The 72,089-nt window shown below is 41.5% G+C and overlaps 1 protein-coding gene across 2 annotated transcripts; it reads right to left on the bottom strand.

Moving 5' to 3' along the window:
- Positions 1 to 21,638: 21,638 nt before the first annotated feature.
- On the bottom strand, positions 21,639 to 46,142 carry HAO2 (hydroxyacid oxidase 2). Of its 2 annotated transcripts, XM_059137259.1 has the most exons (9): positions 46,035 to 46,142; positions 36,276 to 36,426; positions 35,269 to 35,328; positions 34,447 to 34,598; positions 31,985 to 32,268; positions 30,445 to 30,654; positions 26,053 to 26,211; positions 25,633 to 25,702; positions 21,639 to 21,999 (listed from the first exon to the last, which is right to left on the bottom strand). In XM_059137259.1, the coding sequence occupies exons 1-9, from the start codon at positions 46,111 to 46,113 to the stop codon at positions 21,944 to 21,946; spliced, it is 1,221 nt and encodes a 406-aa protein (XP_058993242.1). In that variant the 5' UTR covers positions 46,114 to 46,142; the 3' UTR covers positions 21,639 to 21,943. The 2 variants fall into 2 exon arrangements, with proteins under 2 accessions (XP_058993242.1, XP_058993243.1); XM_059137260.1 differs by lacking the exon at positions 35,269 to 35,328 and having other exon boundaries at positions 36,288 to 36,426.
- Positions 46,143 to 72,089: the final 25,947 nt, after the last annotated feature.

Below are 72,089 nucleotides of genomic sequence, written 5' to 3'. Positions count from 1 at the left end.
AAAATTTTTAAAAAAGATTTTATTTATTTATTTGACAGGCAGAGATCACAAGTACATGGAGAGGCAGGCAGAGAGAGAGAGGAGGAAGCAGGCTCTCTGCCGAGCAGAGAGCCCGATACGGGGCTCGATCCTAGGACCCTGGGACCATGACCTGAGCCAAAGGCAGAGACCTTAACCCACTGAGCCACCCAGGCGCCCCTCTTTCTTTATATTTTTTCTTTATTCATTTTTTTTAATTGTTTCTTTTTTTTCTGAACCTCTTTTTATCCCCTTTCTCCCCCCATGATTTGGGGTATCTTCTGATTTGGTTAAAGCGTATTTTCCTGGGGTCTTTGCCACCCTTTTAGCATTTTACTTGCTCCTTCATATACTCTTATCTGGACAAAATAACAAGGCGGAAAAATTCACCACAAAAAAAGGAACAAGAGGCAGTACCGAAGGCTAGGGAACTAATCAATACAGATATTGGTTATATGTCAGATCTAGAGTTCAGAATGACGATTCTCAAGGTTCTAGCCGGCTTGAAAAAGGCATGGAAGATATTAGAGAAACTCTCTCAGGAGATATAAAAGCCCTTTCTGGAGAAATAAAAGAACTAAAATCTAACCAAGTTGAAATTTAAAAAGCTATTAATGAGGTGCAATAAAAAATGGAGGCTCTCACTGCTAGGATAAATGAGGCAGAAGAAAGAATAAGTGATATAGAATACCAAATGACAGAGAATAAAGAAGCTGAGCAAAAGATGGACAAACAGCTACTAGACCACGTGGGGAGAATTTGAGAGATAAATGACACCATAAGACAAACGAACATTAGAATAATTGGGATTCCAGAAGAAGAAGAAAGAGAGAGGGGAGCAGAAGGCATATTGGAGAGAATTTCCCCAATATGGCAAAGGGAACAAGCATCAAAATCCAGGAGGCTCAGAGAACCCCCCTCAAAATCAACAAGAATAGGTCCACACCCTGTCACCTAATAGTAAAATTTACAAGTCTTAGTGACAAAGAGAAAATCCTGAAAGCAGCCCAGGAAAAGAAGTCTGTAACATACAATGCTAAAAATATTAGATTGGCAGCAGACTTATCTACAGAGGCCTGGCAGGCCAGAAAGAACTGGCATGATATATTTGGAAGACTAAACGAGAAAAACATGCAGCCCAGAATACTATATCCATCTAGGCTATCACCATAGAAGGAAAAGGAGAGATAAAAAGCTTCCAGGACAAACAAAAACTGAAAGAATTTGCAAATATCAAACCAGCTCTACAGGAAATACTGAAAGGGGTCCTCTAAGCAAAGAGAGAGCCTAAAAATAGTAGATCAGAAAGGAACAGAGACAATATACAGTAACAGTCACCTTATAGGCAATACAATGGCACTAAATTCATATCTCTCAATAGTTACCCTGAATGTTAATGGGCTAAATGCCCCAATCAAAAGACACAGGGTATCAGAATGGATAAAAAAACAAAACCCATCTATATGTTGCCTATAAGAAACTCATTTCAGACCCGAAGACACCTCCAGACTTAAAGTGAGGGGGTGGAAAACAATTTACCATGCTAATGGACATCAGAAGAATGCAGGGGTGGCAATCCTTATATCAGATCAATTAGATTTTAAGCCAAAGACTATAATAAGAGATGAGGAAGGACACTATATCATACTCAAAGGATCTGTCCATCAAGAAGATCTAGCAATTTTAAATATCTATGCCCCTAATGTGGGAGCAGCCAACTATATAAACCAATTAATAACAAAACCAAAGAAACACATCAACAATAATATAATAATAGTAGGGGACTTTAACACTCCCCTCACTCAAATGGACAGATCATCCAAGCAAAAGATCAACAAGGAAATAAAGGTCTTAAATGACACACCTGACCAGATGGACATCACAGATATATTCAGAACATTTCATCCTAAAACAACAGAATACACATTCTTCTCTGGTGCACATGGAACATTCTCCAGAATAGATCACATCCTGGGTCCTAAATCAGGTCTCAACAGGTATCAAAAGATTGGGATCATTCCCTGCATATTTTCAGACCACAATGCTCTGAAGCTAGAACTCAATCACAAGAGGAAATTTGGAAAGAACCCAAATACATGGAGACTAAACAGCATTCTTCTAAAGAATGAGTGGGTTAACCAGGAAATTAAAGAGGAATTGAAAAAATTCATGGAAACAAATGATAATGAAACACAATGGTTCAAAATTTGTGGGACACAGCAAAGGCAGTCCTGAGAGGAAAATATATAGTGGTACAAGCCTTTCTCAAGAAACAAGAAAGGTCTCAAGTACACAACCTAACCCTACACCTAAAGGAGCTGGAGAAAAACAAGAAAGAAACCCTAAACCCAGCAGAAGAAGAGAAATCATATAGATCAGAGCAGAAATCAATGAAATGGAAACAGAAAAACCCAATAGAACAAATCAATGAAACTAGGAGCTGGTTCTTTGAAAGAATTAATAAGATTGATAAAACCCTGGCCAGACTTATCAAAAAGAAATGAGAAAGGACCCAAATAAATAAAATCATGAATGAAAGAGGAGAGATCATAACTAACACCAAAGAAACACAAAGAATTATAATAACGTACTATGAGCAGCTCTATGCAAACAAATTTGACAATCTGGAAGAAATGGATACATTTTTAGAGACATATAAACTACCACAACTGAACCAGGAACAAATTGAAAACCTGAACAGACCCATAGCCAGTAAGGAGATTGAAACAGTCATCAAAAATCTCCAAACAAACAAACGCCCAGGGCCAGATGGCTTCCTGGGGGAATTATACCAAACATTTAAAGGAGAACTAATTCCTATTCTCCTGAAACTGTTCCAAAAAATAGAAATGGAAGGAAAACTTCCAAACTCATTTTATGAGGCCAGCATCACCTTGATCCCAAAACCAGACAAGGATCCCATCAAAAAAGAGAACTACAGACTGATATCCTTGATGAACACAGATGCAAAAATTCTCACCAAAATACTAGCCAATAGGATTCAACAGTACATTAAAAGGATTATTCACCACAACCAAATGGGATTTATTCCAGGGCTGCAAGGTTGGTTCAACACCTGCAAATCACTCAATGTGATACAATACATTAATAAAAGAAAGAACAAGAACCATATGATACTCTCAATAGATGCTGAAAAAGCATTTGACAAAGTACAGCATCCCTTCCTGATCAAAACTCTTCAAAGTGTAGGGATAGAGGGCACATACCTCAATATCATCAAAGCCATCTATGAAAAACCCACCACAAATATCATTCTCAATGGAGAAAAACTGAAAGCTTTTCTGCTAAAGTCAGGAACATGGCAGGGATGTCCATTATCACCACTGCTATTCAACATAGTACTAGAAGTCCTAGCCTCAGCAATCAGACAACAAAAAGAAATTAAAGGCATCCAAATCGGCAAAGAAGAAGTCAAATTATCACTCTTTGCAGATGATATTACAATATGTGGAAAACTGAAAAGACTCCACTCTAAAACTGCTAGAACTTATACAGGAATTCAGTAAAGTGTCAGGATATAAAATCAATGCACAGAAATCAGTTGCATTTCTCTACACCAACAACAAGACAGAAGAAAGAGAAATTAAGGAGTCAATCCCATTTACAATTGCACCCAAAACTATAAGATACCTAGGAATAAACCTAACCAAAGAGACACAGAATCTATACTCAGAAAACTATAAAGTACTCATGAAAGAAATTGAGGAAGACACAAAGAAATGGAAAAATGTTCCATGCTCCTGGATTGGAAGAATAAATATTGTGAAAATGCCTATGCTACCAAAAGCAATCTACACATTTAATGCAATTCCTATCAAAGTACCATCCATCTTTTTCAAAGAAATGGAACAAATAATTTTAAAATTTATATGGAACCAGAAAAGACCTCGAATAGCCAAAGGGATATTGAAAAAGAAAGCCAAAGTTGGTGGGATCACAATTCCGGACTTCAAGCTCTATTACAAAGCTGTCATCATCAAGACAGCATGGTACTGGCACAAAAACAAACACATAGATCATTGGAACAGAATAGAGAGCCCAGAAATAGACCCTCAACTCTATGGTCAACTAATCTTCGACAAAGCAGGAAAGAATGTCCAATGGAAAAAAGACAGCCTTGTCAATAGTTGGGAAAATTGGACAGCCACATGCAGAAAAATGAAATTGGACCATTTCCTTATACCACACACGGAAATAGACTCAAAATGGATAAGGAACCTCAAAGTGAGAAAGGAATCTATCAAAATCCTTGAGAAGAACACAGGCAGCAACCTCTTCGACCTCAGCCGCAGCAACATCTTCCTAGGAACATCACCAAAGGCAAGGGAAGCAAGGATGAAAATGAACTATTGGGATTTCATCAAGATCAAAAGCTTTTGCACAGCAAAGGAAACAGTTAACAAAACCAAAAGACAACTGACAGAATGTGAGAAGATATTTGCAAACAACATATCAGATAAAGGACTAGTGTCCAAAATCTATAAAGAACTTTGCAAACTCAACACCCAAAGAACAAATAATCCAATCAAGAAATGGGCAGAGGACATGAACAGACATTTCTGCAAAGAAGACATCCAGATGGCCAACAGACACATGAAAAAGTGCTCCATATCACTCGGCATCAGGGAAATACAAATCAAAACCATAATGAGATATCACCTCACACCAGTCAAAATGGCTAAAATTAACAAGTCAGGAAATGACAGATGCTGGCGAGGATGTGGAGAAAGGGGAACCCTCCTACACTGTTGGTGGGAATGCAAGCTGGTGCAACCACTCTGGAAAACAGCTTGGAGATTCCTCAAAATGTTGAAAATAGAACTACCCTATGACCCAGAAATTGCACTATTGGGTATTTACCCTAAAGATACAAAGGTAGTGATCTGAAGGGGCACGTGCACCCGAATGTTTATAGCAGCAATGTCCATAATAGCCGAACTATGGAAAGAACCTAGATGTCCATCAACGGATGAATGGATAAAGAAGAGGTGGTATATATACACAATGGAATACTATGCAGCCATCAAAATAAATGAAATCTTGCCGTTTGTGATGACGTGGATGGAACTAGAGGGTATCATGCTTAGCGAAATAAGTCAATAGGAGAAAGACAACTATCATATGATCTCCCTCATATGAGGAAGTGGAGATTCAACATGGGCGGTTAAGGGGGTAAGAGAAGAATGAATGAAACAAGATGGGATTAGGAGGGGGGCAAACCATAAGTGACTCTTAATCTCACAAAACAAACTGAGGGTTGCTGGGGGGAGGGGGTTTGAGAGAGGGGGGAGTGGTTATGGACATTGGGGAGGGTATGTTATGGTGAGTGCTGTGAAGTGTGTAAACCTGGCAATTCACAGACCTGTACCCCTGGGGATGAAAATACATTATATGTTTATAAAATAAAAAAGAAATAGCACACTATTCAACACATTATAGGCACTTAATTAATGTTTGCTGAATGAATGAATGATGAATGAATGAAAGGATACATAGACAATCAAATCAAGATCTTCAAAATGTCTTAACGATTTTTAAAACCTTATGGACTAATACATAAAATGAAATAGAAGAGAACAGAGACCACAGAAATAAGGGTACTAGAAAGCTTCCCATATTAATGGGACTCTCCATATTTGCCTGTCTCTCTAGTTGTGGGGGCAGCTATTTGCCCTGTAATGTCCCCTCTTTTACAGATCCAAGAAGAGTTACTGAATTTTCAATCTGTTTAGGTTTTCACCTATTGTTAGGATGGAGTGGTGACTTCCAAGCCCCTTATATGTGGAACCTCCGTGTATTATTTCATTTTCAAAATAAATTTTATTTTTAGGACATTTAAGTTCACAGCAAAATCAGGTAGAAAGACAAAGAATTCCCATGTATACATGCACATAACCCGTTGTCAACATCCTACACCAGAGTGGTATATTTGTTACAATCAATTAAGCTGCATATTGTGCTATCACTGGAAGTCTATAGTTTATATTAGAGTTCACACTTGGTGTTGTCCATTCTATGGCTTATAGCAAATGCAAAATGACATGCTTCTACTATTACAATATCATATAGAAGACTTTTACTGCCCTAAAAATTCTTTGTGCTCCACCTAGTCACCCTTTCCTCTCCCCTAATGCTTAACAACCACTGATCTTTTTACTACGGTGTTTATAGTTTTGCCTTTCTCAGAATGTCATACCATTGGAATAATAGAGTATGCACCTTTTTGGATTGGCTTCATTCACTCAGTAATATGCATTTAAGGTTTCTCCATGTCTTTTCATGGCTTGGTAGCTCATTTCTTTTTAGCTCTGAACAGTATTTCCATTGAGGGGATGTACCCCATTTTATCCATTTACCTACTAAATGTTGGTTGCTCTCAAATTTTGTTGATCATTAATAAAGCTCTTACAGACCTGCACATGCAGGTTTTTGTGGGGACAAAGTTTTCTACTTATTTGGGTAAATACCAAGGAATTCGATTGTTGGATCTGATGGTATGAATATGTTTGGGTTTATAAGAAACTACCAAACTCTCTTCCAAAGTGGTTGTACAATTTCACATTCCTACTACTAACATGGAGCATTCCTGTTGCTCTACATCCTCATCAACATTTGGTCTTGTCAAGGTTTTGGATTTTTTGCTGAGCTAATTAGTATGAAGTAGTATCTTGTCATTTTATTTTGTAGCTCCCTAAAGACTTATGGTGTGGGGCATCATTTTTTATGCTTATTCACTATCTCTGTGTCCTTTTTGGTGAGAGGTTTGTTCAGGTCTTTTACTCATTTTAAAATTAGGTTATTCTCTTATTGTTGAGTTTTAAGAGTTCTTTGTAAATTTTGGATAACATTCCTTATTAGATATTGATTTTGCAAATTTTTCTCCCAGTCTGTGACTTGTCTTCTTATTCTCTTGACAATTTCTCTCTCAGGGAATTTTTACATTTTAATTAAGTCCACATTATCAATGATTTCTTTCATGGATTGTGTCTTTGGTGCTGTATCTAAAAAGTCATTGCCACACCCAAGACTGCTTAGATTTCCTCATCCATTATGTTCTAAGAGTATTTGGTTTTGCATTTTACACTTAGGTCTGTGATCCATTTTGAGTTAATATTTTTGTGAAGGGTGTAAAATCAGTGTCCAGATTTTTTTTTTGCATGTGAGTGTTCAGTTGTTCTAGCACGATTTGTTTAAAAGATGATCTTTTCTCCATTGTGTTGCCTTTGCTCCTTTGTCAAAGATCAGTTGGCTATATTTACATGAGTTTATTTCTGGGCTCTCTATTCTGTTCCATGATAATCTATTTATCTTTTCTTTCATGCATACACACTGTCTTGATTATTGTAGACTTATAATAAGCCTTGAACTTGGGCAGTGACAATCCTACAACTTTTTCTTCTCCTTTGATATTATATTGATATTCCAAGTCTTTTGACTAGCCATGTAAACTTTAGAATCAGTTTGTCAATATCCACAAAATAACTTGCTGGGATTTTTACTAGGATTGTATTCAGTCTATAGATCAAGTTGGAAAGAGCTGATATCTTGACATGTTGGGTCTTTCTATCCAGAAGATGGAACATCTCTCCATTTATTTAGTTCCTCTCTGATTTCTTTACTCAGAGTCTTGTAATTTTCCTCATATAGTTCTGTACACATTTTGTTAGATTTATACCTAAGTATTTACTTTTCTTGGATGCTAATATGAATGGAATTGTGTTTTATTTCCAAATTCCACTTGTTCATTACTGGTATATAAGAAGGTGGTTGACTTTTGTTGTTAACCTTATATCTAGAAGCCTTGTTGTAATTGCTTATTAGTTCTAGGAAGATTTTTTTTTTTTGGTGTATTTTTTTGGATTTTCTACTTAGGTAATCATGTCACTTGCAAACAAAGACAGTTTTATTTACTCCTTCCTAATCTGTACATGTTTTATTTCCTTTTCTTGTCTTACTAGTCAGGACTTTCAACATGATGTTGAAAAGGGATGGTGAAAGGGGACATCCTTTCCCTGACCCTCATCTTAGTGAGACAACTTTGAATTTCTCACCATTAATTATGATGATAGTTGAAGGTTCTTTGTAGATGTTTTTTATCAAGTTGAGGAATTTCCCTTCTATTCCTAGTTTGCAAAGACTTTTGGTTATGGATGGGTATTCAACATTATCAGATGATTTTTTTTTTTTTTGGCACCTATTGACATAATCATGTGATTTTTCTTCTTTAGCCTATAAATGTGATGGATTATGTTAAATGATTTTTGAATATTGAACCAGCCTTGCACACCTGGGATAAACCCCACTTGGTTGTGGTACATAATAATTTTTATATATTGTTGAATTCGATATATTAATATTTTGTTGAGGATTTTGCATCTATGTTTTGAGAGATATTGGTCTATAGTTTCCTTTTCTTCTAATGTCTTTGTCTGGTTCTGCTATTGGGGTAATACTGGTCTCAGATTGACTTAGGACATATTCCTTTTGCAACTCTCTTCTGGAAAAGACTGTAGAAAATTAGTTTAATTTCGTCCTTAAATGTTTGGTAGAATTACCAGTGAACCCTTCTGGACCAGGCAGTATCTGTTTTGTCAGGTTATTAATTATTGATTCAATTTCTTCAATAGACATAAGCTTATTCAGATTGTCTGTTTCTTCTTGTGTGAGGTTTGACACATTGCCTTTTTTATTGACATGTAGTTGATATACAATGTTATATTAGTATTAGGTGTATAACATGGTGATTTGACAATTCTTTTCATTATGTAATGGTCACCACAGTAAGTGTAGTTACCATCTGTTACTGTACAAAATTATTATAATATTATTGACTATATTCCTTATGCTGTACTTTACACCCTGTGACTTATTTATTTTATAACTGGAAGTTTGCACCACTTACTCTCCTTTACCTATTACACTCATTCCCCTATTCCCTCCTCTCTGGCAACCACCAGTTTGTTCTCTGTATTCATGAGTCTGTTTCTGTTTCTGTTTGTTTGTTTTGTTTTTTAGATACCACGTATAGGTGGAATCATACAGTATTTGCCTTTCTTTGTCTGACTTATTCCACTTAGCATAATAACCTCTAGGTTTCCATGTTATGAATAGCAAGATTTTTCTTTTTTTTATCACGAGTAATATTCCATTTTGTATATATACTACATCTTCCTTATGCATTCACCTACCAAAATACATATAGCTTGCTTCTGTAAATAATGCTGCAGTAAACATAGAGATGCACATATCTTCTCAAATTAGTATTTTTATTTTCTTTGGGTAAATACTCAGTAGTGGGATTATTTGATAATGTACTTCTATTTTTAATTTTTTGAGGAAACTCCATATCATTTTCCATAGTGGCTGTACCAATTTACATTTCCACCAACAGTGTACATGGGTTCCTTTTTCCACATCCTTGTCAATACTTATTATTTCTTGTCTTTTTGATACTAGCCATTCTTACTGGTATGAGATAATATCTCATTTTGGTTTTAATTTGCATTTCCCTGGTGACTGGTGCTATTGAGCATTTTTTCTTTTTGACCATCTATATGTCTTCTTTGGAAAAATATCTATTCATGTCCCCTGCCTATTCTTCAAATCTGATTATTTGCTTTTTTGATGTTGGGTTCTCTGAGTTCTTTATACATTTTGGTTATTAACCCATTGTTTTATCCATCATTGGCAAATACCTTTTCCCATTCTGTAGGTTGCCTTTTTGTTTTGTTGATGCTTTCCATCACTGTGCAAAATGACTTTTAGCTTAACGTAGTCCCATTTGGTTATTTTTGCTTTTGCTTTAATCTTTTGAGTTTATTTTTGTGTAAGAAAGTGGTCAATTTTCTTCTTTTACACGTAGGTGTATAGTCTTCTCAGAACTATTTATTGAACAGGCTCTCTCATTGCATATTTTTGCCTTCTTTGTCATAGATTAATTGACCATAGAAGTGTTTATTTCTAGGCTCTCATTTGTGTTCAATTGGTCTATATGTCTATTTTTAGGCCAGTACCATAATGTTTTGATTACTATAGCTTTGTTGTATAATTGGAAATATGGCATTGTGATACCTCCAGCCTTGTTTTTGTTTCTCAAGATTGTTTTGGCCATTTGGGGTCTTCCGTGGTTCCATACAAATTTTAGGATTTTTTGCTTTAGTGCTGTGAAAAATACTGGTATTTTGATAGGGATTGCATTGAATATATAGATTACTTTGGGTAGTATGGACATTTAAACAATATTAATTTTTCCAATCCATGAGCATGGTATATGTAGCCATTTACTTGTGTTGCTTTCAATTTCTTTCATTATTGTCTTACAGTTTTCAGAGTACAAGGCTTTGATTGCCTTGTTTACATTTATTCCTAGATATTTTATACTTTTTGATGTAATTGTAAATAAGATTATTTTCTTAATTTCCCTTTCTGCTATTTTGTTGTAGTGCATCAAAATGCAAAAGATTTCTGTATATTGATTTTGTATCCTGATACTTTACTGAATTCATTTTTTAGTCATAGTTGTTTTTTTTTTTTGTAGAGTCTTTAAAGTTTTTTATATATACTATCATGTCATCTGCAAATAGTGACAGTTTTACTTCTTCCTTACCACTTTGGATGACTTTTGGTCTTTTCTTATCTGATTTCTGTGGCTGGGACTTCCAGTACTATGTTGAATAAAAGTGGTGAAAGTGGGCATCCTTATCTTTTTCCTTGTCTTAGAGGAAAAACTGAAAGTTTTTCAACATTGAGTATGATGTTAGCTGTGGGTTTCTCTGTATGGCCTTTGTATGTTGAGTTATGTTTCTTTTATACCTACTTTGTTGTTTTTATCATAGGTGGATGTTGAATGTTTTCAAATGCTTTTTATGCATCTATTGAGATAATAGCATGATTTTATCTTTTATTTTACTATTTTACTAATGTGATATATCACCTTGGTTGATTTGTGCATATTGAACCATATTTCCACTCTTGGAATAAACCCCCCTTGATCATGGTGGATGATTCTTTTCATGTATTTTTATTTTATTTTGTTTATTTATTTGACAGACAGAGATCACAAGTAGGTGGAGAGGCAGGCAGAGAGAAAGGAGGAAGCAGGCTCCCTGTTGAGCAGAGAGCCCAATGTGGGGCTCGATCCCAGAACCCTGGGGTCATGACCTGAGCTGAAGCCAGAGGCTTAACCCATTGAGCTTAACCCATTGAGCCACCCAGGCGCCCCTTCATGTATTTTTGAATTCAGTTTGCTAACATTTCTTGAAGATTTTTTGCATCTATGCTTATCAGGGATATTGGTCTGTAATCTTTTTTGTAGTGTCTTCGTCTGCTTTTGGTATCAAAGTAACGCTGACTTCATAAAATGAATTTGGAAGTATTCCTTCCTCTTTCTTTTTTGAAATATTTTGAGAAGGATAAGTATTAACTCTTCTTTAAATGTTTGATAGAATTTACCTGTGAAACCATCTGATCCTGGACTTTCCTATGTCAGTTTTTTTGATCCCTGATTCAATTTTGTTGTTAGTAGTCAGTTTGTTCTGATTTTCCATTTTTTCTTGATTCAATTTTGGAAGAATGTATGTTTCTTGGAATTTATAGATTTTTTTCCAAGTATTCCAATTTGTTGGCATATAATTTTCATACTGTTCTCTTCTAATCCTTTATATTACTGTGGTGTTTTTTGTAACTTCCCCTCTTTCATTCCTGATTTTATTTATTTGGGTTCGTTCTTTGTTCTTGATAAGTCGAAGTAAAGTTTTATTGACTTTATTTATATTTTCAAAAAACCAGCTCCTAGTTTCATCCATCTTTTCTCCCCCCACCCCTTTTTTTTTCAATTTTTTTTTTTTGGGAGGAGGGGGCAGAGTGCAAGGGAGAGAGAGAATCCCAAGCAGGCTCCACATCCATTGTGGAGCCCAACATGGGTCTCAACCCTGAGACCATGACCTGAGCCGAAATCAAGAGTCATATACTTAAAAGGTGAGCCACCCAGGCACCCCTATTCTACTTGTTTCTTGTATATATTATATATATATTATTTCCTTCTTTCTACTAACTTTGGGCATTGTTTGCTCTTCTTTTTCTATTTCCTTTAGGTGTAAGTTTAGATTGTTTGAGATTTTTCTTGTTTCATGAGTTAGGCTTGTATCACTGTAAACTTCCCTCTTAGAACTGCTTGCTCTGTGCCCAAAGATTTTGGAATGTTGTGTTTCCATTTTCATTTGTCTCAAGGTTTTTAAAAATTTTTCTTTGATTTTTTTATTGACCCATTGGTTTGTTTTATAACATATTTGGCCTCTGTGTGTTTATATTTCTATTAGTTCTTTCTTACAATTAATATCTAGTTTTATTCCATTGTGATTAGAAAAGATGCTTGGCATGATTTCAGTCTTTTAAAGGTTATTGAGACTTGTTTTGTGGCCTGATATGTGATCTATCTAACGTGTACAATGTTCCACATGCATTTGAAAAGAATGTGTATTCTGCTATTTTTGGATGGAATTTTCTGTATATATCTGTTAAGTCCATCTGGTCTAATGCATTATTCAAAGCCACTGTTTCCTTCCTTCCTTCCTTCCTTCCTTCCTTCCTTCCTTCCTTTTCTTTCTTTCCTTCTTTCTTTCTTTTTAAAATTTCTTTTCAGCATAACAGTATTCATTGTTTTTACACCAGACCCAGTGTATGCAATACGTGCCCTCCCCAATACCCACCACCTGGTTCCCCCAACCTCCCACTCCCCTGCCCCTTCAAAACCCTCAGGTTGTTTTTCAGAGTCCATAGTCTCTCATGGTTCATCTCCCCATCCAATTTCCCTCAGCTCCCTTCTACTCTCCATCTCCCTATGTCCTCCATGTTATTTGTTATGTTCCACAAATAAGTGAAACCATATGATAATTGACTCTCTCTGCTTGACTTATTTCACTCAGCATCATCTCTTCCAGTCCCATCCATGTTGCTGCAAAAGTTGGGTATTCATCCTTTCTGATGGAAGCGTAAGACTCCATAGTGTATATGGACCACATCTTCCTTATCCATTCGTCCGTTGAAGGGCATCTTGGTTCTTTCCACAGTTTGGCGACCGTGGCCATTGCTGCTATAAACATTGGGGTACAGATGGCCCTTCTTTTCACTACATCTGTATCTTTGGGGTAAATACCCAGTAGTGCAATTGCAGGGTCATAGGGAAGTTCTATTTTTAATTTCTTGAGGAATCTCCACACTGTTCTCCAAAGAGGCTGCACCAACTTGCATTCCCACCAACAGTGGAAGAGGGTTCCCCTTTCTCCACATCCCCTCCAACACATGTTGTTTCCCGTTCTGCTAATTTTGGCCATTCTAACTGGTGTAAGGTGGTATCTCAATGTGGTTATAATTTGAATCTCCCTGATGGCTAGTGATGATGAACACTTTTTCATGTGTCTGATAGCCATTTGCATGTCTTCATTGGAGAAGTGTGTGTTCATATCTTCTGCCCATTTTTTGATATGATTATCTGTTTTGTGTGTGTTGAGTTTGAGGGTTTTTTTATAGATCCTGGATATCAACCTTTTGTGTGTACTGTCATTTGCAAATATCTTCTCCCATTCCATGGGTTGCCTCTTTGTTTCCTTGACTGTTTCCTTTGCTGTGCTGAAGTTTTTGATCTTGATGAAGTCCCAAAAGTTCATTTTCGCTTTTGTTTCCTTTGCCTTTGGAGACATTATCTTGAAAGAAGTTGCTGTGGCTGATATTGAAGAGGGTACTGCCTATGTTCTTCTCTAGGATTCTGATGGTTTTCTGTCTCATGTTGAGGTTTTTTATCCATTTCGAGTTGATCTTTGTGTATGGTGTAAGAGAATGGTCGAGTTTCATTCTTCTACATATAGCTGTCCAATTTTCCCAGCACCATTTATTGAAGGGACTGTCATTTTTCCACTGTATATTTTTTCCTGCTTTGTCGAAGATTATTTGACCATAGAGTTGCTCTCTACTCTGTTCCACTCATGTATGTGTCTGTTTTTATGCCAGTACCAAGCTGTCTTGATGATCACAGCTTTGTAGTAAAGCTTGAAATCAGGTAACGTGACGCTGCCAGTTTTACTTTTGTTTTTCAACATTTGCTTAGCGATTCGGGGTCTCTTCTGATTCCATACAAATTTTAGGATTATTTGCTCCAGCTCTTTGAAAAATACTGGTGGAATTTTGATCGGAATGGCATTAAAAGTATAGATTGCTCTAGGTAGGATAGACGCTTTAACAATGTTTATTCTTCCGCTCCAAGAGCATGGAATGGTCTTCCATCTTTTTGTGTCTTCTTCAGTTTCTTTCATGAGTGTTCTGTAGTTCCTCAAGTACAGATTCTTTACCTCTTTGGTTAAGTTTATTCCCAGGTATCTTATCGTTCTTGGTACTATAATAAATGGAATCAATTCTCTAATTTCCCTTTCTGTATTTTCATTGTTAGTGTATAAGAAAGCCACTGATTTCTGTACATTGACTTTGTATCCTGCCACGTTGCTGAATTGCTGTATGAGTTCTAGTAGTTTGGGGGTGGAGTCTTTTGGGTTTTCCATATAAAGTATCATGTCATCTATGAAGAGACAGAGTTTGACTTCTTCATTGCCAATTTGGATACCTTTTATTTCTCTTTGTTGTCTGATTATGGCAGTTTATTTTAAGTTGATATTTGCTTAAGTTCTCGAATGAATTTAAAGACACATTTTTACTCTCCACTCCCTGTTTTATATATATGATGTCACACTTTACATTTTTTAATTTTGTGTATCTCTTGACTAATTTTTGTGGATATAATTGATTTTACTACTTTTGTGTTTTAATCTTCATACTAGCTTTATAAATGATTAATCTATTACTATATGTTTCCTTTTATTAGTGAATTTTTTTCCCTTCATAATTTTCTTGCTTCTAGTTATGGCCTTTTCTTTTCTACTTAAAGAAGTCTATTTAATATTTCTTATAAGGCTGCTTTATTGGTGATAAGTTCCATTATCTTTTGTTTGTTTTGGAAATTCTTTATCTCTCTTTTAATTCTAAATAATAACCTTATGAAGCAGGGTATTCTTGGTTTTTTCCTTTCAGCACTTTTTCCTTTCAGCACTTCCTTCTGGCTTGCAAAGTTTCCTAAATCATCTGACAGTCTTAAGGGTTTGACAATTTAATTATGCATCTTGGTGTGGACCTCTTTGGGTTCATCTTGTTTCTGTGGTTCCTTGTCTTTCCTGTTCTGTTTCCTTTTCCAGGTTAGAGAAGTTTTCAGCTATTATTTCTTCAAATAAGTTTTCTGCCCTTTTATCTCTCTCTTCTTCTCTGGAAACTTTATAATATGTATGTTAGTATGCTTGCTATTGTTACAGAAATCCCTTAACCTATCCTCATTTTTAAAAATTTTGCTGTCCAACTTGGTTGCTTTCTTTCACCCTGTATCCCAGATTATTGATCCATTCTTCTTCATCCTCTGTTTTTGTTTCCCTCTAGTGTATTTTTTTCATTTCAATTATTGTATCCTTCAGCTCTAACTAGTTCTTTTTTTATATTGTCTTTTTATTGAAGTTGTCACAGACTTTATCTGCTCTTCAGTCAAGTTCAGTGAGCATCTTTATGACCATTACTTTGAACTTTTTATCAGGCAGATTGCTTATCTCTATTTCATTTATCTTTTTCTGTGGCTTTATTCTATTCTTTTGGAATATATTATTTGGAGCATATCTGTCCTCTCATTTTGTCTGTCTCTTTATGTTTGTTTCTCTGTATTAGGTAGGTCAGTTATATCTCCTGATCTTAAAAGTAATAGCCTTATGTAGAAGGGCCCCTGTGGTGCTCTGTAGTGTAATACTACTGGTTGCCAGAACAAGTTATCCCCTGTGTGAGCTGCACATTCCTTCCTATTATGGCTGAGCTGTGACTACTGCAGGTAAACTGGTGGGTGGGCTAGCCCTCAAGCCAGCTGTCTGCAGGGACTCTCTGCAACTGTTGTGGGTGTGCTTGTGGGCAGTGTTTGCTCCTGGGGTGGCTAGCTGAGAGGTCTAACACCAGCTACAGCAGGCATGCTGATGTGTGAAATAGCCAAGCCACTTCTTGGTGCAGGAGATGCTTTGGAGGGACACCAGTCCTGGCTAGATATACTTACTTGGTATGATGGGACAGTAGTCACTTTGGGGGGAATGTTCATCTTGACTCAGTGTGACAGAATGGGAGCTGCTTTGGAGAGGTATATGCCAGGGTGAGTGTGCTAGATGGAGTGAATCCACAAAGGAACACTGGGTTGGGGCAAGTTGTACAAACAAGTGGATGGGGTAGTGTCAGAACTGCCCCCTACAAGCATCTAGCCATCTGGATCAAGGGAGGGCAAGAAAAATGGCAACTGCTGGCACCTCCATTCCCAGAGAAATATATAGATCATTGAGCTTCTGACACATATCATAAAATTGGTCAGTAGATCTTCTTCATGTATAAGCCAGGCACTTTTCAAACTGCAGTTCTATGCTGGATGTTGGGCTGAGTAATAGAGGGTGGAGTTATTAAGGGTGGAGATTCAGTTTCCTATAGCCCTCCTTCTCTCCAGGAGTAAAGCTTAACTGATTTTCAAAGCCAAACTCTATGGGGTCATGTCTTCCCAGTGTGAGTCCCCAGGGCCAGGGTGCCCAGCATGAGGTTTGATCCCCTTGCTCCTCCTGCCTGTGATGTCCCTCCCACTTGTGGATCACTGCACTGGGGCTTTGGTTTCTGACTGTGTCTCTGTCATTTTACCCTTTTCAGTGTGGCATTCCTTTTATGATTTGAGCTATGGAAGACCTGTTCTGCCAGTCTTCAGATTGTTTCCAGAGTGATTTGCAATACATGTAGCTTTTGCTTTGGTATGTCCATGGAAGAAAGCGTGTCCAGGACTTTACTTTTAATCTTGTAGGTTTCTTATAGATAACATTTAGTTGGGTCTTGTTTTTTTTTTTTTTTTAAAGATTTTATTTGTTTATTTGACAGACAGAGATTACAAGTAGACAGAGAAGCAGGCAGAGAGAGAGAGAGAGAGAGAGAGAGGAAATCAGGCTCCCTGCTGAGCAGAGAGCCCAATGCAGGACTCGATCCCAGGACCCTGAGATCATGACCTGAGCCAAAGGCAATGGCTTAACCCACTTAGCCACCCAGGTACCCACTGGGTCTTGTTTTTTGATTCACTCTTGCAATCTCTGTTTTTTGATTGCCTTAGACCATTTCTGTTTAAGGATAATATTGGTAGTAGTTGGATTAATGTCTACTGTATTACAATGAATCAAAAGTATTGGCAAGGATGTGGAGAAAAGTGAACTGTTGTGTGCTGTTGGTGAGACTGTAATGTTGGTGCAACCACTATGGAAAACAGTATGGAGACCCCTTAAAAAATTAGAAGTAGAACTACCATGTGATCCAGCAGTTCCACTTCTGAGTATTTATCTGAAGAAAATGAAAACACTAAATTGAAAAGATATATGTGTCCCATGTTAACACAGTATTATTTGCAAAAGTCAATATATGGAAACAACCTCAACATCCACTGATGGAAGAATGGATAAAGGCGCTGTGATACACACATACACACACACACACTGAATATTATTCAGCCATAAAAAGGAAGGAAGTCTTGCCATTTGTAATACCATGGCTGGACCTCAAATGCATTATCTAAATGAAATAAGTCAGATAGAGAGCGACGAATACTGTACAATTTCTCTTATATGTGGAATCTAAAAAACAAAAATGAAACAACCAAGCTCATAGATACAGAGAACAGACTAGTGTTTGCCAGAGGTGGGGATAGGAGAAATGGAAGAAGGGATTAACAGGTTAAAAAAAAAAAGGATTAAGAAATCAAAATTGTAAACAGAAGTTCTATAGTACAATAGCATGTCAAAAGAAGTAAAGGTTCCTAGGTGGGAGCCAGTATGAAGAATTTGTTTACAGAAGTAAACCGTGCAAGTGTGGCTGAAATGCCAAAGCGTGCAGAGTGGAGTTAGATAAACTGCAGAGGTGAAGTGGTGCCAGAACATGCATAGACTTGAGAGAAATTCATGGCAATGACTTTGGTTTTCTCCTAAGAGCAGAGTGAGGCCCAAAAAGGAATTTAGTCACACAGTGGCATGATGTGAATTGCATTTTTAAAAGACCGCTCTGGGAACCAGATGAACAGATTAGATTAGATTAGATTAGAAGACTCAGAGAAACCTATTAAGAAAGGATGTTGAAAATCTGATAGAAAGGTTGGTAACTCTCGGGGTGCCTGGGTAGCTCAGTGGGTTAATGCCTCTGCCTTCTGCTCAGCAGGGAGCCTGCTTCCCCCTCTCTCTCTGCCTGCCTCTCTGCTTCCTTGTGATTTGTCTGTCAAATAAATAAATAAAATCTTAAAAAAAAAAAAAAAGAAAGGTTGGTAACTCTCATTCAAGTCATAGTATGGAAATGGAGGGAAGATAAGGGGCTCATGAGAAATAAAAGGAAACATTACATTGCCCTCTTTACAGACCACATCCCAGGCACACCTACCATGGTCCATCTGAGTACAGCCACTGTCTAATGTATGATGCCTCCAAAATCCATGATATTCGCTATAATAGAATTTTCTGGTTCAAATTCACACTCTATCCGGTGCTCAGCTGATTTCATAAGAGGCAGGAGAAAAACAGTGTATGATATGTCGCAATATGTATACTTTGCCTTCTGGAGATGGCAAATGACCGGTGCGGGGAGGAATGTTGACAGCCAGCAGGCTACAAGTGTAAGGGGAAATGCTCACTAGTTCCACATAAGCCCTTGTTTAATAACCTACCAAACTTGGAAGCTTAATTAGCCTAGCTAAGCAGCCCTTCCTCCCACGTGTTGAAAGAACTGTAAATCAACAAATCAATCAATCGATCAGCCAGAACTTTCCGTAAACAGCACAATGCCTTTAAAAGAATGCACTAACCTTTTAAAATGCAGTACCCATAGCTCAACACAATGCCCATGTATTAATACTCTAAATGATAATAATAATAAGGAGGATGGGAGCAATTATTCATATTAGAGGGATACCAGATAGGCAAAGAGGAGAAAGAGTATGAGAACAAATGCTTTGTGCATTATGCTTAATATTTTATATTATTTGTGTTATTGGTCTAAACTGGGTTGCAAACTATAACCTGCAAGCTAAGTCCAGACCACCATCTGCTTCTGTGAGTAAAGTTTTATTGGCACATAGCCACACCCATTTGTGTATGAGCTGTCTATGGCTGCTTTCATGCTGCAGCAGCAGACGTAAGTAAATACAAGACTGTTATGGCCCACAAAGCCTGAAACATTTATCATGTCCAGTCTGTTGATGAACCTGTCAAAGACATTCTCCAGATCTGTTAGTGTTTTTGAGCTCTACAATTTCTTTTTTATTCTTTCTTGGAATTTTCATCTCTCTGTTTAAATAACCCCTCTGTTCTCGCATGTTGTCTACTTTGTCCATTAGAGCTCTTAGTATATTAACCATAGTTGTTTTAAGTTCCTGGTCTGATAGCTCCAACATCCCTGCCACATCTGAGTCTTGTTCTAATGCTTGTTCTGTCTCTTCAAATGGTTATCTTTTTTTTTTTTTTTTAAGATTTTATTTATTTATTTGACAGAGAGAGATCACAAGTAGATGGAGAGGCAGGCAGAAAGAGAGAGAGGGAAGCAGGCTCTCCGCTGAGCAGAGAGCCTGATGCGGGACTCGATCCCAGGACTCTGAGATCATGACCTGAGCTGAAGGCAGCGGCTTAACCCACTGAGCCCCAAATGGTTATCTTTTGCCTTTCAGTGTCCCTTGAAATTTTTTTGTTTAAAGTCAGATATGATGTAATGGGTAAAACAAACTCTGGTAAATAGGCTTGTAGTGATGATGTGATGGTAAGGTGTGTGTATGGAAGAGTGTTGTGTAGTTGTATGATTAAGTCACAGTCTTTGGTAAGCCTGTGCCCTTCGACTGTGACATTTACCAATGTTTCTGGGACAGGGTGACTACAGGGCCTAGAGTTGGGTATCTTGCACCTCCTAGGTCAGTTAGGCTCTGGTAAAACCATAGCAGGTTGGCATCTGGTAAAGAGGTTTCTCTTTGTGTTAGCCTTGTTGAAAACAGAATGTTCTGGGGTGTATTTCAAAATGATTACTTTTTTCTCCTCCTGCTGGAAAGTCTAGGGAATTATTCTCTGCTATTCACCATGAGATTCTGGTAGAGTTTCTAGAGGTAGAACAAAAGTATGAGGGTAGGGACCTCCTATGAGTGGGCCTCCATTTTAACTTTCAGACTCGCCCACAGAGAACCTCCAGCATCTCATCAATTACAGTTTAGGTGTTCTGACCCTGGTGCTGGTTTTCAAGATTTCTGCTTCTGTGTATTCCTGTTTCTCCAATTTTGGGGACAGTGGTTTTCCCTTCTGACCTCACTCTTCTGAGGTATCGAGAGGAATTGTTGATTTTTCAGTTTGTTTAGCTTTTTATTTTGCTGGGATGGACTGGTGACCTCCAAGCTCCTATACTCTGGATTGGGAATCAGAAGTCCCCAAATCATTTATTTCCACAGTGAGAATCCAGGAATATTAGTATTATTTGATAGATAAAGACAAAGATGTTTTGAGTCTTGCCAAACAGCTTGAGGACAGTGGAGCCATAGTCTGAGTCCAAGCATCCTGACCCTCGGATGACTCTAAAGCTGATTGTCTTTATCGGAACACAGTGTGTATCTCTTAGGTACCCAATATTCTGTTCAATTGTTGAAAATGTTCTAGTGGAGAAGCTTTCTTTGCTTTCTTTACCCATCCATTCTAATGCAGGACATTTCTAGAGGTCAAAAAGTACCTTCTGAGATTTAATATGTATCTCTTCAGGTGACGGTAGAAATTCCTCTGTCCACACTTCTGAGGCAAGGAGAACAGCCCTTTGGTACTATCTTTATGATATTTTTGCATGTTTCCCTTGGAATCTTGCATCTAGTTCTCTGAGTCTGCAGGAAAAGCAACTTAAAAAAATAGCACACATGTGTGTGTACAGTTATTACCAAGAGATATGTTCAGGGAGAACTTGTACTAGATTCTCTAGGACAAGTAAGCTAACATCCTTATCTGTAGACAGGATTGCCTTAAGGCCATATGCTATTGTGATTTGTCTCACTCTTACCCCAAACCAATCTGGAATGACATAGTTAAGCCCCCAGCTGGTGGTTTCAGGGTTGTAGAGATGACCTGGCCATCAGCACCAAGCCCCGTCTAAATCAGCCTCTTTTCAAAGACCACGATTCTGTGAGGCATCTACTACTGTTTTAAGTGTTCTAGCTACATTCGATTTACTTTCCATCTTTCATCTGGTTGGTCTATCTTGTCCTGTTTGATAGACAGCTCTCGAGTACAATTTTTGTTGAGGAATATTTTATATGAATAGCTCTTCTGTTGAGAGTACAAATCCTCATAGTTATTTCATAGAGGTATAGAGGATATATATGACTGCAAAGCCCATGTTTCAACTGTATTATTTCCCTGTTATCTACAGATTGGAGTATTATTTTGCTGGGAGAATATTTTTTATATATAGCCTTCTGTGCAGGGTGTAAATTCCATTAATTGGTTCAGAGAGATACATAGGATAGGCAAAAAAATTAATCCACTATTTTAGTCATTGTTGATCCATGTTTTTAACATTTTTTCTTTAGAGCACAGTTTTAAGCAAGAGCATCTAACAATTAGTGAGGCAAAGAAGAGCATGTCACATTTGAGGAAGAGGAGGGGTTTGGAGGGCCTGAAGCACAAGGGGTAGAATGATCGAAGATGCAGGGGATGAGCCTCTGGACAGGATGGGGCCAAGGCAAGAGGACATCACACACCACACTTTGGGCTTGTCTCTCCCTGTGGGCAATCTCAGCGGTCTGGTCATTAGCCCTTTTTCTTTACAACCTGGAGAACTGGACCAGATCCTGATTGATTTCGGCAACTGACCGGCAACCTAAAAGAAGAGTTAATGAGTTTATTTCTTTAAAACACCAGTAACCCACTCATTCATGGATAAGGGGATGATCCAATGGGAACAAGCCTGACTTGAAGTGCTCACCCTGAAAAAACATTATGGATACCAGATGAGAATTACTTTATGAGTCTGTGCCCGAGTCCTCTATCAACACAGCCATGCCAAAATGGCATAGTAAAAATATAGAAACATTATTTTAGCATTTGAAAAATCTATTCATATGTGCCATAGATATACTTGGCCTTTATCTGAATGCTGATAAAGCTCAGGGATCTAGGAAGTATGTGTCAGGGAAAAATATGAGTCGGGAATAAGAGATGGGATGAGTATTTCATACAGTGGTTGTCTTCTAAGGGAAAGTGCTGCAAAAGGTAACATTTTTTTAGTGCAGGATCTTAATTAAAATGCAAAATTAGAACTGTAGCTGAGATTAGATGCAGGGATTAAAGAGAGTGACGTCGGATAAGAAGCACAAAGAGGAAGGAGGAAGGGGGTAGTCCATTGGTACAGACTGGAGAGTTGTGACCTTGTGTAGATGGGAAATCCCTGGTGATGATAAGTTAGAAAGACTTGAGTGCCGCAATGTGCAATGATTAATTCAAAGTTTATTCCACATGTACGATGTGTGCACCTGCACATCCCAAAACACAACTTTAGCAAAATGTATTACTCGCCAAAATATAACGAATGAGAGGGTTCTTTCCCCCTCTAAAAACCACACCTGGGTCCGTCGCAAGGGACAGAAATGGCAGGCATGGGTTGTGTAAGTAACCCACAGACTGAACTCATTCAGCAGAAGCAAGAATTTGGTGCCAGAGGTGGCTTTCTTCAGAAGGGACAGTGGTCTTAAAAACTTTGGTTTTCCCCAGGGCAGAGAATAGGAGGTCTTCACAGGAGGCAGATCCATTCAAGGAGCACAGAGAAGACCAAAACTTGATCTTGGGTTCTATATTGTAATAAAAATAATATTTAAACGATGTAAAAAGGTCTCACTAGTTGACTCAAAATGTCTCCCTTTTGAGACCTTTGGACACATAAACCTTGGTAATATTTCTATACTTACTTGCTACTTACTTGCCTTTCATCAGATTGGCTTCTGCAGTCCCAAGGGCACTGCCCTGCCCTTGGCAGAGGCTCAGTGGAATTTTGAGAGAGAATGCGTATTTATTATTTTTTCATTACTATAAATTAGGAGGATACTTACGCTAACATGTTTTGGCTACTTTCAAGTGAAGTGGGTAATTCCAAACAATAAACCTCAAGAAGGTTCATATACTTTTTAATTCAGCCTCCTCCCCTTATGAAGGCTAGGGCGTTAGTGAGGTACCTGCAGCCTCTGTTGGCCTGGTTTGTATGTGGACATTTTTCAAGACAGTTGATGATTTTAGCCTTCCTAGAAGTATAATTTCAGCAATTGGTTTCACAGAAAAACCCTGACTTTTTAAGCTGATTTTGCTTTCAGCAATAGTACAAAAAGAGGTTCCTCCTAGGGCTGTGATGTTACAGGGTCTTAAGGGGAAAATGTCATACATCTTCAGGGAAATTCGGAGAGAGAAATGATATTAATGGATTCCTCCTGGGTGCTGATTTTGTGTCAGGCATCTTACGTGCATTGTGTGTGGAAGGGATAAGGGGTGACAGAATCTTGGGGCTTTCATGCTCTGATTTTGCATTTTAGTGAGTTCCACCAAAAGCCCAGGCCCCCCTTCCAACCGCCAGAAATCCCTTCTTCCCAAGGACTAGCCTGGGGGAGAGACTCTTATGCAGAGGACGCCAACCAATGCCCTGCTGCCTGAGTTTCCTATTCTTTCTGATTGCTGTGAGAAAGACCCGTGTTTGGTTGTGATTACTCATTTTTCTCTCTTTGCATTTAAAAAAACACATTCTCATTGTACAACAGTTAGAAGAAGGGGAGTATAAACTGTCAGCCCTAAATGGGCTCACAATTCTGTTTTTTTTTCTCTGCCCCTTTTAAAAAAGGACACTCTCCACTCTACTTCAGAAGGAGATTTTCCAACCAATATTTCTACCCCAAGAATTGTTAAGTGTTAACTTTTGGTAAAATAAAAAAAGCTTTGTTATTGTGAATTCCCCCAACAGGCTTCTGTTAAAAGAGGATCAGACATCATTTCTCAAAGATGGGAGAAAATATTTGGGGCAGCAGGAGAAGTCCTCTCAACCTCCTGGAATCTGCAGAAGCACATGGGTCTACCCATCCTTCACCCCTCTCTCTCCCAGGGGCAAAGCACACCAGTATGATATCTGTTCATGTTCATGCCCTCCTCTCCATTATGGGAGAGCCTTGGGGATACCAGGTCATTTACTAACTTATCTTCATTGGCTCTGAAGAGTATGGCTCTTATCCAAAGCTGATGGTCCTTGTCCTCCATGCCTTGATCTATCCAGCTCCTACTTTTTTTTCTTTAATTAATCTGCTCAGTGGGAAGGACGCTGGTGCTGGCACTAATGCTGATCTAAGGTTTCTAATTTGTATTACTCAAGCTCAAAAGTTTGAATCTGCAGCCCCAGTGGACACTACAAAGATAATTTAGACATTGAGTATAAGACTCTTGTCTAAATATCAGACCGAAGCCAGACTTGAGAAGAACCTGAACATCTTGTCTTGGGCTCAGCACATAACCAATGCTCTGTAACATTTATGGAAATAAGTTAATGGCGTAATGAGAATCTTGATTCCACATTGGAGCTCTTGATTCATTATTTCCTTACTTCTGGAGAAGGTGTTTGTCATTACCAAATTTTAGAACTGGGGAGGGAACGGACATCTCAGTGGGGTTCATCGTGTCTGTCCTTTCATGTTGTGGTCAGTTAGATCTACAGCAGACAAAGACAAGCAGAGATAGAGCCATTGGCCACCGGCATTTGGGTAGAGCAGCTCTTTTCTATGAGGCTGCTCCAGGCATGTTAGGACAGTTAGCCTCTGAGCACTAAGTACCAGAAGTATCCATCCTTCAATCTTTGTGCCAACTGAAAAAAAATGAACTTGGAACTCTAAACCAAATCTTCCTAAGGAAGGCAATCATCGACGATCTTAGTTGAGAACTACTATTTTCTAGGTCATCAGGATCCCAGGCTTTGCTAAAAACGTACACATTTTTAGGAGCACTGCTTTATAATAACTTCTTTTTTGACTGAAGTCCACCAGCATGTAACTTCCAGATGTTCACATTTCTCTGGCCGTGGTTACACAGGACGGCACTTCTCCTGCTCCCCGCTTCTCTCCTCCTGTTGTGTCTGTCTCCCCACTTCCTCCACGCCCCCTCCTTGCCATAATTCCTCAACTCCTCACAGCCCATGAATATGAAAAGATGACCCACAGAACCACACCCAACAAACTTGCTTGTGTGATCTGAGCAGGCTGGAGCATAAGGGGACCCTCTTTCCCATTATCTGAAATTTCATTTGCTTTCATGGCAAAGGAATCACATTTGGAGTTTGTGTTCCATCTCCGTCTGGGGCCTCTCTTCCCTCCTCTCTCTTCTGGGCAGCCACTGGGCCGGGGAAGGGTAGCTAGAAGGAGGGGCGGCCACTCCTCTTCTGTAGCCCTCATGCCTGCAGCTCCAAGGCAGGAAAAGAATTGTGAAAACTTACCTGTGAGACTCATGGAAGTGTGGAATTCATTTTTTATAAGGTTCAAAACTTCCTCAACTCCATGTTCACCCTGCTTCCAAGATGGGGGTTGGGGAGAGACAAAAAGAAGCATGAAGAACATTCTGCGCAGGTGCTGAGCATTGGTTCTAGGTGTGCTGTCCGCTGCAGCGGGGAGGACAAGGGTGTCTGTGAAATTGGAACTATGCTGGGAAGACAGGGAGGCAAAGAGGAAAAGGTGGGAGTGAGGGGGCCTGAGAATGTGCAGCGTGCTGCCAAGGAAGCAGGAGATGTGGGCAAGGAGGGGGGGCTGTCCCTCAGGGATCTGTGGCACTTGGAATCAGCTCAGCTTGGATGGCAAACCACAGTAAAGCGTGGGGGCATATGAGAAGCCCAGTATCTTTCTGCTGGTTTACCTCTCACCTTATAGGCAAGACCCCACAGGATTGGTCTCCCTAGAAACACACACTTAGCCCCAAGGGCCAGAGCCTTGAGCACGTCGTTGCCAGTTCGGATCCCACCATCCAGGTACACTTCCATTTTCCCTTTCACAGCGGCCACCACTTCTGTCAAGGCATCAATCTGAGAAAGAGACATGCATGGCTTGAGGGACTTCCGTTTTCACTTTTAGGGATCATGGGGCAGAGGTGCCCCCTCAGTGTGAGTTAGGAATAGGAAGTCTGAGTGTTGGTGCTGTCTATGAGTTTTTTTCCCCTCCCATGCTTGACACATGATTCCCCTGTCCTACCAGAGCAATGCAGCTACATTCCCGAGCCCCAAGGACTTCTTTTTAATTTTTAAAACTAATTAATTAATTTATTTGAGAGAAAGTATGCACATGAGCAGGAAGAGGGGCAGAGGAGACGGAGAAGCAGGCTCCCCGCTGAGCAGGGAGCCCCATATGATGTGGGGGCTCTATTCCAGGACACTGGGAGCATGACCTGAGTGGAAGGCAGATGCTTAAACAGCCCCCACAGGTGCCCTAGGAGTCCAGGGACTTTCTGCAGTCTCTCCCTCATGCCATTTTCTTCCTTGACAGAGTGCAGCTTCTCTCTAACTCACTTGTTTGACTGTCTACAGCTCGAAAGAAACTCTTGGTTCCTCTTCATCCTAAAAGGGATATTTTCCATTTATGGCATTCACTTTAATGTTCTTTTCAAAGTACATTTTGACCTTTTATTTTCTCCTGCCTTCTCTGTTTCCAGGGTGGCACAGCTAGGAATATTCTCCATTGCTAAGGCCCTGAGTCTTTTTGGCAAAGCAAATGTGTCTGGACCACAGCGTGTTTTGTGTAACTGGGTTGCACGTTGCTCCTTACACACCACATTTGAACAACTTGTTCCTGGCTCCTGTATGGGTTATCTAAGACGTGGGTTGGTAATGCAAGCATCAGTGCTGTTGAGGCAGGGTTGAAGACTCTGAAAGGCGAAACGAAAGCAGCTTACCACTTGGCCTGGTTTCTCCCCAGACTTTCTCTCACCTTGCCTCCCCAGTTCCAGGCTCTGCAGCTACGAGGCCTTGCCAACCCACAGTGCCCCAGACTGAGCCTAAGCCTGAGCACCTCCAAGTCTAAGAGGAGGGGTGACAGCAGAGGCTGGGAGCAGGGCCCTTGAGGACAGAGTTCTGGAACTGCCTCAGGGCTCCTGTTCTACGTCTCTTGGACAGACAAATGGAGAGGAGGCGAAACTGGGCCCTGGGGTGCTTCTGCTGCAGAAGAAATCAATGGGAATTCTAACTCAATGAGATCCTTTGGGTGACTGAACAGAATATGAAATCAGGGAGGAAAGAACTTTGTACTCTAATTTACAAGTGGAGGAGACCTGAATACATTTTAGACTTACATGTGAGAACTGGTAAGAATGCATGCCCAGATAAGGGTATTTTTATAGCCCCACCATGGTATTATTTGGAATATTCGATGATGTTGAGAAAAAGAAATAAACATATCTGTGTAAATTCTTACAGTAAGCTAGATTGGATGATGGGGCTGATGGAATTTGAGAAACAGACCAGGGAGTGAATTTTAACCTAGGGTCCAGTATTGCTTTAGAGTTACTTTCTATAGGTCACGATAGGACATTCATTAGAGCCTTCTGGAAACAATAGCTAGATGACCCATTTCCCAGGTCCCAGGAAGAAATACAGGAAGTATATGGAAACTTCTAGAGATGGGAATTTCAAAGAGTTATACCCCTCACAGGGAGAGGTCTGTGGAGAGAGGAGTGAGGCATTGGCCTCCGGCACAAATTTAAGGAATGCCAAAACACTCAGATAACTAACATTTTAATACTGTCAAACTTTGATCTGTGAGCTGTGGGTGCTTGTTTTTATAAGTAAGTTTTTATTGGATCTGGGGCCAGGTTGACAGTGAGGCAGGTTCTTTGAGTGTAGGGACAGATCCTATCTTTCTTTAAAATGTTGATATTTTGTTCACCATGGAATTTTTTGCATTGATTTAAATTTTTTAAAAGTGCATTTAACTATTATTTACCTTACTAAGTTTGTCTGGCACCTTCTCAAATTCTGAGCCAGAGGTACCTCTCTAGCTTCACACCAGTCTTGGCACTGTCCCCAGAGGACGTTGGGTGGGTTTGTTGTTAAGTCAGATGGCTTGGGAGAATGACATGTTGATCAGCATGATGGGGAAGGAGAAATTCTCTCTCTGAGTCCTGCCTTTGCCAACAGTCATTCTCTATTGAGGAAATGCAGTGGGGAGCAATTACTCAGCCTCTTTCTCCATGTATTACTCAGTCCTCCCCCCAAGGGAACAAGACTAGCTAAACTGATTCGTGAGAGAGAGAGAGCGCCGATTGCTAATGTTTCATAGAGTTATTTCGAGAGTCAGCATTCTACTCCTTTTGCTACTTTCTGGTGGTGGTCTCTTTTTTGCTTTCTCTTCCTACCCATAGGACTGCTTAGGACCTGCTATACTTTTTTGCATCCTGTTCTGCCAATTTCTGGGTGTGTGGAGGTGGCCTGTGGGCATCCTTGCAGGAGTCAGGTGAGAGAACTAGCATGTGCTCTGCATATCTACTTTCTCCTGGGGTCACAGGTCAAAATTTGGCATGGGAAGTAGGATGCCTGACTGTTCCCTTCAATCAGCTCTTATGGAGAGCTACAGTAAAGTGCTCCTTATCCTCCAACTGGGCTTGTTACTCTGTGCCTGGTGGGTGGGGGGGAAGGGGCAAGTCTTTAAAAAAAAAATGAGAGAAGTGTATACATAGAAATGAAATTATGTTCTTAATATATTGACAAAGAGAAGAGTTACAAAACAGTATGTAGCTTTTCAAACCTAACATGTCATCTTTGCATTGAGAAGTTGATCAAAAAACAATTCCCAAAATATTGTCATTAATGATAATCATCAAATTAGGGGTTTTTTAAAAATATTTTATTTATTTATTGGACAGACAGACATCACAAGTAGGCAGAGAGGCAGGCAGAGAGAGAGGGGGAAGCAGACTCCCCACTGAGCAGACAGCCTGACTCGGGGCTCAATCCCAAGACATTGAGATCATGACCTGAGCCAAAGGCAGAGGCTTTAACTCACTGAGCCAGCCAGGCGCTCCTCTTTATTTTTTTAAAAAAGATTTATTTATTTTTATTTTTAGAGAGAATGAGAGAGAGGGAGAGAGAGAGAGGGACAGGGAACGAGAATCCCAAGCAGACTCCATCGGGAGAGCAGAGCCTGCCGTGGGGCTCAATCCCACGACCCTGAGACCACGACTCGACCTGAAAACAAGAATCAGAAGCCCAACCCACTGCATCACCCAGATGTCCCCACCCCACACTTCATTTTCTTAGAATGAATCAAGTAGCGATAGAAGAATCTCTTGGAAAATATAAGCTATATATCTCCAGGAAAATAAATCTCCCATCCAAGTACTAACCAGGCCCGACCCTGCTTAGCTTCCAAGATCAGACGAGATCGGACGCATTCAGGGTGGTATGGCCGTAGACTATAGGAAAATAAATCAACAATTAGTTCCCACTTAAAGATTCTTTCCTTGCCTGCCTCCTCTTCATTTGTAATGGACACAAATTCAAAAGATAGAGGGATGGGGTGCCTGGGTGGCTCAGTGGGTTAAGCCTCTGCCTTTGGCTCAGGTCATGATCTCAGGGTCCTGGGATCGAGCCCTGCATCGGGCTCTCTGCTCAGTAGGGAGCCTGCTTCTCCCTCTCTCTCTCTGCCTGCCTCTCTGCCTGCTTGTGATCTCTGTCTGTCAAATAAATAAATAAAATCTTAAAAAAAAAAGATGGGAAAATCACAGACTGTCATAGATTTTTAGAGAAGGATTCATACGGCATTTTTCGGTTTGTTTTACTTTGAAAGATTGTTATTTATTTGTTTAAGTGAGGTACTGCTCCTTCCCAGGATGTGTCATATGAGAAAACATGTTGTCACACTCCATGCACACAGGCAATCTTTAAGCTGAATGCTTTCCCCAGAAGGCAGGAGACCTCAGTGTCTTTGGAATGTCTCTCCCAACTGTGTGAACTTGGACAAGTTATGTAACATCTCTAAGCTCTAAGATCCCCATCTGTAGAAGAGTGAGGATGATATGTGTCTTGCAGGTCGGTTGTGAGATTTAGAGATGATATATGTGAAGTTTGTAAAAATGAGCTGATACACACTAGGCTGTTAATAATTAAAAGTTCTTGAGATTACCAGCATATGTGATCAGGGAGAGGGGAGTGTAGGCCGAAGCGCACAGAGTACCATGCTGTAAGCACGTGCACATGCACGTGCGTGCATACACACACACACACACACACACACACACACACACACCCCTCTGAAGTTCCCCTACTCACAGAAGCAGGAACGTCATCAAGCTGCCTCCCGCCATGGTTGGAAACAATGATGCCATGGACATTGTGTTTCACAGCTAACTCTGCATCCTCTTTCGTCAAAATCCCTTTAAGGATGATGCGCAATCGAGTTTGGCTCTGAAGCCAGGTGATATCATTCCAGCAGAAGGATGAGTCAATGGGGGACATCTGGAAATAAGGCGTTGTATGTTTCTGTGGGGAAGAAAGAAGAACCTTAGACCTGAGCTCCTTTAGGATTGTTTGATCCATTCCTAAACGAGACCCATTCAGATAGCCACCTTTTATAAGCCTTAAAAGAGGAGTAACAAAACCACTGACACTTCCAGCTCCTTTTCCTAACAGAATTTGTGCAAAAAGAATGAACTATCTCAACTGCTCATTCATGAATCATCAATTGTGTCCCTGCTCTGCCAGGATCTGGGGACACAAAGACAAATAAGACACAGTCCCTCCTTTATTTATTTTTTATTAAGTTCAGTTATCCAACATAGAGTACATGATAAGTTTTTGATGTAGTGTTCAATGGTTCATTAGTTGTGTGTAAAACCCAGTGACTCAGCCCCTATTCTCAAAGAACTCAGATTTCAATAAGCGAAGGGGATAAAAAAAAGCATTTATAGGCTGGTATGACATGTTACGCTTGAGATATGCCCAAGCTTAGAAGAACTAAGAAATACTTGATGGTCCTGAATCAGATACTACCTTATATCTAACCTTGGCTCACCATGTGAATCAAATACCCGTAAATCCCAATGTGCTTCTGGGATCTGAGATAAGGATTCCAAAACTTCAAGGCTAATTTGTGGTTAATGAGTAGAACTGTGCAGTCGCTGGACTGTCACAGCCACCCACTGGCTGAAAAGGCTGATATCATTATCTCTAGCCTAACCGAGGGCCCCAGTGTTATCATGGCTTTCTCTCTCTGGGGCACTCTACCCCATCTGACTGCAGGATTTTAAGGGGGCAGTAGCCTTTTTCACCTATTTCAGTCACCTATTTCACCTATTTCAGAGATTCCAAACAAGGGTGGTGCAGCTCCAGGAAGGAGTTCTAGGTGTAGAGAGGTACTGCCCTCAGTTCTCAAGGCAGCAGGGGGAGGGGCCTGGACTGGTTACGCTCTGTGGACCAGTCACCTGATCTGTGAGCATCCTCTTCAGGAGATCAGTTTACTTAAATGTGCCATCCAGAATTATCATTTTCTAAGTGTCCCACAGCGTAGACAATGTTGGAAGAACTTGATGATTTCCTCTCCTGTGCCATGGAACATTCCTTCCCATAGCTTTCCTATTTCTCAGCACCCAGCTCTGGCAGAGCAGCACTAGCTCCAGGAGTGAGGACATTCTGTGTCATCTCCTGTTCACATGATAGCTCTGGGGAGCAGGGGCCAGTTCTGCTTTTTGAACCATGGCCCCTGCAGTGTCTGGCAAGAGGAGGCACTCAGTGACTTTTTGTGGCGAGAGGGAAGGGAGGAAGGAGAGGATGTATGTCCTGTCGTGCCTGCCCATCGGATCTGCTCTCCTACCTCCTTTGGCGAGCGAAGGTCTTTCAGCAGTAAGTTCCTCTGTAAGTCTAGTTGGTTTCGAAAGTCACATCTCCTGTTGCCCATTTTGGGTGTATCCACAGTGATGACCAGAGCTTTGAAACCCAGGGCTTCAGCCCTCTGGACCAGCTGTTTGTTGAGCTGCCGGTCTGATGTTGCATAGAGTTGGAACCACTTGAGGCCCCTGGGGGCAGTAGCCACAATATCTTCAAGGGAGCAGCTGGCATAGGTGCTGATGATGTAGCAGATCCCGGCCGCTTGGGCAGCTGCAAAGCAAAAGGCACAGCTCAGGTTGGAGGGGGGGGGGGGGCTCTGGGCTGGGCTGAGATGCCCTCGGAGTCTGTGCCACCTCTGACCTGTTTGTACTGGAAGGGAAAACAAAGCTTGACCTCATTCCGTTTTCCACTGGGAGAGAGGGCATAGGGGAGCATTCGGTCAGCCTGGGAGGTCCCCTGCTATATAGCCTGTCTTCCAGACTCTGTCAAGATCCCCGGCTGGAGGGGTCCTTTAGTCCCCAGGATGCTCTTGGACATGCTGCCACTTTCAGATGGGAGAATGGGCTGCTCGTGAACTTGTGAATGATGCAGAAGGGAACTCAAGAGGACAAAGGGTGAGGAACTGTAATGCCAGTGGAGAGGACTGAACTCTGCACTGGAGAAAGCATGGTATCTGAGTTAGAAGAGTGCTCATTCTACTTAGCTGTGTTCCTTGAGTCTCTCATTTTCTTCTTCTGTGAAATGGAGCGAAATGACAATACCTGTCTTATAAGGTTGCTGAGAGATTAAACAAGGTACTAGATTTGGAAGCATTTTTATGTATTTTATTTATTATTATTATTTTTTTTAAGTAGGGGCTGGCGGGGAGCTCACGATCCTGAGATAAAGACCAGAGCAAAGATTGAGTTGATGCTCAACTGACTAAGCCACCCAGCCACCCCTGGAAGGGTTTTTAAAATTCCTAAGTGATGTGCTGTACACAGGCTTAGTGACTACAAGGTTGCCGAGGATGATGGCAACAGTGATGTTGACACTCACTGCCTACTGTGATCGTTGTTTTCAGCAAGATTCTCCAGTAGGTCAATGTCACTACCGTTCCACAAGCCATGAGCCGAGAACCTGGCCTAATCAGATTTAATATTTTCAACTTCCAACATCAATAGGAGATACCCCATTCTTTGGACCCACTACAAAAACATGATATGTCCCACCACGAAGATTTAGTAAAGCAGTCATAGTTCTACAGGATATTCGTATTTTAGCCTAGTCAGACTTGGCTCCTAACCAGCCACTTGGAACTCCAGAATCCTTGGATTCATTGCTTCCTGTATCACAGAGTCAAAGAAAAAGATCCCCGGGAAGTCCTAGGGAACCTGCAAATAAAATATTTCCTAGATGTGACCTAGAGTGAAGATTATAAAGGGAGGGGGCGCCTGGCTGGCTCAGTCTTTAAGAGTCTGCCTTCAGCTCAGGTCATGGTCCTGGGGTCCTGGGATCGAGCCCCACATTGGGCTCCCTGCTTGGTAGGAAGCCTGCTTCCTCCTCTCCCATCCCCTTGCTTGTGTTCCCTCTCTCACTGTGTCTCTCTGTCAAATAAATAAAATCTTAAAAAAAAAAGGTTATAAAGGGAGTCACAGGACTATTTTCAGACCCTCTCCTCTTCCTTCTCTTCTCGTTACTTTTTGGAGCAGAGGGATAAGGGAAGAGAATAACGGGCTACTTGGAAGGAGACGTACGCAATAAGAAACTTTTTGTCATGTAAGATGACAGTCAGGGCGCCTGGGTGGCTTAGTTGGTTAGGCATCTGTCCTCAGCTCAGGTCATGATCCCAGGGTCCTGGGACCGAGCCCCACAATCAGGCTCCCAGCTCAGCAGGGAGTCTGTTTCTCCCTCTGCCTCCGTCTCGTCACCTTGCTTGTGCTCTCCCTGTCTCTCTCCCTCTCAAATGAGTAATAAAATCTTTAAAAAAAAAAAAAAAAGTGACAGTCAGTCAAGGAGGCGGGAAATGTGACATATGGGCAGGAGCACCTGCCAGGGGCTTTGTTAGGACTTCATGTCACGACCCTCTCCTCATCCTAGATTCAGAGACTTACCATTCAGCCCCGGCCCTGGCCCATGAGGGGTCAGGTCAAAGAGAGCCCTATCCTTGAAGCCACCCTGAGAACACCTTTCCCCACAGACAGTAAGAGACCTGCATCCCTTCTTGGCAGGATGGCCTGCTTGATTTCCACATCTACTCCTCTGAAGCCGCCCTGTCTGACCATTAGTTATGATGGACATGGATGTTTTCTCAATCTCAGATGAAATGTTATGCGCACATCCCTCCTCAAGCCTGACCAGATTGCGGTCCCTAAGCTCCTTCTGGGAGAAATCCCGCCATTGTTCTGAAGGACGCCAGCACCCTTCAGGACCCCTGGGGGGGAGCCTCGAGGGGCAGCTGGGTCATACCTCTGGCTGTGCTCATTTCTCCATCCGGCCAGACGAGGCCGTGGAAACCCGTGGGCGCGATGCAAATGGGGGCCGTGACCTCCTCCCCTTGGACTGTGGTCCGGGTGTCCACCTCTCGCACGTCTCTCAGGTACCGGGGCCGAAGGCGGATTCTGTGCTCGGAAACAAAGATCTTCCATTAGGGGCCTTATTCTCCAGCATGCAGCTGCCTGGGACTGGGGCCTCCAGATTCGGGTGTGTAGGTCTACACCAGACTGGGTCGCGAGAAACCGTGGTGGGTCAGTTGGCTGATTAGGCTACATAGACCGACTTTCCTTCAGAAAGCCTTTCCCGATACCCTGGCCCTCATTAACCACTCTTGCTCTAAACCCCCAGTGCACGTGTGGTCCACGCGGCGTCCGGCTCTGACACAGGTCTGTGTCTTTGAGTCTTGCCTTCCTGAGCAGACTCAGTGCTTGGAGGCTTTGACTGATTGCCATAATGAGGATCAGAAAAGAGAATAAGCAGGAAGGAGTTCTAGGCTCTTCCCTCACGGGTTAGAAACAAGTCTCCACTGATGGAGGACAAATCCCAGAGAATAGTCACGGTGGGGGCTTGTTTTGTTATTTTGGTGTTTGCTAGAGGCTAATTCGTTTGACGATTGAACTTAAGTACTGCTTTAGAAAGGATAGGAGAAGTCACAAATAGTAAATATATAAAACACACTTTTAAGTCCAATAGAGACTTAGTCTCAGGATCCAAAAATGCTTGTTTTTCACAAAATATTATTATTCCTACACACAAATGTGGAAAGGTTTTGCTAGATATATTGTTTGTACAAACCTGGAGAAGATGCAGACTTCATCTGTGAAATGGGAGAAATAATCCAAATTTCCTAGTTGTCTTATGAAGGCAAATGAGCCAAAGCAAGTAAGGGGCCTAGTATAATTCTGAACAAGTATGAAAATGCCGAACTTGGTGTTCACCTTGTATCCCATTTTTCTGTTTTCTCCTCACCTCTCTTATTACAAGGGGCAGCAAACTTTTTCTGTGAAGGGTCAGAAAGTAAATATTTTAGACTCTGTGGACCGTGCAGTCTGTCACATTGACTCAGATCTGCTGCTGCGATGCAAAAGCAGCCCCAGACAGTATGTAAATGCCTGACCATGGCTGGTTCTAATAAAACATTATTTATAAACACTGAAGTTCATATTTCATATAATCTTCACCTATGACAGTTTATCATTCCTTTTTTGGTATTTTTCAATCATTTAAAAAGAGAAAACAAAAATTCTTAGCTTGTGGACCATGCGGACCCAGGCAGTGGGCCTGCCATGGCCTGTGGGCTCTCTTCCACCCTGGGCTGTACCCGCTGCTCTTCCAGCCCAGCTCTCCTTTGAAATCAGCCTCCTTTCCTCCCTAAGAGTCTTTGGGTCTCCACATTTCTTGTGTCCCCTCTCCCAACAGACATTATCCCCTTCAAGCCAGAAGTTTAGGAACTCAGGAGATTTAGGCCTACTCTGCCGACTTCTCCTCCCCTTCCAGGTGACCCTGGACTCCTGTCCTGTCTTGTTAGGGCCCAGAGCTGCTGGGATGCAGAGGGAGGTTGACTCATGCTAGTTCTGCAGAGGCACAAAGATAAACTCTTTCTCCATTCATCCTCTTCCTGGCCACATGCCTCCACCCGCCCCCAAACCCCGCCAAACCCAAAACAATAACAACAAAACCCATGAATTTATCTTGAGTACTCTATGTTCTTTGGAGGCACCAAAGAACAAATAGTAAATATACTTGCTACCTTCCAAGGACCCCTCACCCAGTGCACCTTAGCTTAACAATAGAAAGGATACAGAAGACCAGACCTTTTAAATGCTGCGATGTTATCATCTCGGGTGAAGCATTCATCAGATCCTCCTTCAATAAAATCCCAAGTTGACTTAGATAGATGCTCCTGGGCATAAGCCTGAAAATCTGTCAAACACACCAAGGGCATTTCTGGACCTTCAAAGGAAAAACCAAAACCAAACAAGACACTGAGGTTACGTCAGATGTAGAGGAGAGAGTAAATGTGGGGGCTCTGTCCTGAAGCTGTTTGGATTCAACATTAACCCCCCCTGCATTCCTTATCCCTGGAGGCAGAGCCAAAGATGCTGATCCCCGTGCTTCCGTTCTCCTGCCCCCATACCCAAATGCTGATGAGCTGGTCTTCTAAATATCCCTCATGTTTATCCCCTCATCTCTACAATTCACGGCCTCAGATCGAGTTGAGGCCCTGCCACCTCTTATAAGATTATTACAAAAATGTCTTCTCTCTGTCTCTGAGCCTCCATCTTCACTCTCTAGCTTGTCTCCCTCGAGCTTCCTGGATCTTTCTGAAATGTGAGTCTGATCACATGCCCCTTTCATGGCATTCACAGCTTTCCTGGACCAGCTCCTAATGGTCTTACCAGCTTCATTTCTGGGTGGCTTTTCCTTGTCATTTGAGGCACTACAAGTGTTTCCTGAACATTCCCAAGGGCTGCTTCCTACCTCTTCACCTTTTGCAGGAGGAGATCATCAGGCTGGGAAAATTGGGACCGAGCTGATATGATTACCTGGGAGTTCCTGGGAATCTCTAGAATGGGTTGCCTGGGGCTCTGGTTGGTATCAGAGAGAAACTTATGGACTTTGGCTCCTTGGCAAGGACATTGAACATATTCACTTTGAGACCAAGAAAACAGCATATGTGTGACTTCCATTCATTCCCCACCCCCAAACCAAAGTAGATCTGGAGCTTGGTACTTTTGGTATGCCCCTTGCCCCACCTAAAGACGAAAGAGAGCATGGTTTGGGGATAGATCTGTCTAGTGGGGGCAAGGGGAGTGGGGACCCTAGCTACAGAGATGCCGAAGGCACTTGTTGCAGCCAAGGACAGCATGTGGAGCTCCTGCAAGAGAGGATTCGAGCAGGAAAGGGTGAGAATCTATAGTCCAGAGTGTTGGGCATCTCCCTGGCAGCAGGCAGTGGAGTGAAAATTAGCCAGAGGCTGTGAGCAGAAATGGAATGATTTTTAAGTCATTGACTGAGGGACAGGAATAAGCTCCAGGATCTAGGGCTTCAAACGTGAATGGGCCGCCTCCTCTAATGAACACAGAGGCCAGGGAGGCCAGATGAAATATGGAGTGTCGGGGATCTTGGTGGGGCTAAGGATGGGCCAGAACTGATGGAGGAAATCCAGGGCCATGCTGGAATCTAGTCAAGTCCAACAGAGAAGTGACCCCAAACACCTTCCCAAGGAACTGAGCAGAAAGAAGTTATGGCAGAGCCCTTGGGATGTGCACAGAAGAATCTGGAGCACAGCCACAGAGCTTTATATAGGCAATGCACTTTGTCAGTGAGTAGGCAGGGAGTTACTGAGGTGCTGAGTTGAGTTTGACAAGGTAGAGCAACCATGTCTAATTTATCTCATTCCTGCCAGACCCTTCAAGTCTCAGGGACTTTGGTGGAATGTGTTTCTCATTGTAGTTACCCATCAGCATCGCGATCACTGATTTAAACCTCTGTGTGCCTAAGAGTTAACATACCAGGCTCGAGAATGCTACCCCTTGAGAGACCTGCTTGCAAAGTTGAACCTCAGTTGGAGTCTGGGAACTTGGACTTCAAGAAGGTTCCCACTACTCCCTGATAAAAATGGCATGGCCCACTGGTCTAAATTGCACAAACAACGTGGTTTATGCTGAATGCCTGCTTTCCCTCTGAGGGTCTAGAATTCAGGCATGGGTGTGGCAGAGAGGGTCAATATGACCAGCCCCCAATAAAAGGCTTTGGGCAATGAGTCTCTAAAATGACCCTCCATGGTGGTCTGTGCTTCACACATGTTGTCACAACACATGTTTGGAGGGATGAAGTGCATCCTGTGTAATTCCACTGGGAGAGGACGCTTGGAAGCTTATACCTGTTTCCCTCTAGATTTTGCCCCATGAGCCTTTTTCCTGTGCCAATTTTGCTTCTCATTCTTTCTCTGTAATTAGTCATACCCTCAATGACATGCTATGTCCTATGTGTTTCCCTAGGGAATCTCTGAATTGGGACCCTCAACACGCTTTATTTTGTTTTTGTGGGGTTTTATAAAAGATTTTATTTATTTATTTGACAGAGAGCACAAGTAGGCAGAGCAGCAGGCAGAGAGAGAGGAAGAAGCAGGCTCCCTTCTTAGCAGGGAGCCCCATGAGGGACTCGATCCTGGGACCCTGGGATCATGACCTGAACTGAAGGCAGATGCTTAACCAACTGAACCCCCCAAAAGCTCCCCAGCATGCTTGCTATCCCCAGGCATTAGGATGGTATGTGACAGCTGTTCACGAATATTCATTATTTGAATGTAACATTCCCCTATCTGTCATTTCTGTGTTGTTGGTTGAGAATTCTCCACCAGGTTTCTACTTTCAATATCTCAACAAATCTCCATCTCCTGGAAACTGCTTGGAAATAAATAGCCTAGAATCTTTGTATACACCAAACATTTTATTACCATGTTTCTATTTACCATTTCTTTTTCTGTCTACTGTTTCCTTTCTACTTCCCTGCGAAGTAGACAGAGAAGTCATTAGTGTCTTCATTTTGCATTTGGAGAGACTGTGGCCTAGGATATTGAATAACTTGTGAAAGATCAGGCAGTAAAGTGTGACAGTGGAAGGCTCAGAGTCACGTCTTCTGGTAGCCTCTAAAGACAGACATTTTCTTTTTTTTGATTTCATGGTGTAGAGCAGAATAGTTGGTTGACATTAATCACTTGTTTCATTGAATTTAAAAGAATTTCAAGGGTGAAATAGAATTTCAAAGGGCGAAAATATAATTATGCATTTTTGTCTTTTTATATCTTTTTAAAGTACTGAGCCCAGTGAATTTTTAACAGAGGTCCAATATGAGGCCTCTAGTTGAACAGAAGGGCAACTTCATTGTTCAGAGCCTTCCCCACAAGTGGAAGGGAGACTTAAGAGTATATGTTTTTATGTGTCTCAGTGTGATCCATACCAGACTTAAAACCACCAGGAATTCAAGGGAGGATCCAAGTTATCAAGTGGCTTTCTTGTATTCCCATTTTTATTGATCTCCGCGGCAGTATTTTTTCTTCTTTTCTCCTCTATCTCAACCACCCAAGAGGAAGAGAAAGTGGAGAAAAGGATAGAGAGGATAAAAGTCTTTTGTAAGAACTTGAGCTTATTGTCGGCCATTTATTTTCTTCAGGCATTTTGTCTCTTGGTTAAAAACGGTGAGGCATGACTAGCGTACGGGAGATGAGAAAGTTCAAACGTAAGAGCAGAGGACATTCAGGGTACACACAGCTCATGACTGAAGGTCAAGTAGTTTTCTCTGACTGAGAGAGAAAGAACGGCCTAGACTATGACCAGTGGGCATTTCACGGCAGATCTTCTCTTCGAGATTGCCATTTGTTCCAATGCAATTAGGCTAGATAAACAAGTTATCTGTCTTAGAAGATTTTAAATGACTCGTAATTCATGTTGGTGTCACTTTGGGAATCTGGTTTATCAGAGCTTCCACTTGTGTGAGAAACCCCTAGGTGTTCTATAAAAAATGTCAGGGTGGAAATCACAGGGCAGGTCGCTGAGATACAAGCGGGGAGCAAAGGCTGCTTTGGAGGACCCAGCTCCAGGTGCAAGTGCTTGATGATGAAAGGTGGTGTCCTTGAAGACCCTCTGGCCTGGTCCCCTGGGAACTTATGCCAAATTTCTCAATGGAGTGGGAGAGATAACATCAAGGCTATACTTTGGGGACCTTGTCTGAGAGATTACACTGTTCAAGGTTGGCAGAAAGTGCTTTAATCACTGTATGTGGGGTACAGCCTCAAGGAGAGTGGCTGCAAAGCCTACGGCCATCACCATAGCAACGGTAGCATTGGAAGGGGAGACATGACAGCAGGAGGAGGCCCTGGTAGTAGAATGTGTGGTGGCAGAGGGAGGGGGAGCCCAGGGCTGGGGCCACAGTCAGTGTCAGGACCAGAGAAGACATGAATTGGCAATGGCTATGACTGAGGCTCATGAGCTCCTACAGAGTCCTCCAAATGGGGAGGAAAGGTCAGGGTAAAGGAGCTGGATTTCTAGAAACATCTGGTCAGATATCAGAGTGTCCGTAACATTCGGGTGGCCTAAGGAACCAAGGATTACGTCTGTGTGGGAGCAAGGGAACAAGGGGCCCAGGGTGGATCTGACAGACACCAGCCTCGTTAAATGCTACGAGAATGGGCTTAGGTTTCTCTCAGCCCAGGGTCAGTTCTGGTTTTTCTCCTGAGCCCTTACACAGTATGAATGGAAGACTCAGGAACCTTCCTGGGCCACGACAGCCATTTTTAAAAAAATCTTTATTCTGTTTCATGTAATAATCATCTCTCCTCTTCAGCCCACCACCCCTCCATTACTCCCATTAGCTGGTTTTCCTTTTCGGGAATTAAACTTCTCTTGACCTGTCGTCATATTCTACCATGAGACTTAGAATGTTCTGGTTTTTCAGAACCTCTTCTGCGGGAATGATGGGAAATGACTCGTGTCTTTGTTTTACCCCAGAAACTTTGTTTATCACAAGTTGAAGGCGTTTTTCAGGTTCTGAGAGGAAGCACATTTTTAGCAGGGATTTGCCTGGCCTGGAGCCATTGTGACCTAATTAGGTCATGAAATGCCCACTATCCCACCTCCTCAAGACTGCAGATCCTGCCCAGTGAGGATTAGAAGACAATAAGAGATGCAAGGGACATCAAAGAGAGGGAGAGATGTGTGCCACCTGACACCGTAGCAGAATTTAAAATGAGCCTAGGTCTTCCATCTCTACATTCAGTGTTCTTGCTGACATAACAGGTGACTCTTGCAACTTCCCCTGGATAGCCTGGCCATGGTCTCTGGATTTACTGCACCTTATTTGAGGACTAGCTTCTCATAAGGCTGCTGGGGGCACCTGGGTGGCTCAGTCGGTGGAGTGGGCAACTCTTAATCTTATGGTTGTGAGTTTGAGCCCCATGTTGGGTGTAAAGCTTAATTACAAACAAAATCTTAAAAAAAAAAAAAAAAATCTAACTCTTCCAGAGTTTTATCTATGCTGGATTTCATCATTCCAGTTCCTTCTCTACTCCTTCTGACCCAACTTGGTTAACAGGTGTCAACCAGAAAAGGCTGAGGTTGGAGGTAGAGCCCAAATGGGACCAGTGAACTGGTCAGTGGACTAGTGATGGCATCAGGCTGGGAGGCAGCCTGCTTTGGGGAGGTTATTGACCATTAGTAGGTACAAGAGGATAGGATAGGCAAGTTACTTCCCCTCCCTAGGCCTCAGTCTCTCATTTGAAAACTATAGGTTTTTATATACTTCCTTTTAATCTTTACCAGGTTTGAAGATTGGGCTGAGGTCCTTCCTTGGTGGTGGTGGTGGTGGTTGGGGGGTCTTCTCATTCTGTGCTTCTCTGGCAGGTAAATGCAAAGACCTCATTTAAGTGAGGCTGTGTTACTAGTTCACCATTTACTTTGTGGCAGTAAAGTTCAGAACAGGGAACCAGCATATCCTTTGGACTTCTTTTCTAACATCAAGGAGCTGGGTACTCACAGCTTTCCTTCCCTCTTGCGCCCCAACCTTGAGGCCTCTCTCTCTGCAAGCTGCTCTGGTCCTATGGTGCCACCTTATGCTTCAGTGGGGAACTGCTTGACGGGTCACAGCACAGCTTCCCGTCTACAAGCGGGTGTGGGCTCTCATCCAACGTGTGTTCCCAGCTCCCAGACCCAGGGATTCCATCTCACTACATGTCTGTGCTTCTTCCTCCTTCCTCAGTTTATCCAAACCATTGGCTGATTTTCTTCCTCCCCCCCACCCTCGCACGGGAAGTCGTTCTTCCCTCTGCTTCCCTTTCCAGGATCTTTCCCATTTCTTTTCTCTTTTCCATTTGCAAACCAAAAATAGCTCCGTTGTGGTGAATGAGATTAGTTCTATGTAGTCTCTTGGGTTAAGAACACAAATGTTAAAAAAAAAAAGTTATGATTCTTTACTTAAAGGGCCTCTGAATTCTCTCTTCCTCTAATTAAGCCCATTTTTCCTCATTGTCCTCATTCATGAAAAATAAAAAAAGCTATGCATTACATAGTTTTCTGAGTTTTCAGTTTCGGCCTGTGACTAGGAATGCAACTGCATTGCTCTCTACTCTTTTGCATTGCAAATATGCCAATTTTCTGCTACTTTGCCCACCCAGTGGGTATTTCCAGTGACCTGGGAACCCCACCACGACTTTAATGGCATTCTTTCTATGGGAAAATATGTGTTGAGTTCCAAACAAATAACTTCCAAGTAGAGTCTTGGAGCACAGCCATGTTGTAAATTGCATGCTTTCTCCAGGGGCGTTGGAGGCTGTTGAGGACATAGTGGGAGACCTTGATCCAAGTGCTCACATGGTGTTTTGAAAGGTTGGGGATTTCCCAGTTCTATTGAGCAGTGGAATAATTTGATTACACAAAGACCCTGGGAGACAGCATGATGGTCCCTTGATAATAAAATGACAATGAAATTGCAATCATTTATCAAGAGTTTTATGATGTGCCATGAACCCTGTAGATCGTTTATGTGCATCCCTGCTTCAACCCTTCTAACAATTCCCAAACACAAATGTCATTATCCCCATTTCACAGGTGAGAACCCTGCAGTTTAGAGAGATTTGTTAATTTGTACTTTGCCCCCCATCACACATGCGGTGATATGTTCTGACTTCCATGGCCTGGTTCTTAAGTACCATGGAATAAAAAGCAAATGTATACAGCCAAGTGTGGTTTCTAGAATGAGAGAGTTGGCATTTCAATGCCATGGGCATATGTAGCTTTGCTCGCCAACTTCCCTCAACAATATGCAACTCCATGAGAAAGTAAGAAAATTTCCTTATTTGGCTGGTCATAAACAATAACCAGTTAAGTGATGAAGCAATCCTAGCAATCTAAAAGCACTCTTAAATACATTATGCCATTGGATGCCTCCGGGGAGACAGGGATCAGAAAGTAGATGTGCCACAATCCCATCTTAGAGAGGAAAAAGTTAAAACCCAGAGAAGCCAGGGGAATTATGTGTATGCACACAGGATGAGCATAGCAAAGCCTGACCAGGAATCCTTCTGACTTGCTGTGGGTATAGTTGAGCTGGAATAGAGCATTAGTGGTGCCTTAGGAGACCTTTGGGTCTCTATCTTGCAGGGTTGGGAGAAATGCATAAAGTGAGCTTGGCCAGTTCCCACATAATCTAGGCTATTGGGAAAGGTGTCCCCGAGGGAGATCACTCCTCCTGCCTTTGTATTTGCTCAAACAGATGGCATGTTTGGAACAGACCTCACAGACTAACCTCCTAGCACCTCTCATTATGGCAATGACTCCAGATTGTCTTTCTGAAGGCCATTGCCTACAGCTGCTCATGATGTTCCCTAAGGTATTAATAGCTGAGGGAGTCCATGGAATCAAGAAGACAGACTCTCTGGGCGTCTGGGTGGCTCAGTCGGTTAAGTGTCTGTCTTCGGCTCAGGTCATGATCCCAGGGTCCTGAGATTGAGCCCTGTATCGGGCTCCCTGCTCTTCGGGAAGCCTGCTCCTCCCTCTCACACTCCCCCTTATTATATTCGGTCTCTTGTCTCTTTCTCGGTCAAATAAACAGAATCTTAAGAAGAAGAAGAGAAGGAGGAGAAAAAGAAGTGGGGGGGAGGTAAAAGAGGGGGAGGGGGAGGGAGAGAAGAAGGAGAAGAAGAAAGACTTTCCTAAGGCCCACCTGGCTCAAACCTCAGCTCTGCTACCTGCTCCCCATGGTTGTGTGAATAAAGATTCGTGAAAGAAGAATATTAAGGCCTACCCCACAGGGCCCTTGGGAGGACTAAGTACTCCAGCCTACATGAAGTTCCTAGAACAGCGCCTTGTGTCAAAGAGTCCCCAGCAGATGGTGCTTCGTGGGCGTTACTCCCTCTGCCGACGACACGGGCATTCTCATCTGAGGCTCGGGAGCCTCAGTTCCGTGACTGTGTAATTTGGACCCTGTGTCAGGTTTACTCGTTAGTTTACCCAACACAATTTCCTGGGTACACACAGTTGGCCAGGAAGGCAGAGACCTTGACTGCTCATCATAGGCAGCCCCCAGGTGATAAGGGACAGGCAGGGCTCTGCCACTCGTTCTGGCCCGTGGGCTCGGGGTGAAGTGACAGGTGTTAAACCCCGGGCCAGGAATTGAAGATGATGCATGACCTTCATCATTCTCTTCTTTTGGCTGCGACAGTGAGAAGGCCGTGCTCCCTGGAAGCCATAGCTGTGAGATAAAGACAGCTTTGGTCCCTGAATCACCATTTGGACAGGAGTAGCCCTGGGGATCAGCTGATTTTGTTGTGGCCAAGAAATAAATATTTGTGAATTAACTTTTGGGATGCTAATCTCTGCTCTCAAGAAGTTTACAGTCAAAGACAGACTTCAGTAGCTCATTCCCTGTCCGTTGTTATGGCATAGAGTTTAACAGGAGTCCTTTCCTGGGGGAAGCTGTCTGGGGATTTAGGAATATTCCTCCCATTGTTTCTTGAGGAACACCCACAAATGATATCCTGCTCCATCTAGTTTAGACAAGCTCCAGTTCTCAGCTACCCAGAAAGTGAGGACATGACTACCTTATAGAGATCTTGAACAAATGAAAGGATTCTATAAAATGCAGAATAGCCCAGTGGTTAAGAGTAAAGTTTGGGGGGACACCTGGGTGACTCAGTGGGTTAAGCCGCTGCCTTCGGCTCGGGTCGTGATCTCAGGGTCCTGGGATCGAGTCCCGCATCGAGCTCTCTGCTCAGCGGGGAGCCTGCTTCCCTCTCTCTCTCTCTGCCTGCCTCTCTGTCTACTTGTGGTCTCTCTCTGTCAAATAAATAAATAAAATATTTAAAAAAAAATAGTAAAGTTTGGGGACTTTTGCTTCCTGTTTGGAGGTAGGAGAAAGCAGAAAGGCATTTCTCCTTTGATTCTATTTCAAGACTCTTTCTGTTTTGTTCCAGTGATCTATGTGTCTATCTTTATAGCGATACCACACCAACTCCATCACCGTTCTTGGGCAGTTTCCTCCAGACTGATCTACAGATTCGGTCTGACCCAGTCACAATCCCAGAAGGCTCTGTACTGGAGAGGATTGTTAACTAGTTCCCCGAAAGCTTATTTTTCAAAGAAACAACCCCAGTTCAGTTGTTTGAGAAAAGTTAACTTCTTTGCCTTTTAGGAGTGACAGCCATGTCACTGGTTTCTTCTGCCAGTGCTCAGGAAGCAACGGTCAAGTTACAGTGTACTTCCCCAAGGACTGGAACTTTCCCCTCTTAAGGATGCCCATAAATATTCCATTGAGTGGCTTCTAAGACTTACCTTCGTTAGGCAAGAGCTTCTCTGTAGGGTCTTTGAAACAAAGCCTGTCTTTGCCAGTCCCTTCAGGGTCCTTTGACCTGTCTCTATACAGCCCTCTTTGGCCACATCTCTCCCCTTGAAAACTCACAGTCAACACCTCTGATGCCCACACAGTCTCCAGTCTCTCTTCTAGAACTCCTGCCACTTGGTCTGCTCCCCCTCTTCCAAGCACACAGAAAATGCCCAGGAACAAACCTGATGTTAGCGTCTTCCAGTCCCTGGCGAGAGTGGTGTCCAGAGGCAGCTGTGGAAATCCTGGCTCACTGCGGGACATGGCAGGAAACCTAAGTCACTACCCAAAACTCCATGAGTTCATGGTAATAATTTTCCAGCTTGGAAGTAAATGAGCAACTAGGCCAGCACAAGGTCAATCTTGAAATGAACTTTGTGAGTTTTGCAAGGTCACTTCAAATTTGAGCGAGTTCATTACAAAATGAAACTTCAGAATAAAATAGTTGCTTCTTTGCTCCCACGTCATATAGGTTTCCAGTTCATCAAAGATGGTTTTGGGAAGGGAGCAGATGATCTCAGGTGGAGAATTACAAAAGCCTCGATGCTGTAAAGGAAAGGCTTGTCTGAAGAGGTTCGCCAAAGGTCAGTAATTAAACAATTTGTCCAGGTCCTTCCCTCTGGGCCTGCCCCAGCTCTTGTCACGTCTCCTTTGTAGTATAACAACACTGAACATTTATTAAGTGCTTAAGTGTGCCTCGCATATTGCCTGCATTATTTTACTCCATCCTCGCCTGCAGCCATATGGGTGGATATTAGTTTCCCCATTTTTTCAGAAAAGAAAGTGAAGTTATATAACACCCTTTCCTCCTAAGGAGCAGAATTGGAATTTGACTCGAGCTTGCAGCCACTGTTTGGCGGCATATGGAGGATTGTAGGCAATTCTGTGGACTATGGCAGTGGGATCTGTCTGTCTTTTAGAATCTGTGGTTGGAGAAGGAAAAAAAATATATATATATATATAATATATATTTATATAAATATTATATTTAAATATAAATATTTTTATATTTATATATAAAAACTATATATTTATATATTTTTAATATATATAAATACTATATATTTATATATATTTATATATTATATATTTATATATAAATACTATATATTTATATATTTTTATATATCTATTTTTATATCTATTTATAGATATTTATATATTTATATCTATTTATATATATTAAAATAGATATATAGGTATATATATTTATATATATATATATATAAAACTAATGTGGAATCGTTTTATCCGCCATCCCCCCCCCCGCCCCGCCCCGCCCCGCCCCGTCCCGCCCTGCTCCGTCCCGCCCCGCTCCGCTCCTCCACACTGTATTCCCTTGGAGAGTAATTGCTGCCTGTAGTACTACCGCTAGATGGCAGTGTGACCTCAGAAATGCTTTCAAAGGGTCCATACTCTGGAATCTGGAAATTCCATAGCAGTTTTCATTCCTCTGCAGTCACAACACCAGGCCTGCTCACTGTCCCCTGATCCAGACTTTCCATTGCCATTTTCCAATCTTGGATTTTGTCCCTTCTCTCCAGGGGACATTAGTGTAGTGGTTAGGAACACAGGTACTGGAGCATAATGCCGGAGCTTAAATCTGTGGCCACTTAATTTCTCTGTATTTCAGTTTCCTATAACGTCTCCCACACTTTAATGAGAAGGAAATGAGAGAATGCTTTTAAGGGTCGCGTAATAGATATAACATATAGGTCTCATAACTAGATTCATAGTTTGAATCTGGTTGAAAGTCGATTCTCAAGTTTGAGTCTAATCCAGTGTTTTGGGGACATTTTGAATCTGATCACTGAGCTAAGGAGCATCCTCACTTCCAAGATGACTAACTTTGGCCTCTACTTGCACCAAAAACACATTGTTTTCATGCCTGTGCCTTGTAAATGCTATTCCTCCTTTCTAGAATATTCTCATTGCTCCTACTTGCCCTTAAGACTGAGTTGGTATGTCTATCCATTGATGAAGCCTTCTCCAGTCTGCCAGGCAGAGCTGGCAGTGTGTGTGGGGGGTGTGTGTGTGTGTGTGTATGTGTGAAACTTGTCACACTCTACTCCAGGTGGTCCACTGTGGTGGCGGCTTTTGCAGGATTTTGAGTTCTTTGAGGCCAGGAACCAATTTGTGTTGACTCTTGAATCCCATGGCCCAATGTAGGGCCTGTCCCATGGTAGGCACAGGACAATTATTTGTTGTAGAATTAAGAAACAGATGTTACAGCCCGAGTTCTCAAAGAAACAGGCATAGTATGCAGCCAGTATCATCCCTTTCCATTTTCACCAACTTCACCCTCCTCTTTTTCCTTACTACTCCGAGTCCTACCGCAAGAGTAAGGTCAGTTTAATGCAAAGGTCAGGATAGCTTTGGTTTCTGGAGCACTGCCCGAGGTTCACATTTCTGAACTTGCAATGACACGCGGAGATCCAGGGGGCAAATTCCAAGTGAGCACACATTCTGTTGAATCAGCTTCTTGGAAGATAGCTTTATTAAGTTCCAAGATTCCGATCAGTCCCCAGCTGCTTGCTCACACGCCACTGACTCCCACTGGAGTCCGCCATTATGAATGCTGAACGAGCTACCTTGGGCTCAGCTGGACTCTCTAAGCCTACCATACCACTTTGGGTAAGAGGAGTTTTTGGTGCCTCTGGAAAGCAGGTGCCCGAGACTACCCTTCTCCTTACCCCTTAACACACTGAATTTGTGAGTCCTCTTTCCCTGAAAGTATTCTCTGGGCGCTCAAGGGTCATTCCTTGATGTAGGGAGATTCAGACTCTCTGAACGTGCTGCCGGGCTGTTCTTATACTCCGCTGGGAGGTGGCAGCAAGCATTGGGTGTGCTTCAAAACGGTTTGATCCACAAACCGGACTGACTTTCTAGAATCATGGGTTGACTATAATTTTAAAACCTTAAGCTACAATTGGACCCCATTGCCCCAGTCTCTCCACTGTATGATTCTTGGTCACTTCAAGTCTGAGGCATGAGAAAAGAAATGCAAGAGAAGACAGGACCAGAAATAGACACGGTTCTGGTTTCCCAGTTGCTGAAACCATCTCAGGCTTCACTTTTTTAGGTTCTAATATAATTTACACATAGTAAGACAAACTCATTTTAAATGTACAGTTTGATGAATTTTGACAACACCGGTATAATCACTGACACAATCAAGATGTGGGATATTTCCATCACACAAAATTTCCTGTTTCTTTCCAGTCAGTGCCTTCCTACCCGCAGCAACGAGCACTGCTCTGATTTCTGTCACTGTGGCTAAGTTCTACCTGTTTTAGAATTTCAGTTTATGGGAATCCATTAAGTGATTATTTATGCACGTTTGGCTTCTTTCACTCCACAAAATGCTTTTGAGATTCATTTATGTTGTTGCTTGTATGATGTTTATTTATTTGAGAGGGAGAGGGAGAGAATGAGCAGTGGAGTGGGGCAGAGCTATTGAAGAGAGAAGCAGGCTCCCCACTGAGCAGGAAGCCGGACACGGGGTTCAATCCCAGAGCCCCGAGATCATGACCTGAGCTGAAGGCAGATAGATGCTTAACTGACTGAGCCACCCTAGTACCCCTAGGGTTGTTTATGTTAGCATAACTCAAATTTATTTATTCATTACTCTATAGATGGGCACTTGGGTTGTTACCAGTTTGGGGATTACTATGAATAGAAGTGCTATGAACTCTCTCCTACACAATTCCTTTTTTTTAAGATTTTATTTTATTTTATTATTTTTTAAAGATTTTATTTATTTACTTAACAGACAGAGATCACAAGTAGGCAGAGAGGCAGGCAGAGAGAGAGGAGGAAGCAGGCTCCCTGCTGAGCAGAGAGCCCGATGCGGGGCTCGATCCCAGAGCCCTGGGATCATGACCTGAGCTGAAGGCAGAGGCTTTAACCCACTGAGCCACCCAGGCACCCTAAGATTTTATTTTTGAGTAATCTCTACACCCAATATGGGGATTGAACTAGAAACCCAGGATCAAGAGTCGCGTGATCTTCCCCCTGAGCCAGCCCGGTGCCCCACTCTGCTATCTCTTTTGTGAACATGTTTGCATTTCTCTTGGATAGATGCCCCAAAGTAAAACTTCCCAGTCACAGAGTGGTTATATTTTTAACTTAGTTAGAAAAACTCCTTCCAATGGTTCATACCATTTCACGTCCCAACCCCAGGGTACAAAATTTTCAGTCCTTTGTCTTCGTGTAGGTTTGTTCTGTTAGCGCATGATCACCACTTAGAACAGTTCAAGGAACCATAGCACTGGGTCCCAGGAACAGATTTCTGAGTGTTCTTTCCCTAAGAGATGCTTCATGCTTTAGTGCCCTTGTTAGTAAAAGGGCACAGCATGCAGATTTAGGAAGGATGTCTGAGGAGCAGTAAAGGAGGAAGGCGATATGGCTCAGCCCACCATCCGGGATCAAACCCAACAACCAATCTGATGAGAGATGTTCAAGGCAAATCACCCTCCAGCTGAAGGGTGCCTTTGCAACAAGTCGCTATCCCATTCCTGAGTAATCAAGAGAAATTTATTTGCAGTCCGTTAGCTAATTGTTCCCATACTGAGCACAGACCTTAACTAAATGCCCTGAATGACATTTAAGTCTCTGATCTGTTGTGAAACAGTTGATGATTTACCATGCTTGTATCCTGCCAGTAGAGTTGACTAATTTGCTTGAGATTTCGGCTGATGTCTGAGATCCCTAAAATAAGATACAAAGTAAAGATCACAGACAAAACATAAATGGTGTGAAAGATACAGACTCTGGCGTCAGGATGGGGACACAGCCAGACAGCTGTGTGGCATTTGGGAAGTCACATCACCTCTCTTGGCGTCAGGTGACGCAAAACCAAAGTGGGAACAGTAGTTCTCATTTCTCCCCACTTTCCTGCTATGATGGGTGTGAGATTCAAACAAGATAGACCTGCATTCAAATCCTGACTGCCGTATCCTACCAAAAGCTTGACGCTGTTACTTTTTTTTTTTTTTTTAAGATGTTATTTGTTTATTTGAGGGAGAAAGAGAGAGAATGTGTGCACGTGCACAAAGCAGGGGGAGGGAGGAACAGACTTACCACTGAGCAGAGAGCCCTGACTGGGCAATCCCAGGATACCTGCCAGATGGTGATCTGAGCCCAAGGCAGATACTTTAACCCTTTCACTGACTGAGCCACCCAGGTGCCCCTTGACTGTGCTACTTACTTGACTTTCCAAATTTGGGTTTTCATCCCTGTGAAGTGAAGATAACAAGAAAATACCTTGCAAGGTTGTTAACAAGAATCAGGTAATGTGTGTAAAGCACCTGTCACCATAGGTGCTCAGCAAACGGGAGCCTCACTGTTAAGCAGGCTACTGGTTTGGGACACTCAAGTGTTCCCTTAATCAGATGGTAGTTTTTTCAAAGAGCGCAGCTACTCAGTTGACAACCCACCTCTGTTGAACTAGGTACCACGTCCGCCGATAAAGCTCACCAGGTGACTGCAACAGTGCCTGGGTTGTGATGTGTAGCCCGGGTCACATGGGTCCACCCTCTTTTGAACACTAAAGAGCAGATAAGCCTGCTCCAGCTCCCATCCCCCATGACTGGGGAATTCTCAGCCCTCCCTCCATGCTTCCGTGGATTCTTAGCACCTGCCTCTCTTTCCCGTTCTTCCTCACTTCCAGCTTCTGCTGAATTCTTGATCATGCCTTATGTCTTCCCTCCCGACACTGTTGACTCATTTTCACTCTTCACTGATCCCAATGGGAAACCCATCTCCTTTTCTCTTCCATGAAAGTGACTTCCTTCTATCTTATTACATACAAAGAACCAGGTTGGTCTGTTAGGATTTATCGGAGTACAAGGTTTTATTCTAGCATGCTTGCTCCTGTATTTTCTTTTACTTTCCTGCATTTCTAACAGAGAATGGCTCCTGATGTTCTTACTTCTCTTAGGTTCACCATCGTTTTACGCAAGTGCAAACGTGATCCAATTGTATGTTCTAGTTTGTTCATGTGTGAATATATACATATTGAAACACATTTTTGAAAGTCACATGCTACTATCTTTTCACCTTTCTTTCACAGTTAGGACATCATATTGAGTTTTATAACAATGTGCATAGGTAGTATATTACCTATGAAATTAATTATAGGATGGTAAAAGGGGGCAAAAACTAAATATATATTACAAAAAGAGGGTGTTGGGTCTAATAATGTTGAGAACAAATGCTGTGGGTACAACTGGAGTGACATCTTTCCATTTCTGTGGCTTCTCTATTTGCTGGCCAGTGCTCTGGTTAGAGCAGAGGGTGTCCAAGGCAAACCTCACAGTACAGAGTGAGGTCTGGATGGGACCCTCCCAGTGTGAGTGCCAAGTACTTTTATGTGCCAGTGGCTTCTCTTTCTTTCCACTAGATGCCAGCAGCATCCCAGGAGACTAGGTGGCCGTGCAGCTCTGGGAGTTTCCAGGAGCAGCACAAAGTGTGTTTTTCCAGGTCCAAGCACACTGCTGTCCTCTGGCTGCTTACAGCATCTTGATTGCTTTGTTCCCTACCTGGTGTGATCTCAGAGCAACAGGGTCAAGTTTAGGCACACAGCAGCATATCAAGTGAGAAACAAGGTAACCACGATGGGATCCCAGCCTCTATGCTGATGGCCTTGCTGACCCAACCACCCCCACACCCACCCACAGAGTACATCTGCTGGAGACTGACCATAAATATTTACCTTTCATTAAACATGTCATCACTGCCACTCACTCAGAGTTTCCAGTGCCCATGCAGAAGCCAGGGGCTGAATCTTGGTGATGGCAAGCAGCGAATCCGTGCTTCCTTCTAACTGCTGGCAGTCTTCTCCATTCTGCCCCATCCAGAAACTGGGGTAAGGTCCCGTCTGTGCTGAGATGCATCTTAGTCTTGGGTTTTGCTGAATGGAATCGAACAAGAATGAGTACTTCCTAGAAGTGAAAATAGATCCCTCTGGATTCCTAAATGTGATAACAATATGGACAGACACAGAAAGATATGGAGAAATGATGCGGAGGAATGCTGCCCAACAGATGTGGCTTCCTATAGGAGCCACCAGCCACATGGGGCTACTGAGCACTTGAAATGAGGCTCATGTGACTGAAGACCTGAATTTTAAATTTTATTCAAAATTAATTAATTAAACTTTACATAGCCATATGTGACTGATGGCTACTGTATTGAACAGGTAGATAGAGAATATGACACAAGGGCAAAAATCAAAGAACTCCAAAGTGTCAAGTGCTATGTTGGATGTATATATGCACGTGTGTATGTATTACATATAATACCTATGTAACTCACACACATGCAATTTACATGAATTTAAATATATGCAAATGAGAACCCAACCCTCAGAGAGGTAGTTGAAGGTGGACCTGGAACTAGAAGCCACAATAACACTGGGAATGGGTGGATGGACAATGTGGGGAAGAGAATTTGCTATTAGAGAATAAGATGAGCTAACTGATTGTGGCCAGGGTGGTCCTAAGACCCAGAGACTGAAAACAGCCGAAAGGAGTCCCTTTCCACCAGAGGAGGGACAAAAGGAGCAGAAAGACAGCTGAGGTTATCAAGGCCCCTTCTCTCCATAAGGTCTGTGGATTTCAGGATAAAGGGGAGGGGCAAGCATACAGCAAAAAGAGCTGGGGGCAGACAGTCCCAGAAAGGAGGAGAAAGGAGACCCTCTGCCTGGTGGGAAGGTGGCATGGTGGGGACATCTGGGACAGTGGGAGCCGCAGCGTGACAGTGCTCGCTCTGTTAGCCCACGAGTCAGGTGGAAGACATGCAGAACTGGGCAGCAAGAGGAATTTTCAAAGACCATGGATATCTACTGGTTTGATATATCTCCCATGTAATTTCCTTTTAATTATAGTTATCTTAATAATTTGTATTAGCAGAGGAAGCAAGAGTGTCGGGCCCTACCAATTCCAAATAATAGACAAGGTACTCTCTGGGAAAGAATCCATGAGTGCTGTGAGAGAAGGAGCACCTCATTTAAATGTCACAGGGATTGTGCCTTTTGAGCTCCAGAACAACATTTTGTGGTAAGTGTTATGGGTTTTACAGCTGAGGAAACTGAGGCTCAGAAAGGATAAGAAACTTATTCAAGGGTGTACCACTAGGAAGAGGCAGACCTCAGTTTTATATCAAGATCTTAGTACTTTGTGTTTAGTGTTCAAATTCAGTGGAATTGAACACATTCAAAACATTCTCATCTTCTTGCTTATAATCACCCAATAGACAAATGATTGGGGAACAAGAAAATGAAATTAATATTTTATAGACACTGGGGTTTTTTCTTTTGTTTTTTGTTTGTTTGTTTATTGAGGTATAATTGACATAAAATTTTATACACATTTTTATAACCCCTTGAATAGTTTAACTTTTAGATACCAAATAGTTTTCCCCCCTAAGTTTTGTTTAATATTTAAATTATTTTTATTGAAATAAAATTGGTATAAAACATTATATAAGTTCAGGAGTATAACACTGTAATTTGATATACGTGTACGCTACAAAGTGATCACCATAAGTATAGTTCCCATCCGTCACCATATAATTGAGCCCCTTCATCCATTTCACTCCTGCTCAGTCTCCTTCCCCCTTGATAACCACCAATCTGTTCTATGCATCTATGAATTTTTGCTTTGTTTGTTTATATGTTTGTTTGTTTTTTTTTTTTTAGATTTCACATATAAGTAAAATCATATGGTATTTGGACTGGCTCATTTTGCTTAGCATAATACTCACAATGTTGTTACAAATGGCAAGATTTCCTTCTTTTAATGGCTGAGTAATATGCCATCATGTACATACACCCCAATTTCCTTATCCAGTTTCTTTACCCATTACCCGTTAATGGACAACATAGATTGTTTCTATATCTTGGCTATTGTAAATAATGCTGATGAACATGGGGGTGCATGTATCTTTTTGAATTAATGTTCCCATATTCATCAGATAAATACCCAGAAGTAGGATAGCTGGATCATATGGTATTTCTCATCTTAATTTTTTGAGAAATTTCCATACTGTTTTACATAGTAGCTGCACCAGTTTACATTCCCACCAGTGGTATATAAGGATTCCCTTTTCTCCATATCCTCTCCAACACTTATCTTTTTGATAATAGTCCCGAGTGATGTTGGACATCTTTTCATGTGCCTGTTGGCCATCTACATGTCTTGTTTGGAAAAATGTCTATCTGGATTCTCTGCCCATTTTTAAATTGGGTTTGTTTGTTTTTGTTATTGACTTGTATGAGTTCTTTATATATTTTGGATGTTAACCCCTGATTGGATAGATGACTGGCAAATGTCTTCTCTCATTCAGTAGGTTTTCTTTTTTTGCAATTGACTTCTCTTATTCAGTAAGTTGACTTTTTGTTTTGTTGATACTTTCCTTCCCTGAGCAGGAGCTGTTAAGTTTCGTATAGTCTCATTTTTAAATTCTTTCTTTTGATTTCCTTTGCTTTTGGAGTCAGATCCAAAAACAATGTTTAGACCAATGTCAAAGAGCCTACCACCTATGTTTCCTTCTACAAATTTTATGGTTTGAGGTTTTAACTTCGGGCCTTTAATCCATTTTGAATTAATTTTTGTGTATGGTGTATGGATAGTGGCCTAGTTTCATTATTCTGCATGTAGCTGTCCAGTTTCTTCAACATTGTTTACTGAAGAAATTGTCCTTCCCCCAATGTATATTCTTGACTCCTTTGTCATAAATTAATTTACCATGTTTGTGTGGGTTTGTTTCTGGGCTCTCTATACTATTCCAATGATCTGTTTATTATTATGCCAATGCAAATGTTTTGATTACTATAGTTTCATAGTATAGTTTGAAATCGGGAAGCATGATACTTCCAGCTTTGTTGTTCTTTCTCAAGTTTGGCTATTTGGGGTCTTTTGTAGTTCCATAGAAATTTTAGAATTATTTGTTCTAATTCTGTGAAAAATGCCTGATTATTGATAGAGTTACATTGAATCTGTAGATTGCTTTGAGTAGTACAGACATTTTTAACAATGTCTTCTAATCCGTGAACAAATGAAGATCTGTCCACTTATTTTTGTCTTCTTAATTTCTTTCATCAGTGCTTTATAATTTTCAATGTACAGGTCTTTTACCTTTTTGGTTAAATTTGTTTCTAGGTATTTTATTCCTTTTGATGCAATTGTAAATGAAATTGTTTTCTTTCTTTCTTTTTTTTTTTTAAGATTTTATTTATTCATTTGACAGACAGAGCTCACAAGTAGGCAGAGAGGCAGGCAGAGAGAGGGAGAGGAGGAAGCAGGCTCCCTGCTGAGCAGAGAGCCCGATGTGGGGCTTGATCCCAGGACCCTGGGATCATGACCTGAGCTGAAGGCAGAGGTTTTAACCCACTGAGCCACCCAGGCGCCCAAGATTGTTCTCTTAATTTCTTTTTCAGATAGTTCATTACTAGTGTATAGAAACACAACAAATTTTTGTATATTGATTTTGTATCCTACAACTTCACTGAATTCATTTATGAGTTCTAATCATTTTTGGGGGGTAGAGTCTCTAAGATTTCTATGTATAGTATCATGTAATCTATAGTGAAATTTTACTTCTTCCTTTGGGACTTATATGACTTTTATTATTTTTCTTGCCTAATTGCTATGGCTAGGACTTCCAATATATGTTAAATAAAAGTGGTGAGAGTGGGCTTTCTTGTCTTGTTCTTGGCCTTAAAGGCATTGAGTATGATGTTAGCTGTGGGTTAGTTATATATGACCTTTATTATATATAGGAAACACTCCCCTCTATACCCACTTTGTTGAGAGGTTTTTTTTTTTTTTTTTTTTTTTTTTATCATAAACGATGTTGAGTTTTGCCAAATACATTTTCTACATGCTTTGAGATGATCATATGGTTTTTATCCATCATTGTGTTAATGTGGTATATCATGTTGATTAATTTGTGGGTGTTGAACCATCCGTGCATCTCTGGAATAAATCCCACTTGATCATGGCATATTATCCTTTTAATGTATTGTGGATTTTGGTTTGCTAATATTTTTTGAGGATTTTTTCCCATCTATATTCATCAGGGATATTGGCCTGTAATTTTCTTTCTTTGTGCTCTCTTTATCTGGTTTTGATATCAGAGTAATGCTGGCCTTGTAAACTGAGTTTTGGAAACATTCCCTCTTCTTTAATTTTTTGGAAGAGTTTGAGAAGGGTAGGTATTAAATCTTCTTTGAATGTTTGTTAGAATTCACCAGTGAAGCCATCTGGTCCTGGACTTTGGTTTTTTGGGATGTTTTTGATTACTGATTGAATCTCTTTACTAGTAATCAGTCTATTCAGATTTTCTATTTCTTCCTGTATCAGTCTTGGAAGACTGTATGTTTCTAGGCATGTGTCCATTTCTCTTTCTAGGTTGTCCAATTTGTTTGGCTTATAATTATAGTAGTCTCTTATGATCCTTTGTATTTCTGTGATATCAATTATAATTTTTACTCTCTCATTTTTTATTTTATTTACTTGTGCCCTCTCTCTTTTTTCCATGGTGAGTCTAGTTAAAAGTTTGTCAGTTTTCCTTTTAAGAGCTCAGAGAATGAGCTCTTAGTTTCATTGACTTTTCTAATTGTCTTTTAGTCTCTATTTCATTTATGTCACTCTGATCTTTATTATTTCCTCTCTCCTGTTAAAGTTGAGCTGTGTTTCTTCTCTTTTTGGTTCCCTTAGGTGTATAGTTAGATTGTTTATTTGAGATTTTTCTTGTTTCTTGAGGTAGGCCTGTATTATTTTAAACTTCCCTTAAAACTGCTTTTGCAGCGTAGCTGGGTAGCTCAGTAATTAAGTGTCTGCCTTCAGCTTGGGTCATGATCCCAGGGTCCTGGGATCAAGTCACACATCTGGCTTCTTGCTTGGCAGGAGGCCTGCTTCTTCCTCTCCCACTGTTTCTCCCCTACTTGTGTTCCCTCTCTTGCTGTCTCTCTCTGTCAAATAAATAAATAAAATCTTAAAAAAAAAAAACTGCTTTTGTTGTATGCCATAAATTTGGTACTGTTTTGTACTGTTGAATTTATTTTTGTACTGTTGAATTTATTTTGTACTGTTGAATTTTTTTCCATTTTCATTTTGTCTCTGGGTATTAAAAAAATTTCTCCATTGGTTTTTTTGTTGATCTAATGATTCTTCAGTAGCATGTTGTTTAATCTTCACATAATTGCCATTTTGTCCAGTTTACTTTCTATAATTGATTTCTTGTTTTACACCATTGTGGTCAGAAATGATGCTTGATATGATTTCAATCTTCTTGAATTTGTTGAGTTGTGTTTTATGGCCTAACGTGGAATCTATCCTGGAGAATGTTCTATGTGCATTTGAGAAAAATGTGTGTTCTGCTGCTTTGGGATGAAATTTTCTGTGTATATCTGTATATATCTATTAAGTCCATTTGGTCTAATGTGTCAGATGGCTGATGCTTCATTTTTGATTTTCAGTCTGGATGATCCATCTATTGATGAAAGTAGGGTATTAAGATTCCCTACTGTTTTTGTATTGCTATCAATTTCTCCTTTTAGGTCTGTTAATATTCATTCTATATATTTAGGTGCTTCTATGTTGGGTGCATATATATTTACAAATGTTATATATACTTTTTGGATTGACTTTTTTTAATAATATAATTCTCTTCTTTGTTTATTCTTACAGCCTTTGTTTTAAAGTTCATTTTGGTTGATATAATTATTTCTGCACCAGCTTTCTTTTCACTTCCATTTGAATGGAACATCTTTTTCTATCCCTTTACTTCCAGTCTGTGTGTGTCCTTAGATCTGAAGCAAGTCTCTTGTAGGCAACGTATGGGTTGGTCTTTTTTTTTTTTAATCCATTTATCCATTCTATATTCTTTGTCTAGAGAATTTAGTGCATTTACATTTAAAGTTATTTTTGATAGATATGTACTTATTGCCATTTTGGTTTTTTTCCTGGTCGTTATTGTAGTTCTTTGTTCCTTTCTTCTTCTCTTGCTCTCTTCCCTTGTGGTTTGGTGATTTTCTTTAGTGTTATCTTTAGATTTCTTTCTCACCATCTTTTGTATATCTACTATGGATTTTTGCTTTGTGGTTACCATAAGGTTCATATATAACTATGTGTGTGTGTGTGTGTTTATATATATATATATATATATATATATATATACTATATATAGTATATATATACATAATTTATAGCTTAAGGAATATATATATAAACTATATATAGTATATATATACAATGTGTATATATATACTATTTATAAATAGTATATATATACATTATATATATAATACATTATATATATAAACTATATATAGTATATATATAATATATATATATATATATATATATATATATATATATATATATTCCTTAAGCTATCTTTACTTTTTAACGTTCTTTTTTCTTTTTGCTGCCCTGTTTAGGTGATGTCCACTGCCCTGCTTTCCAGGTTACTAATCCATTCTTCTGCTTCTTCCAACAACAATCTGCTATTGAACTGTAGTTTTCAGTTCAGAAATTATATTTCAGTTTAGAAATTATATTCTTCAGCTCTGTAATCTGTATATTTCAGTTCAGAAATTTATCCTTCAGCTCTGTAATTTTTGTTTGGCGTACTCTCTGATCTTTTCTTTCTCTGTGTTGAAGTTCTGACTGTGTTTATTCTTTCTTCTCCCGAGTTCAGTGAGCATTACTATGACCACTTCATTGACCTCTATCAGGTAGATTTCTTATTTCTGTTTCTTTAAGGTCTTTTTTCTGAAGTTTTGTTTTCATTTGGGGCAATTTTTTTTTTTTTTTTTTTTTTTTTTTTTTGGTCTACTCATTTTGCTTGACTCTCCATATCTCTGTATTAGGCAAATAACTATCTCTCCTAGTCTTGAAGGAGTGAACTTAAGTAGGAGATGAAACTTATCATTGAAACTTTTCCTACTTTTGTTTGTTTCTTGGACCTTTGTGATTGTTTCACTAGCCTTATTTGACCTTGATAGTTCCCAGTTGTTGAGGATGTGTCAAGGCCCGTCAGTGTTCCGGAGGGAGGGATCACAGGCAGTGCCCAGTTTCAGGCTCATTGTAACCTAGAACCTCAGGCAGCAGCTTTTTAAGTATGCAAATATGTACTGGCCTGTGGGTTGGTAATTATAAACCAGGCTTACCTTCAAACTAGGAGATATGGAAGGTGTCTCCTAGGTGACAGTTTCGAAACTTACAGCTTCAGATATGTATAAACTCCTTCTGGGAGCTATCAGTGAGCTGTGATGAGACCATGGGAAGACGCTAGTGTGGTGTATTTCCACCTACATTCCCTGGGAGCAGCTTTGTAGTTTCTGGATGTATTGCAAACATGAAACTGCTCCTCAGGCTGATCTCTAGGACAAGCGATAGGCCTTTTCCACATGAAGAATGGGGGTGTGTTTCAGTCTGCTCTTTGTGCAGTGCTCAAGGGGTGGTAGCTTGCCAAAAATTGTTTCTCTGATTGTTTCAGACCCTTGGGGCCCAAAAATACAATCCTCCTGGCCACTAGGCCACATGCTCAGTGGGCATCTGTGTGGGCTGCATGTGCCTACTGGCTTTGGCCTGCTCTGCCACAGCCATGATCTATGGGGAACAGGAGCTCAACTGGTCCCTGTGGCAAAGCGAGCCGTGGCTAGGGTGTGCAGGGGTTAGCAGGTTGTGGGTTGGAGTGTGGAGGGGTACAACAGTGGTAACTACCAGTGCCTAAGTTCCTGGACAATATCTCAACAGGTATCTGTCTATCTTGCAGAAGCTTTCAGATAAGCAAATGAGTCTCCTTTGCATATGGTCTAGGTGCCTTTCACACTGTTTCTTTTGGATGGGCTCTTGGATGAATGAGTCTGTTCATGAGTCCTTTAAGAACAGATTTTCTGTTTCCTATAGCCCTGTGGTATTCTGGAAGTAAGCCCCACTGTTTTTCAAGGCCAGACACTTGGGTGCTTATCTTTCTGGCCTGGATCCCAAGGCTTGGGGTGCCTCATGTGGGGCTGAAATCACTCATCCTCAGAGATGAGCTCTGTATTATGAGATCTCTCCCAGCTGTTGGGGGCTATGCCTGGGGTGGGGTTTCTTTCAAGACCATGCCTCTATCTCCTCTACATGTCTCATTGTGGCCCTTTATCCGTTGCTGTGGAGGCACTGCTCAGCTAAATTTCTTGTCCTTTTTTGAGGGAAGTGTTGCAGCGATACCTGTAGATTTGTAGTGTTATTGGGATGAAGTGAGTTCAGGATCCTTCTACACTGCTAACCCTCCCCTCCCCCTAGGTTTTAAATGTTAGTAGTAGAGGATAGTTTTGAACTATCAGCCTCTGAGTCATGGGCCCAGCACTTTCCATGCTCCATTCTACAGCATGGCTCATTGTCAAATGATAATGATGGTGTTAATTAAATAATAATATCACAACCATTAACAGTCCCATACTCCAGTTAGAGAGATGCAGCTATGGCCCCTATCTAACCAAAGAAGAACTATTATCAGTGCAATTGGCTTTTGCTTTAAGGAAGAGCTTGGTTACTTGCTACTCAAGTTGAAGCAAAAAAACATGGGGTATCTTAAGGTGGACTATTCACTCATTCAACAGGTATGTCTTGGGTATGTCTTTGTGTGGCATGCACTGTTGCAGGTGTCATCATACTCTTGCCATTCTAGTGCTCAGAGCCTAAAATTCTAGTGTACTCAGAGCCTCCTGGGAATTTCAAACCTACTCACTTGACATTTAGAATTCTTCCATGTCTAGCCCCCCACTTGCCTATGAGGACTGCCCCATCTGTCCCTTCATGCATGATCCTGGCTGATTTGGCATTGCTACCTGGCCACATAGCAACCCCACATTTCTTCCTAGGCATCCTTTTCAAAACTATGTACTGCAACACCCCAGAAAGTGGGGGACCACTCTTTAATCAAGGGTATACATGTATAAAGCTCTCTTATATGTAGAATTCTTCTATAATATCTAGTGGCTCTGGATGTAGCAAGGCCTCTAAGAAACCAAGTTTAGGAAAATTCTACAAGTCTGTTGAAACAATTCAAGCAACATGAATTGCTATAGATTCTAGAAGTAGGTAATAGGAAAAAAATTGGTAATTACTAATTTGGTAAATTGATCATTTAACAAATTAATGATTTTACAAAACTGAATTTTTGGTTCATTTGCTTTCAGCCAATTGATTTTTGTGAATTTCTTTTTGCTTGCTGATTTTGCTTCCCTATTCCTAGGAAGCAATGAGACCATATAGAAGAATCCTGAACTAGAGGAGAAGCAGTTTAGAATTATGATGATATGTGAAGAGTCAACTAAACCAAAGACAGTGAGATCCACCTTCACAAAGGAGTGTGTTTTGCCTGCCCTCTCTCTCATCCTTTCTACTTCTCCTTTTTCTGTTCCATATTTGTCCTGTTTATGGACCCCTTAGTATGCACAATGAGTTCATCTCTGAATCCCTACAATACCCACACCAATGCCTTGAGCAGAATAGCAGAACTTTCTTTTAGGATCCATTCTTACCTAAGGAATCCAGCCTGAAAGTTTTATTTCGGTGTAAATGACAAAAGGGGCTTGGGTAAAATGAACCCTATGACAAAAGGGGCTTGGGTAAATGCCTTTCCAGAAGGCATTAATGTGACAAGGAAAAGAGATTTGAGAAGGCAAATTTGAGAGACTCTGTCTGTTTCCACATTCTGGAAGATAACCCCAAAGTTTCCTTTTTTGTTTGTTTGTTTATCATGAAAGATGAGACTGAGCTTAAGATGGGTCAGGACCTCACATAACAATTAAATGGGGAATCAGAACTAGAATGCTTGCTATTTGGATCAGTTGGGGGAAAGGGGTGAGAGAACTAATGCTTACCTTTTTCCTTTTCTTTATTATGGAAATCACAAAGTGAGATAAAATCCCTGCTTCTTCTTCTTCGAAGTGAAGATTTATAAGATTATCCTAGTGGTTGCTTGCTGGAATGCTGCAGGAAGAAATATTAGTTTTATACACTGATACAATGTCCATAATTCCACATGAAAATGAATTTAGTAGCCACAAAGCCCAGACAGGCCACAAGGCTGCATAGAGCCCTGATGAATGAATAGAACCACATTATAAGGTTCTCCAGAGAGTGGAGAAAAAAGAACCAATTGTCTTTCTGAAATATACCAGCAAGAATGCAAACCCTAATTAACGAAGCCCAAGGTTGATTTTTCTTGCTGCCTTTTTCTCTAAAAGACAAATAATAAGAAATGAATGAGGTTGAAAGCAAATGAGAACCATATTTGGAAAGAAAAGCATACTCAAACTTTAGGCTGAGCTAGTTGCAAAGAGCTAAAGTTCTTTAATCATCTTATGGGAGATGTAGCCAAAAAATGCAATTTGAATCTCTCTCTCTCTCTCTCTCTCTCTCTCTCACACACACACACACACACACACACATTTCCACACCATACCCTCCTACTTTTTCACTGTAGATGAATCAAGATAGTGGAGACAGGATATGATGAGAACCATTCCTGCCCTCCATCTACTTTATCAAAAGCCTTTGGCAATTGGTAATCTTTGCTGCCTTGGTTTGGGGAATCCATCTATCAATTCTTATTCTCTAAACATTCATTTGTGCATTTATGAATTGGCTGCAAGGAGCTAAGAAATAGCTGAAATAGGTAATGTACTGTGAATATGCAGGGAATGGCAAGCTATTTATTATCCAGATTCTTCTCACAGATTTTTCTAGAAGAAGATGAGCCAGTTTGGGCCTAAAAGAACATTACTCATTTGAAGGTGGGTATGAGATGGGAAACGACAAGTTTTCTAGAATTAAAATAGTGTCTAACAAATTGATGAAACACAGAGGATTTTCCTTGTGTCAGGCAGAGTTAGCCTGGTCCACTTTCCAAAGAAGCAGAATGGAAGGTTGAATATGGTGGTGTGATTTCAGGATCGTCCAGTAGACACTCCATGCTTCACAGCACCTCAGAGTTTGTTCAAGGTTTGAAACATTACTACTGTCTTTGTTAACATAGAGACAGAAGACCTACCAATCTTGCTTTATGGATGTGGGGGAAATATGGGCTTTGATTAATGAAGCCTAACTTAGATTGATATCAGAGAAATCTGAGGTACTGTAGGAACATTTTTACTCAACTCATGATGTTTCTGTTTGTTAAAGGGAGCTCATTTAGTGTAACTCCTGGCCTTTTTCAGTCCATTACTCATAATTCCCCAAGGGGGAATGGAGTACCTTAACCAACTGGTATATCTGGGCATGCTTGTCTCAGTTGCACCTATGTTCCTCTTGTAGGTGAGCTGCTCACAAAGAAGAAGCATTTTATTCTGCTCTTCTAGCAGGGAGATCGTTTTCCTTATTGGGGTCCAGCATTGGCAGATCTACTCAGCTAACAGACAGCCATATGCTCCCAACCTGGCCCCTATTAGAAACAAAGGGTACTTTTTTTTTTTTTTTTTTATCACCATTTGCCAGTTAATTTGTACAGAACAAGGTCAGAAAAGAGTGTGGTGTAAATTGGGCTCCCTCAGACACCACAGCATGTTAAGAAAATTAATTTATTTATTTGAGCGGGGAGGGGCTGAGGGAGAGAATCCTAAGCAGACTCCTCACTGAGCATGGAGTGCAGCGTGAGGCTCATTGCCACCACCCTGAGGATCAGGACCTGAGCCGAAACCAAGAGTTGGATGCTCAACCAGCTGAGCCACCCAGGTGCTCAATCCCAGCATGGTTTTAAATGTCCAGAAACATGAATGGAAAACTTGAAACTTGAAGATTTTCAATCTGATCTTGGCTCTGTCTTTCCTTAGGTGTTTGAAATTGGCCAGATATAGAGGCTTTCAATGCTTCAGTTTTCTTAAATGTGAAAGTACTTCATAAAATCATTACCTTATAATTATATGCACAATTGGATGCCATTCCAAGACTTAAGTTTATATAATACAGTGTACTGTCAGAGACTTTTTTCCAGCCAGAGGAGCTTCCAGATCTCTGTATAGGCAGATTCTGAGGAATCTGTTAGTTACATAACAGAGGGCTGATCAGGTTATAATTTTTTGAGAGAGGATATAATTGAATTTCTCTGGATTTTGAGCCTTCATAAAACTCCCTATCTCCTTGGAAAGAGCAGCTCTGGCAAGAGTCTATAATTATTTGCAAAAGGGTCTCAGGGACCTTCTGAGATCTCAACCTTGTGTCCCAAGAATCAAAGTAATAGTGATCTACCAGAGGTGGGCCAGATTAGTCCTAACCAAGGCCAGGGATAGGGAAGATCTGTGAAGTCCCTAAAAATGAAATTATATTGAGGAAAGGAGGAATGAGATTGATGGCTTGAGCTCAACACAAAGCCAGTGATCCATGGATCAGTTAATTCTATACAACCACAAAATACTGGTGGAAAAACCAGTAAGCACCATTTAGGCCAGGAGTCTGCAGGTTGACTAGGGTATAATGATCTGTGCTGGGCTCAGCTTCATGGTTCCACCAATCTCCAATAGGCTTTACAAATATATACTGGTTCGTTGAAGTTTAGCTAATCTAGACTGGCCTTGATTGGAGTGACTCAACTCAGTTCCACAAGCAAAAATGCATGGCCTCATTATGGCCTAGTCTAAGAATTGGCACACTGTCACTTGCTCTTTTTTATTGGCCAACGTAAGTCACATGGATAAATCCAAATTTAAGAGACAGGGAAATATACTTTGCCCTTTAGTGGGGGAAACTCCCAAGATACATGGTAAAGGACATAGATAGGAGGGGGAGATGTGGAGAATTGGGACCAATGATGTTGTCTATCAGTGTTGGGAGTGGTTTGGGCACAAACTGATAAGGTTCCTTCTGGGAGCACCTCTAGACCAGTGCTCAGGCACCAATGTGTGTGCTCTAGAGACTGATGGCTAAACAAGGCAATGTAAGCTCAGGAGAGTTGCAGCCTTTGTGTGGAGGACAGTGGTGATCTAGGCAAGGTCCTCACTGCATTAGAAGTCAAGAGAGCTGTCAAGTTATGAAGGACCACCTGTGACAGTGGTGGATGCCAGGTTCTTTTTCCAGAAAATAATTACAAACCTCTTTGCAGCTCTGTGAGCTCCTAGAACTCTCTTGGGTGAGAAACTGGGGGAAGGATTAAAAAGTAAGTTTCTGGGCTCTCCAAGAATACAAAAAGAGATTTTGGGAAATTAATAGAAATGGCCATAAATGGTCATTGAACTGATGACACAGATAATTTCACACACAAAGGAAAACCACTCACCAATGGACCCACCTCATCTGTCCCACCATGCTCCTCTTCCTCCTATCATTTTCCTATTTTCTTCCTAATTTTCTGAAGTTTATAGTTACAGAGACTGAGGAAAGTGTCATAATTCCTATTTAGAAAATGGTCAGTGTTATGGGTGAAAGGATTTATAAGTATCATTATGTTTCATCCCCTTCCTAGAATGAATTTTGGGATAATCCTCCTGACATCCCAGTCAAGTATATGACGAAAGATCTAACCCCCAAGGCTTCATTCAAACAGGGCAGCCATTTTGTTTCCTTTTCCTTGTTCAAATGAATGATCTGTTCTTTCTACAAGACCATGGACAATCTGACAGGAAACCAGTGGTGCTGGCTGGCTATGTGTCTGGAGGGGAACAGAGATTTGATAGGAAAGGATATTCTTTTGCCCTCCCTTCCCCAGTGCATGTGGTCTTCCAGTATACCTCTTCTGTGCCCCACCCTGGCCAAAGTTTAGGGTCCTAAAGGTTAATGAGCAATATTTTTAATCAGCAAAGAAAGAACTTCAGGTCCATTAGACCTTTTTTTTTTTTTTTTTTTTTTTATAAACATATATTTTTTTATAAACATATATTTTTATCCCCAGGTCTGTGAATCACCAGGTTTACACACTTCACAGCAGGTCCATTAGACCTTTGAAGGGGTCTGCTGTCACGGCCGGCGCGACAAATCGACCAGGAAACGTGAGGGTAAGAGGATAGTGAAAAGAAATTAAGAGACAAAGAGATGGGGGCAGGAGGAGCACTGAGGTTGATGTCCAACAGTACTGATTTTATTCCACATCTTACAAGCATTTATAAGGCAGATCACAATAGAAGGAGTAATACGTCAGTATCTAGTCAGATGACTGCAAGTTCCTATAACAAGTTTACATTAACTACAAGCAAACCTCGTGATGCCAGGTAGTCTCAGCTAATGCCATTAGCAAGACAGTCAACCAGGGAGTGGGTTATGGGAGGTACAGGAACAACAAGGACCAACTAAGAATTCATGACCCTGACCACATTGCTCCCTTCTGTAGGGAGAGCGTGTGGGAAGTCACGTAGGTGAGCGCACGACACGTATCACAGACCCTTCCTCAGTGTTACTCAACTTTCCCATCCTTAACCCCTTGTCAAGGTGTCCAGACTTTAAAGGAGACACAAGTCAGGGCGTGGTTTGATCCACGACTCCAACCATGCCGTAGCCTCCAACAGTCTGCATCTCAAAAGTTTACTGGTCCTGTTTGCTCATGAGGGCGTGAGACCATCCCAGCCCACACTGCCTGCTCATCCCTGTTAAAGGAAAAGATTACTCTGTTGTCCAGCTAGAGTCTGGGTCTCAGAAGTCAGTGCTAGATGGACAATTATAAAGAAGAGATGGGGAAGGAATTCAATGGTTTGTGAACATCAGTGTGCTTTTGTGCAGGGAGGACATGGAGATGGGAATAATGTGTCATTAAAATCATGAACTTCACTTTTACTATTTTAATTATATTAATTGTTATGTCAATAACAATATAGTCACAGGGTTTAAAATTCAAAGGTACAAATGTTATCCTGATTAAACTCTTCCCTCCAATTTCAAACATCACAGAGTTGTTATGATTAAATGAGATGGTGTGTATAAAGTGCTTCATATAATATTAACTCTCAATAACCATAAACAAAAGCTAATGTGATGCCTATTCATTTCACAAAACACAGACTTATGTGGGCAAAAAAACCATACCTTTCTTTATTTTCCCTGTTTCGAGCCTTCCTTTCTATCTTGAGTCCTCATTCAAATATATACAGAAAAGTTAATGTAATTATTTTGGGGTAAACCTGGTTTACCCCAATAAGTCATAGTCAAGACTTCCTTCTCCCTCTTTCTTCTTATACCTGGCTGGTCTTTGTTCCAGTAGGAAGAAGACTGTCTAGGCTCTGACTGACTGCTATCATGCTTGCCCATGTGTATTGAAGGTTGGGTACCTATGTATTCTCAGCTGTGGCTTGCCTTTGGGCTCTAATAGCCCACTGCCTCAGATGTCCCCTGTCCTCTCTCCATCCAAGACACTCTCCCACACACTGGCAGTCCTCTAAGATACAGCTCCATTCTTCCAAAACTTCAGTGGTCTTGTGCATGGGCTGCATGCTTCTGATGTGGAATTCCCTTATGCTGGCCCCACAGGCTTGCTCTCTCCCAGATATCTTCTGTGTTTCCCTCAGGAGCCTTTGGTATTTTCAGATGGCCATCCATACCCCTTTAGGGATTTAGAAAGCTCGGGTAGTATTGGTCTCCATTGTGTTTGGCTACCATTTCTACCTCTACTGTTGATAATCTAGCAATGGATTATGCTTGCAATCTTTCTGGACTTCATGCAGGTAGCAAGACACAGGTCTTCTCCATTCTCAGATCCCCAATTAAAAAGGGTTCCTTGGTGTGCCCACACTTGGGACTTGACAGATTAGGAGGAAGCACAATTTCTATGCCTCACCTAACCCTACTGTTTCCTCTTTGGCTCTCCTCTCTCTGCTCAGCTTAGAGGCCTTCCTCTGTTGGTTTAGAAGTGGAGGAGGACACAGATGGAGGGAAGGCAGGACACATCACAGCTTCTTTCACATTTTTTCTGCCTTATGCCTGGTTAAGGCTTTCTGAAGTTAAGGAGTTTGGTGTCTTTGCTCCCTGTTTCTGCAGTGGTTGGATTATGGAAGCTATGGAGGATACAAATGAATAATGTGTGTGGGGATATGCTTGGGAGAACATGTCCATTGCCACTATACGTACCATCCCATACTCAGTCTCCTGTCGTTGCCAATGCCTCTGGTTGGTGTTGGTTCTGGTAGAGATGCTGTCTAGAGTCCTGAAGAGGAGTTTTGTCTGCTCTGAAGGGCAACTGCAGATTAAAGAGAAGAGCCTTGACCTTGGCCTGAGATGACCTGGGTGGAGTCCAGACACTGCCTCTTCATTTTTAGGCAATCTTGAGCCCTTAATCCCTTTTGTACCAAGCTTTCTCAGTTCAGACAGACAAGGATCATAATACTTCCCCCTCAAGGTTGTTACAGAAATTGTCAGGTAATGTCTCAGAAAGTGGTTTAGTATGTGTAAAGCCCATTAAAATCTCAACTATGGTTTCCCCCAAATCTTCCACCCAGTTAGATTATCTTCTTATTGAAGGTCATGCAAACGAAGTGGGAAGAGAAAAGTTAACTGGAAGACAACCTGATAAGATTACTCAAGTGATCAGGCTGAAACAATAGCTGGTAATGACACCAACATAAACAGTTAATTCACCAGGAAAATAGTCCAATAGGATTCCAGTAATAAAGAGCAGACCCTTAGACAAACGTGGAGAAACTTAGTCGTGATCGGACGTTTGACAGAATAATTTATGTATGTGCTATGGACTTAACACCATCCTGCCCAAATGTGCATGTTGAGTCCTTAACCCTCAATGCAATGGTATTTGGAGCTGGGGCCGTTGGGAGACGATTAGGTGCAGATGAGATCCTGAGAGTGCGAATCTCTTTCTATGCTCTTTCTGCCTGGTGAGGATACGGTGAGAAAGCAAGCAATCTACAGGTCAGGAAGAGAGATCTCACCAGAAACACTATGTAGCTCAGTGTCAGACTTTCAGAATCTAGAACTGTGAGAAAATAAATTTCTGTGGTTTAAGCTGCCTTATCTGTGGTATCTCCTTGTAGCGGCCTGAACTGACTAATACAAATACCCTTAGAAATCCTCTGTCTCTCCATGATTGGTTCCTTCCCATGAGCCCTAGGCAAAGTCTGTTTATAGAGCTTTCTGTCGGCCACACAGGAAAGGCAAGCCCACATTCATCCCTATCTGTACACATTTTCACTTCCTCCACCGTGGAACTAAAATCCATCAAATACTCACCACAACTTTACACTCTTTTTAAAAAAAAAATTTTTTTTAATTTAAAAAAATATTTTATTTACTTATTTGACAGAGATCACAAGTAGGCAGAGAGGCAGGCAGAGAGAGAGGAGGAAGCAGGCTCCCCACGAAGCAGAGAGCCCACTGAGCCACCTAGGCACCCCACAACTTTATACTCTTAAATCCACCTTCAACCAATACAGTCATTTATAGAAAGAATGCGAGCAAGCTTCTGCATTTTCTGGTATGCAGATGGTAAAGAGGTATCTTTCTTTTTCTTTTCTTCCTTTTCTTTTTTCTTTCTTACTTTTTTTTTTTTTTTTTTTTTGAGAAACCCAACTGGTTCTCTCCTCCTCTCTGGTAAAACATAAATTCTTTGAAAACAACAATATCAGGGCGCCTGGGTGGCTTAGTGGTTAAGCCTCTGCCTTCAGCTCAGGTCCTGATCTCAGGGTCCTGGGATCGAGCCCCGCATCGGGCTCCCTGCTCAGCAGGAAGCCTGCTTCTCCCTCTCCAGCTTCCCCTGCTTGTGTTCCCTCTCTTGCTGTCTCTCTCTCTCTGTCAAATAAATAAAATCTTTAGGAAAAAGAAAAGAAAGAGAAAAGAAAACAATGGTGTCTTTCTTCTTTATGAACGATCTGTAACTTCCAGATGAGGCGCGCGGCCTCCCATGCCGGCCTTTCAATTGTCATCCCATCTCTTGCACTTGGTGGTCTTGTGAGCGGTGTTTTTCCATGACCTTCCTGAGCCGCCCAGTTTTCTCATTCATAAAGTAGGAAACGCACCTAGCACACAGGCTTTGTGTGACGATTAAAGAGAGTGTGAGAAAATCTTTGGCACATGGCTTGATTCTCAGTACACCCACGTGTGGAAGATATTACTGATATACCACCCCACAAAGCAGCCCCAGAGAAGCTAAGCATCTATACCTCAGGCGGTGGTTGGTAAGAGGGCACAGGGCTCTCCCAGGGGCTGAGAGGCTGTGAGCCTGTGTAGACACAGACCTGGCCATGGTAGTAGCACAGCCACCCCTCAGGGGAGCATAGAGGAGCTCAGAGTTGCTCAAGGACTAGTGAGACCTCGAATCAGGGAGATAATCAAGAGGTCAGCTTGAGGCCTTGGGCCAGTTCTCAAAGCCTCTTGAGTCCAAAAAGGAGTCACCCTCATATCACGACTCTGCACTCCAGAGCTTAGGAGTCCCTCTCCTGCCCCAGACATGCCTTAGGCCCTGGTTCTGGGCACCTAGGCAGGGGCCTCAGTGCTGGGACATGGTCATGAAAGAGGGAAATAAAGACAGACACCTGAGAGAGAGAGAGAGGGAGGGAGAGAGGGGGCATGCATGTGTCAGGGGTTGAGTCCATCCCCAGAGCCTTGAGGAAAAAAAAGCAGGAAACCACACCACAAACACCAATGGCAGGTCCCAGGGCAGGAGAAGTAGACTGAAACGGGGAGCCATTCGAAATCGGAGAGGAGTAAGAGCAGCTCTAGAATGAGGATTGGAGGTCCAGCACTCAGCCCTCGGGCTTCCTGACCGGTCAGCTGGAGTGTGGGGCACACCCGCAGGGCAGGTTCAAACCCAGGTTGGGGGCCGAAATGTTATCTCTGTAGCCATCCGCATGCTGTTCCACCAAGTGAAATTTCTTCTCATCTTGGTTCTTTATAGAGCTTAAAATTTTTAAGCTCTCTAAAAAAAAATCTCTATAGAGCTATAGAATTCCCTTCTCTGTGCATTGCAGGGATTCAACCTTTGTTGATTTCAACTAAGAGCCATTGACCATGAGGCTGGGATTCTCTTGGAAACTCCATGAGAGACCTACTTCACTTCAAATTTCATTCAGAACAGCAAATAATTTGTTGAATGCATTTCACAGGAACAGGACACTCATTTTAGTATCCTGGACATGGACCAGGGGACCACAATCTAACTGCTCCATTTCGTATGCTCACATTTCTAACATTGCCCAGAAAGGTCATTCCTGAGTTACAAGGAATTGTGAGGCAGGAAATAAGAATTCATCCTCAGCTCCACCACCAACTCCTGTGCTTCTGGGTCCCTGAGCAACTCTTTCCTGACTCTGC

The sequence above is a fragment of the Mustela lutreola genome, chromosome 10, assembly GCF_030435805.1.
Source record: "Mustela lutreola isolate mMusLut2 chromosome 10, mMusLut2.pri, whole genome shotgun sequence".
NCBI lineage: Eukaryota > Metazoa > Chordata > Mammalia > Carnivora > Mustelidae > Mustela > Mustela lutreola.
This window is presented reverse-complemented; position numbering and strand designations above follow the sequence as displayed.

What these genes read in the sequence shown, in the direction of transcription:
- HAO2 (XM_059137259.1), bottom strand. Translation starts at nt 46,113, where the DNA reads ATGTCCCGCAGTGAGCCAGGATTTCCACAGCTGCCTCTGGACACCACT. An exon ending in GAAGTCTGCATCTTCTCCAG is followed by an intron (nt 34,599 to 35,268) that starts GTTTGTACAAAC and finishes TTCCGAGCACAG; the next exon opens with AATCCGCCTTCGGCCCCGGT. An exon ending in CACTTCCATGAGTCTCACAG is followed by an intron (nt 22,000 to 25,632) that starts GTAAGTTTTCAC and finishes CTCTTCTTTTAG; the next exon opens with GTTGCCGGTCAGTTGCCGAA.